General features: G+C 48.3%; 1 protein-coding gene across 2 annotated transcripts; it reads right to left on the bottom strand.

Annotated features, from left to right (window-relative positions):
- Window positions 1–18,286: 18,286 nt before the first annotated feature.
- LOC134958575 (cullin-associated NEDD8-dissociated protein 1-like) lies at window positions 18,287–41,553 on the bottom strand. Of its 2 annotated transcripts, none has more exons than XM_063941273.1 (14): window positions 41,333–41,553; window positions 31,671–31,814; window positions 29,979–30,133; window positions 29,679–29,802; window positions 29,321–29,580; window positions 28,028–28,270; window positions 27,089–27,381; window positions 25,966–26,107; window positions 24,061–25,554; window positions 22,450–22,545; window positions 20,349–20,518; window positions 19,977–20,141; window positions 19,720–19,827; window positions 18,287–18,797 (listed from the first exon to the last, which is right to left on the bottom strand). In XM_063941273.1, the coding sequence occupies exons 1-14, from the start codon at window positions 41,398–41,400 to the stop codon at window positions 18,570–18,572; spliced, it is 3,690 nt and encodes a 1,229-aa protein (XP_063797343.1). In that variant the 5' UTR covers window positions 41,401–41,553; the 3' UTR covers window positions 18,287–18,569. The 2 variants fall into 2 exon arrangements, with proteins under 2 accessions (XP_063797343.1, XP_063797344.1); XM_063941274.1 differs by having other exon boundaries at window positions 29,321–29,577; window positions 41,333–41,552.
- Window positions 41,554–60,948: the final 19,395 nt, after the last annotated feature.

Here is a 60,948-nt window from a genome sequence, read left to right as displayed (position 1 = left end):
GTTACAGCAACTCATTATCACCGCATATGGCGAAAATATGTTGCATGGTGTGAGGCCGAAAGGGCCCCAACAGAGGAATTTCAACTAGGTCGATTTCTGCATTTCCTGCAAGCAGGAGTGACTATGGGCCTTAAATTGGGTTCCATTAAGGTACAGATCTCGGCTCTGTCGATTTTCTTTCAAAAAGAACTAGCTTCAGTACCTGAAGTTCAGACATTTATAAAAGGAGTGCTGCAGAGTCAGCCCCCGTTTGTGCCTCCTGTGGCACCTTGGGATCTCAACGTGGTGTTGAGTTTCTTAAAATCACATTGGTTTGAACCACTAAAAACCGTGGATCTGAAATATCTCACGTGGAAGGTGGTTATGTTATTGGCCTTGGCTTCTGCCAGGCGAGTATCAAAGTTGGCGGCTTTGTCTTGTAAAAGCCCTTATTTGATTTTCCATATGGATAGGGCAGAATTGAGGACTCGTCCCCAGTTTCTCCCAAAGGTGGTGTCAGCGTTTCACCTGAACCAGCCTATTGTGGTGCCTAGGCTACTAGGGACTTGGAGGACTCCAAGTTGCTAGACGTTGTCAGGGCACTGAAAATATATGTTTCCAGAACGGCTAGAGTCAGAAAATCTGACTCGCTGTTTATCCTATATGCACCTAACAAGCTGGGTGCTCCTGCTTCTAAGCAGACTATTGCTCGTTGGATTTGTAGTACAATTCAGCTTGCACATACTGTGGCAGGCCTGCCACAGCCAAAATCTGTCAATGCCCATTCCACAAGGAAGGTGGGCTCATCTTGGGCGGCTACCCGAGGGGTCTCGGCTTTACAACTTTGCCGAGCAGCTACTTGGTCAGGGGCAAACACGTTTGCAAAATTCTACAAATTTGATACCCTGGCTGAGGAGGACCTGGAGTTCTCTCATTCAGTGCTGCAGAGTCATCCGCACTCTCCCGCCCGTTTGGGAGCTTTGGTATAATCCCCATGGTCCTTACGGAGTTCCCAGCATCCACTAGGACGTTAGAGAAAATAAGAATTTACTCACCGGTAATTCTATTTCTCGTAGTCCGTAGTGGATGCTGGGCGCCCATCCCAAGTGCGGTTTATCTGCAATACTTGTACATAGTTATTGTTAACTAAATCGGGTTATTGTTGAGCCATCTGTTGAGAGGCTCTATTGTTTCATACTGTTAACTGTGTTTCATATCACGAGTTGTACGGTGTGATTGGTGTGGCTGGTATGAGTCTTACCCGGGATTCAAAATCCTTCCTTATTGTGTACGCTCGTCCGGGCACAGTACCTAACTGAGGCTTGGAGGAGGGTCATAGTGGGAGGAGCCAGTGCACACCAGGTAGTCTAAGATCTTTCTAGAGTGCCCAGCCTCCTTCGGAGCCCGCTATTCCCCATGGTCCTTACGGAGTTCCCAGCATCCACTACGGACTACGAGAAATAGAATTACCGGTGAGTAAATTCTTATTTTTTTTCTAAATTTCTCTAAGAATTTTTTGGCCTATGGGGTGCTGTGAAAAAAATTCTGATATTCTAGGGCGCTGTGATTCAAAAAAGTTTGTAAACCACTGCACTACACTGATTCTCTCCCTCTGCCCACCACACAATATTGCTTGGGGGGCTCAGTATTGATGTAAAGGTGCCATTGGCCTGCTCCCACAGTCCCCTATATACAGCAACCTGCAATGGTAGAGGAGATTGCCTTCTTTCAAACCACCATGGCTCACCCAAGGAAGATCAAAATACTATCCCTCAAGGCCCATGGCCTTAATACACCGGAGAAGAGATCTAGCCTCCTCCGATTATCGTGGTCCGAAAAGGTAGATGTAGCTTTTGTGCAAGAGAGACACTTCCGTTGGCATACGTAACCCCCCACTTACTATAATGAGCCGTGGGGTAGCAACGGTTAGTAACACCCCTGACAGCAAGTCCAGAGGAGTAGCGATTATTTCTCTAACGTCCTAGTGGATGCTGGGGACTCCGAAAGGACCATGGGGAATAGCGGCTCCGCAGGAGACTGGGCACAAAGTAAAAGCTTTAGGACTAGCTGGTGTGCACTGGCTCCTCCCCCTATGACCCCCCTCCAAGCCTCAGTTAGATTTTGTGCCCGAACGAGAAGGGTGCAATCTAGGTGGCTCTCCTGAGCTGCTTAGAGTAAAAGTTTAAATAGGTTTTTTATTTTCAGTGAGACCTGCTTGCAACAGGCTCACTGCATCGAGGGACTTAGGGGAGAGAAACGAACTCACCTGCGTGCAGAGTGGATTGGGTTTCTTAGGCTACTGGACATTAGCTCCAGAGGGACGATCACAGGCCCAGCCATGGATGGGTCCCGGAGCCGCGCCGCCGGCCCCCTTACAGATGCTGAAGCAAGAAGAGGTCCATAAATCGGCGGCAGAAGACTTTCCTGTCTTCATAAGGTAGCGCACAGCACTGCAGCTGTGCGCCATTGCTCTCAGCACACTTCACACTCCGGTCACTGAGGGTGCAGGACGCTGGGGGGGGGCGTCCTGGGAAGCAATGAATTTACCTTAGTTGGCGAAAAATACATCACATATAGCTCCTGGGCTATATGGATGTATTTAACCCCTGCCAGTTTTCCAGTAAAAAGCGGGAGAAGAGCCTGCCGTGAAGGGGGCGGGGCCTATCTCCTCAGCACACAGCGCCATTTTTCCCACACAGCTCCGCTGGTAGGAAGGCTCCCAGAATCTCCCCTGCATCCTGCAACTACAGAAACAGGGTAAAAAAGAGAGGGGGGCACTTATTTGGCAAAATAACAGATATAAGCAGCTATAAGGGATAGACACTTATTGTAAGGTTGTCCCTATACATATATAGCGCTCTGGTGTGTGCTGGCAAACTCTCCCTCTGTCTCCCCAAAGGGCTAAGTGGGTCCTGTCCTCTATCAGAGCATTCCCTGTGTGTGTGCTGGGTGTCGGTACGTGTGTGTCGACATGTATGAGGAGGAAAATGATGTGGAGGCGGAGCAGAGTGTCTGTAACAGTGATGTCACCCCCTAGGGGGTCGACACCTGAGTGGATGTACTGTTGAAAATTACGTGACAGTGTCAGCTCTATATAAAAAAAACAGTGGTTGACATGAGACAGCCGGCTACTCAGCTTGGGCCTGTCCAGACGTCTCATAGGCCGTCAGGCAGATGGCAGATACAGACGCCGACACGGATACTGACTCCTGTGTCGACGGTGAAGAGACAACCGTGATTTCCAGTAGGGCCACACGTTACATGATTGAGACAATGGAAAATGTTTTATACATTTCTGATAATACGAGTACCACCAAAAAAGGGGTATTATGTTCGGTGAGGGAAAAACTACCTGTAGTTTTCCTGAATCTGAGAAATAAAATGTGTGATGATGCGTGGGTTTCCCCCCGATAACAATTAATAATTTCTTAAAAAGTATTGGCTGCATACCCTTTCCCGCCAGAGGTTAGGATGCATTGGGAAACACCCCCTAGGGGGGATAAGGCGCTCACACGCTTGTAAGAACAAGGGCTCTACCCTCTCATGAGATGGCCGCCCTTAAGGATCCTGCTGATAGAAAGCAGGAGGGTATCCAAAAAAAGGTATTTACACACATACTGGTGTTATACTGCGACCAGCTATCGCCTCAGCCTGGAGGTGCAGTGCTGGGTTGGCATGGTCGGATTCCCTGACTGGAAATATTGATATCCTAGATAAGGATAGTATATTATTGCCTATAGAGCATTAAAAGATGCATTTCTATATATGCATGATGCACAGCGGAATAATTGCCGACTGGCATCAAGTATAAGTGCGTTGTCCAATTCTACCAGTAAAATGGTCAGGTGATGCGGATTCCAAACGTCATTTGGAAGTATTGCCTTTGAAAGGGGACATTTGGGGTCGATCTTTTAGACCTGGTGGCCACGGCAACAGCTGGGAAATCCACGTTTGTACCCCAGGTCGCCTCTCAAAATAAGACGCCGTATTATCAGGCGCAGTCCTTTGTTGGCAAGCGGACAAAAGGTTCCTCTTTTCTGCTCGTGACAGAGGGATAGGAAAAAGGCTGCAGAGATCAGCCAGTTCCCAGGAACAGAAACCCTTTCCAGCCTCTGCCAAGCCCTCAGTATGACGCTAGGGCTTTACAAGCTCAGGCACGGTGGGGGCCCGTTCTCAATGAATTTCAGTGCGCAGTGGGCTCACTCGCAAGTAGACCCCTGGATCCTTCAGGTAATATCTCAGGGGTACATATTGGAATTCGAGACGTCTCCCCCTCGCCGTTTCCAAAAGTCGACTTTACCGACGTCTCCCTCGGACAGGGAGGCAGTTTTGGAAGCCATTCACAAGCTGTATTCCCAGCAGGTGATAATCAAGGTACCCCTCCTGCAACAGGGAACGGGGTATTATTCCACACTATTGTGGTACCGAAGCCAGACGGCTCGGTGAGACCGATTCTAAAATCTTTGAACACTTACATACAGAGGTTCAAATTCAAGATTGAGTCACTCAGAGCAGTGATTGCGAACCTGGAAGAAGGGGACTACATGATGTCTCGGGACATCAAGGATGCTTACCTTCATGTCAAAATTTACCCTTCTCACCAAGGGTACCTCAGGTTTATGGTACAGAACTGTCACTATCAGTTCAGACGCTGCCGTAGGGATGGTCCACGGCACCCCGGGTCTTTACCAAGGTAATGGCCGAAATGATGATGTTCCTTCGAAGGAAGGAAATTTTAGTTATCCCTTACTTGGACGATTCCCTGATAAGGGTAAGATCCAGGGAACAGTTGGAGGTCGGTGTAGCACTATCTCAGATAGTGTTGCGGCAGCACGATTGGATTCTCAATATTCCAAAATCGCAGCTGGTTCCGTCGACGTGTCTTCTGTTCCTAGGGATGATCCTGGACACAGTCCAGAAAAAGGTGTTTCTCCCGGAGGAGAAAGCCAGGGAGTTATCCGAGCTAGTCAGGAACCTCCTCAAACCGAGCCAAGTCTCAGTGCATCAATGCACAAGGGTTCTGGGTAAAATGGGGGCTTCCTACGAAGCAATCCCATTTGGCAGATTCCACGCAAGAACTTTCCAGTGGGACCTGCTGGACAAATGGTCCGGGTCGCATCTTCAGATGCATCAGCGGATAACCCTGTCACCAAGGACAAGGGTGTCCCTCCTGTGGTGGTTGCAGAGTGCTCATCTTCTAGAGGGCCGCAGATTCGGCATTCAGGACTGGGTCCTGGTAACCACGGATGCCAGCCTGCGAGGCTGGGGAGCAGTCACACAGGGAAGGAATATCCAGGACTTATGGTCAAGCCTGGAGACATCACTTCACATAAATATCCTGAAGCTAAGGGACATTTACAATGCTCTAAGCTTAGCGAGACCTTTGCTTCAAGGACAGCCGGTGTTGATCCAGTCGGACAACATCACGGCAGTCACCCACGTAAACAGACAGGGTGGCACAAGAAGCAGAAGGGCAATGACAGAAGCTGCAAGGATTCTTCGCTGGGCGGAAAATCATGGGATAGCACTGTCAGCAGTATTCATTCCGGGAGTGGACAACTGGGAAGCAGACTTCCTCAGCACGACCTCCACCCGGGGAGAGTGGGGACTTCACCCAGAAGTCTTCCACAGGATTATAAACCGTTGGGAAAAACTCGACAGGTATTGCGCCAGGTCCAGGGACCCTCAGGCAATAGCTGTAGACGCTCTGGTAACACCGTGGGTGTACCAGTCAGGGTATGTGTTTCCTCCTCTGCCTCTCATACCCAAGGTACTGAGATTGATAAGATGGTGAGGAGTAAGCACTATATTCGTGGCTCCGGATTGGCCAAGAAGGACTTGGTAACCGGAACTTCAAGAGATGCTCACGGAGGATCCGTGGCCTCTACCTCTAAGAAGGGACCTGCTCCAGCAAGGACCCTGTCTGTTCCAAGACTTACCGCGGCTGCGTTTGACGGCATGGCGGTTGAACGCCGGATCCTGAAGGAAAAAGGGCATTCCGGATGAAGTCATCCCTATCCTGATCAAAGCCAGGAAGGATGTAACCGCAAAAACATTATCACCGCAATTGGCGAAAATATGTTGCGTGGTGCGAGGCCAGTAAGGCCCGACGGTGGAAATTCGACTGGGTCGATTCCTACATTTCCTGCAAACAGGAGTGTCTATGGGCCTCAAATTGGGGTCCATTAAGGTTCAAATTTCGGCCCTGTCAATTTTCTTCCAAAAAGAACTAGCTTCAGTCCCTGAAGTTCAGACGTTTGTAAAAGGGGTACTGCATATACAGCCTCCTTTTGTGCCTCCAGTGGCACTTGGGATCTCAATGTAGTTTTTTTTTTGGATTCCAAAAGTCACATTGGTTTGAACCACTTAAATCTGTGGAGTTAAAATATCTCACATGGAAAGTGGTCATGCTGTTGGCCCTGGCCTGGGCCAGGCGCGTGTCAGAATTGGCGGCTTTATCCTGTAAAAGCCCTTATCTGATTTTCCATTCGGACAGGGCGGAATTGAGGACTCGTCCTCAATTTCTCCCTAAGGTGTTTTCAGCATTTCACTTAAACCAACCTATTGTGGTGCCTGCGGCTACTAGGGACTTGGAGGATTCCAAGTTGCTGGATGTAGTCAGGGCCCTGAAAATATATGTTTCCAGGACGGCTGGAGTCAGAAAATCTGACTCGCTGTTTATCCTGTATGCACCCAACAAGCTGGGTGCTCCTGCTTCTAAGCAGACGATTGCTCGTTGGATTTGCAGTACAATTCAGCTTGCACATTCTGTGGCAGGCCTGCCACAGCCAAAATCTGTAAAAGTCCATTCCACACGGAAAGTGGGCTCATCTTGGGCGGCTGCCCGAGGGGTCTCGGCTTTACAACTTTGCCGAGCAGCTACTTGGTCAGGGGCAAACACGTTTGCTAAATTCTACAAATTTGATACCCTGGCTGAGGAGGACCTGGAGTTCTCTCATTCGGTGCTGCAGAGTCATCCGCACTCTCCCGCCCGTTTGGGAGCTTTGGTATAATCCCCATGGTCCTTTCGGAGTCCCCAGCATCCACTAGGACGTTAGAGAAAATAAGAATTTACTTACCGATAATTCTATTTCTCATAGTCCGTAGTGGATGCTGGGCGCCCATCCCAAGTGCGGATTGTCTGCATTACTTGTACATAGTTATTGTTACAAAAATCGGGTTATTGTTGTTGTGAGCCATCTTTTCAGAGGCTCCTTCTGTTATCATGCTGTTAACTGGGTTCAGATCACAAGTTGTACGGTGTGATTGGTGTGGCTGGTAATGAGTCTTACCCGGGATTCAAAATCCTTCCTTATTGTGTACGCTCGTCCGGGCACAGTATCCTAACTGAGGCTTGGAGGGGGGTCATAGGGGGAGGAGCCAGTGCACACCAGCTAGTCCTAAAGCTTTTACTTTGTGCCCAGTCTCCTGCGGAGCCGCTATTCCCCATGGTCCTTTCGGAGTCCCCAGCATCCACTACGGACTATGAGAAATAGAATTATCGGTAAGTAAATTCTTATTTTTTTTCTAAAGAACTCCATATCTCTGAAGTATCTATCCATTGAATAGTTTTGGGAAGATTGCTCCTCTTGAATTGCTTGATTTTTCACCAAATGTTTGTTTGTAGTGATTTATGCACCTAATCAGACCCAACTTTCATTCTTCAATTCCTACCTAGACAAACTGGATTCCTTTTCCAAGAGTTACCGTTCTTGGTGGTGATTTTAATTGGACATTGGATCCCAGGATGGACACGTCGTCTCAGGCCCCTAGATTCCCTGCTGCGAAATACCGATGGGTTAAAATATACTCCACATGCAGCAACTAGCAGATTTTTGGAGGATTCTTAATCCTACGGGACGTGATTATTCTTTCTATTCGCACCCCTATCGGGTCTACTCGTGCATTGATTATCTGTTTATAAGCCATAGACACCTCCCATTCCTGGTAGATGCCAATATTGGCTCAATTACATGGTCAGACCACGCCCCAGTGTTGCTAGTCCTAGAAATTCCACTCAGTTCCCAAAAACAATGGACTTGGAGGCTCAATGAGACCTTGCTATATGATGCATATTGTAAAGATGCATTAGATAAGACTCTTACGGATTATATTTCCACGAATGTCACAGACGAAGTCTCCCACATAACTATATGGGAGGCTCATAACTGTGTCCTCCGTGGTAAACTCATACAACTTGGCTCCTATATGAAATGTCAAAAACGCGCTGATTACGAATTTGCTGCACAAGATTCAATCCCTTGAGACCTCAAGTCCTCACTTTCAGATGTGACGTTTGTGGAACTGACAGAAGCACGCTCCCAGCTTAAAAAACTTTTATCGAATAACACAATTTTCTCCATCCGTAAATGCAAACGTAGATATTACCAGTGTGGAAACCAACCTGGCCGGCTTTTGGCTCAAGCTCTTCGGACACAACACTCAGCCTCTTTTGTTAACTTCATGAAGGACGCTGACGGTGTTCTGCAATTTAAAACTTCTGAGATAGCATCTTGCTTCTCCCATTTTTTACACCATGCTGTTCAATTTGGATAGTAATCCCTCAACCACCGATCCTCCAACAGATCAAACGATATCTGACGTCTATATCCTATCCTACCCTCCCCCTTTCGGAGATTGTAGCGCTAGAATCCCCCTTCACCTCACAAGAGATTGACCAAGCCATTTCTTTCACCCCGTAAAAGTCCTGGGCCAGATGGATTTCTTCTGACACTTTTCGCGACACTCACTAGAAGCCCACATTTCATTGATACCGAAACAGGGCAAAGACCCATCAGTTTGCTCTAGTTACAGGCCCATCTCCCTTTTAAATGTTGATCTCAAACTATATGCGAAGCTATTGGCGAATAGACTGAATAAATTGGTCCCCCTCTTGGTCCACAGTGACCAGGTTGGTTTTGTTATGGGCCGTGAGGCCAAAGACCACACCACCAAAGTTCTTAACCTCATGCATTTAGCGTCCCACAGCCCCATCCTTACCATCTTACTCTCTACTGATGCCGAAAAGGTATTTGATAGGGTCAACTGGAACTTCATGAAATCAGTCTTGGAGCATATAGGCTTGGGTCCCTGCACCCTCAGCAGAATATTGGCCCACTATTGTTCCCCCACGGCCAGGGTCCGCGTTAATGGCTCTCTTATCAAACTCCTTTCCCATAAACAATGGAACTAAACAGGGATGCCCTTTCTCTCTGCTGATCTTCGTGCTATGTATTGAGGCACTGGCTAGGGCTATTAGAGCCAACAAGGATATTAAGGGCTTCACTGTAGGGGACAAGGAGTACAAATTAGCATTATTCGCAGATGACCTGTTAGCTATTGTCTGTCACCCAACGACATCGCTATCACACCTGATGAGTGAATTAGATTTATTTGGAAAACGATCGTACTTTAAAATCAACTTGTCCAAATCTAGTGCCCTGAGTATCTCTACCCCTGCAAACACTATTGCGAGCCTCAAACACTCCTTCCCGTTCTCTTGGCAACCTTCGTATATAACATACCTGGGTATTAAATTACCTACTGATATGTCCAAACTGACCCCATTGAACTTTTAGCCCCTACTGCGGACAATTCGGAATGACTATTCTAGATGGCATGGAGAAGCAACTTTCCTGGTTCGGTTGACTGAATATCGTAAAGATGAATACCCTCCCTTAACTGCTATACACACTACAGGACCTACCAGTCCATATCACGGAATCTTGGTTTCCCTCTATATTATCTCTGATCCTACAATTTATTTGGCAACGAAAAAGGCCCAGAATTAAGCGATCTTTTCTGACTGGATCGACTAAGGCTGGTGGTCTCCAGCTTCCTGATATTAAGGACTATTATTATGCCATTCTCTTAAGTACAGTTTTAGACTGGACAAGAAGTCGTGAGACCAAGCAATGGGTTTAATTGGCGGGCCTATACGTGCAGCAATTTACAGAGATATTTCCCTAGCTCCCCTCTTTACATAGATTATCTCCACCTCATCCTACAATAACCCCTACTCTCTCAGCTTGGAAGACATTTCGATGCCTTTCTCATATCTCGTCCAAATTTGGTCCTTTAACGTCCTTTTTGGCTAACTCGGATTTTCTACCAGGAGTAAATCTAACCGACTTCTCCCGGTGGGCAGTTGCGGGATTATTTCGAGTTGGCCAAATGGTAACCCCTTCTGCAGTTAAACAGTTTTTGGACATAAAAGCGTCATGGGACCCACAAAGTGATTTCTGGAAATATTTGCAAATTATACATTTCTTAGTTTCTGGCTCCAGATTCCAAGAGGCTTCTAGAGAATTGACCTTATTCGAGAAACTTTGTATTGCCACTCACAACCCAACACACACTATTTCCTCCTTGTATAGGATTAGCCACCATTCCACACCCACACATCCCCCTTCTTTTGCCGCGGCATCGGAGAGGGACTTGGGTGTCTCCTTATCAACTCGTGATTGGGAAAGAATATTATTTAAAACACATGGTTCTGTCTGTATTCAGATCAGAGAAACTCAATCCAAAATCATCACAAGGAGGTATCGGCACCCTTCTCTTCTCCATGCGCTGTACCCTGGTATCTCGGCTCAGTGCTGGCGCTGCTCCTCCTCCGTATGTACATTGTTCCACATTTGGTGGGATTGCCCCCCCAACTCTTTTGGCAAGACATAATTAGCATTTCGCAAGATATCTTGGGATCTGAGGTCCCGCTTAGCCCTACCCTTCTGGCTGATTAACCACTCCACCATAACGTTGAAGAAATCCCTGCTACGGCACCTGAGCAATGCAGCCCGAGCTGTTATTCCAGCTCTATGGAGATCCAAACGCCCCCCCGACGCGTTGTTCATGGTTTGCGAAAATCGATTTTCTCTGACGTCCTAGTGGATGCTGGGAACTCTGTAAGGACCATGGGGAATAGACGGGCTCCGCAGGAGACTGGGCACTCTAAAGAAAAGATTTAGTACTATCTGGTGTGCACTGGCTCATCCCTCTATGCCCCTCCTCCAGACCTCAGTTAGAATCTGTGCCCGGCCAGAGCTGGGTGCTCCTAGTGGGCTCTCCTGAGCTTACTAGTAAAGAAAGTATTTATTAGGTTTTTTATTTTCAGTGAGCTTCTGCTGGCAACAGACTCACTGCTACGTGGGACTAAGGGGAGAGAAGCAAACCTACCTGCTTGCAGCTAGCTTGTGCTTCTTAGGCTACTGGACACCATTAGCTCCAGAGGGTTCGAACACAGGCACCTGTCCTCGATCGTCCGTTCCCGGAGCCGCGCCGCCGTCCCCCTCGCAGAGCCAGAAGAACAGAAGCTGGAAGACGACGAAATCGGCGGCAGAAGACGCCTGTCTTCATTTAAGGTAGCGCACAGCACCGCAGCTGTGCGCCATTGCTCCCAGCACACTTACACACTCTGGTCACTGTAGGGTGCAGGGCGCTGGGGGGGGGGGGCCTGGGCTGCAATTGAAGTACCTTTTGGCAATAAAAATACATATATACAGTCTGGCACTGTATATATGTAAAAACCCCCGCCATTTTTTTACACAGAAAGCGGGACAGAAGCCCGCCACTGAGGGGGCGGGGCCTTCTTCCTCAGCACACCAGCGCCATTTTCTCTTCACAGCTCCGCTGGAAGCAGCTCCCCAGGCTCTCCCCTGCAGTATCCAGGTACAAGAAGGGTAAAAAAGAGAGGGGGGGGGGGCACATAAATTTAGGTGCAAATAAAACATATAAGGCAGCTATTGGGTAATCCCTTATTATAAGTGAAAATCCCTGTGTTATATAGCGCTGTGGTGTGTGCTGGCATACTCTCTCTCTGTCTCCCCAAAGGGGTCCTGTCCTCAGTCTGAGCATTCCCTGTGTGTGTGCGGTGTGTCGGTACGGCTGTGTCGACATGTTTGATGAGGAGGGTTACGTGGAGGCGGAGCAAGGGCAGATAAGTGTGGTGTCGCCCCCGTCGGGGCCGACACCTGATTGGATGGATATGTGGAAGGTCTTACATGACAATGTAAGCTCCTTACATAAAAGGTTTGATGACGCTGCAGCCTTGGGACAGCCGGGGTCTCAGCCCGCGCCTGCCCAGGCGACTCAGAAACCGTCAGGGGCTCATAAACGCCCTCTATCTCAGATGGTTGACACAGATGTCGACACGGGGTCCGACTCAAGTGTCGACGATGATGAGGCACATTTACAGAAATAGGGTGGTGATAATACATACAAGCGCCCCTGCAGGGACTGTGGTGTATTTTACAAAGTCCTTCCTCAAGCAGATTTCAATGTCATGTAACATGGAAAGAAAAGTGCATATAGTGATGTACAGTTTAAACACATTTAAAATTTAATGTACACACACATGACACTTAACATTAAAAAACATATACACAACAGTGTGTAATGAAAGGTAAGGAGTCCCAAGTGCGTAATTACCAGCGGTAGGAAAGAACTGTCTCGCGGCAGTTCTACAAGCATGTGTGTATAAACTCCACGGCAACCGCGGCTGTCATCCCCCCGTCTGGATAGATGGTCTCTCGCACTGGTTCCTCCTAATTTAGCACCCTGCCCCACCTACCCTCACTGATTTTAAATAGTCTAGCACTCTGGCCTGCATATGTGGAATGAGCACACTGAGGATTATATGACACCGCAGATGGATTGGTCTGCAGTGTCGCACCCACTATTGTGTACATGAAGAAATAGGAAGTGAGGTTTGACTGGTTGCAACTGCACAACACGGGACTCAGGAGAGAGAAACAGCACTTGATGAAGTGGCTCCAGCTACCCATCACACTCCACACTGCGATATCCGTGGACAGAGAGCGGGGGAACCAGTGCGAGAGACCATCTATCCAGACGGGGAGATGACAGCCGCGGTTGCCGTGGAGTTTATACACACATGCTTGTAGAACTGCCGCGAGACAGTTCTTTCCTACCGCTGGTAATTACGCACTTGGGACTCCTTACCTTTCATTACACACTGTTGTGTATATGTTTTTTAATGTTAAGTGTCATGTGTTTGTACATTAAATTTTAAATGTGTTTAAACTGTACATCACTATATGCACTTTTCTTTCCATGTTACATGACATTGAAATCTGCTTGAGGAAGGACTTTGTAAAATACACCACAGTCCCTGCAGGGGCGCTTGTATGTATTATCACCACCCTATTTCTGCAGTTTACCTGAGAGTTTCTCTTGGTGGGGGTACTGGAGGGTTACCCCAGTGTGACAAATACATTCTTTAGCCGCCTAGTTTTTGGGGGCGCATTGTACTTGCTGTCTATCCTTTGATTTGGTTTTCAACTGAGGCACATTTACAGTCTATAATGACCAAGGCCATCCGATACATGATTATTGCAATGAAAGATGTATTACACATTTCTGAGAGTAACCCGGTTAATACCAAGAGGGTTTATATGTTTGTGGAGAAAAAGCAGCCAGTGACTTTTCCCCCATCTGATGAATTAAATGAATTATGTGAAGAAGCGTGGAGTTCCCCTGATAAGAAACTGGTGATTTCTAAGAGGTTACTGATGGCGTACCCTTTCCCGCCAACGGACAGGTTACGTTGGGAAACATCCCCTAGGGTGGACAGGGCGCTGACACGCTTATCTAAAAAGGTGGCCCTGCCGTCTCAGGATACGGCCGCCCTAAAGGAGCCTGCGGATAGAAAGCAGGAGGCTATCCTGAAGTCTGTGTATACACACTCAGGTACTATACTGAGACCTGCTATTGCTTCAGCCTGGATGTGTAGTGCTGTAGCAGCATGGACAGATACTCTGTCAGACGACATAGATTCCCTCGACTGGGATACTATTTTGCTAACCCTGGGCCATATAAAAGACGTTGTCTTATATATGCGGGATGCTCAGAGGGACATTTGCCTGCTGGGCTCTAGAATTAATGCTATGTCCATTTCTGCCAGGAGGGTCTTATGGACTCGGCAATGGACAGGAGGTGCTAATTCTAAAAAACACATGGAGGTTTTGCCTTATAAGGGTGAGGAATTGTTTGGGGACGGTCTATCGGACCTCGTGTCCACAGCGACAGCTGGAAAGTCGACTTTCTTGCCTCAGGTTTCCTCACAGCCTAAGAAAGCACCGTATTATCAAATGCAGTCCTTTCGTTCTCAGAAAGGCAAGAGGGTCAGGGGCGCATCCTTTCTTGCCAGAGGCAGGGGTAGAGGTAAAAAGCTGCACCATGCAGCCAGTTCCCAGGAACAAAAGTCCTCCCCTGCTTCCACTAAGTCCACCGCATGACGTTGGGGCTCCACAGGCGGAGCCAGGTGCGGTGGGGGCGCGTCTCCGAAACTTCAGCAACCAGTGGGTTCGCTCACAGGTGGATCTCTGGGCTGTACAAATTGTATCTCAGGGATACAAGCTGGAATTCGAAGCGACTCCCCCCCGCCGTTACCTCAAATCAGCCTTGCCAGCTTCTCCCATGGAAAGGGAGGTAGTACTGGCGGCAATTCACAAGCTGTACCTCCAGCAAGTGATTATCAGGGTCCCCCTCCTTCAACAGGAAAGGGGTTACTATTCCATAATGTTTGTGGTACCGAAACCGGACGGTTCGGTGAGACCCATTCTGAATTAAAATCCTTGAACACTTATATAAAGAAATTCAAGTTCAAAATGGAATCGCTCAGAGCGGTTATTGCAAGCCTGGAAGAGGGGGATTTTATGGTGTCGCTGGACATCAAGGATGCTTACTTGCATGTCCCCATTTACCCACTTCTCCAGGAGTACCTCAGGTTTGTGGTACAGGACTGTCATTACCAGTTCCAGACGTTGCCGTTTGGCCTGTCCACGGCACAGAGGATATTTACCAAGGTAATGGCCGAAATGATGATACTCCTTCGGAAGAAGGGAGTTATAATTATCCCATACTTGGACGATCTCCTCATAAAGGCGAAGTCCAGAGAGCAGTTGTTGATCAGCGTAGCACTCTCTCAGGAAGTGTTGCAACAGCACGGCTGGATTCTGAATGTTCCAAAGTCGCAGCTGATTCCTACGACGCGTCTGCTTTTCCTGGGCATGATTCTGGACACAGAACAGAAGAAGGTGTTTCTCCCGGTGGAGAAGGCCCAGGAATTAGCATCTTTGGTCAGGGACCTCCTGAAACCAAAACAGGTATCGGTGCATCACTGCACGCGAGTCCTGGGAAAGATGGTGGTTTCATACGAAGCCATTCCCTTCGGCAGGTTCCATGCGAGGATTTTTCAGTGGGATCTGTTGGACAAGTGGTCCGGATCGCATCTTCAGATGCATCGGCTGATCACCCTGTCCCCGAGGGCCAGGGTGTCTCTTCTGTGGTGGCTGCAGAGTGCTCACCTTCTCGAGGGCCGCAGGTTCGGCATTCAGGACTGGGTCCTGGTGACCACGGATGCAAGCCTCCGAGGATGGGGGGCAGTCACTCAGGGAAGAAACTTCCAAGGGCTGTGGTCAAGTCTGGAGACTTCTCTACACATAAATATACAGGAATTAAGGGCCATTTACAACGCCCTGAGTCAAGCAGAGCCCCTGCTTCAAAACCGGCCAGTGCTGATTCAGTGAGACAACATCACGGCAGTCGCTCATGTAAACCGCCAGGGCGGCACAAGAAGCAGGATGGCAATGTCGGAAGCTACAAAGATTCTGCGATGGGCGGAGAATCACGTGCAAGCACTGTCAGCAGTCTTCATTCCGGGAGTGGACAACTGGGAAGCAGACTTCCTCAGCAGACACGACCTCCACCCGGGAGAATGGGGACTTCATAAAGAAGTCTTCCAACTGATTACAAACCGATGGGAACTGCCACAGGTGGACATGATGGCGTCCCGCCTCAACAAAAAGCTAAAAAGATATTGCGCCAGGTCAAGGGACCCTCAGTCGGTAGCTGTGGACGCCCTAGTGACACCGTGGGTGTACCAGTCGGTATATGTGTTTCCTCCTCTTCCTCTCATACCAAAAGTACTGAGAATAGTAAGAAAGAGAGGAATAAGAACAATACTCATTGTTCCGGACTGGCCAAGAAGGACTTGGTACCCGGAACTGCAAGAAATGCGCACAGAGGACCCATGGCCTCTGCCTCTCAGACAGGACCTGCTGCAACAAGGGCCCTGTCTGTTCCAAGACTTACCGCGGCTGCGTTTGACGGCATGGCGGTTGAACGCCGGATCCTAGCGGAAAAAGGCATTCCGGATGAAGTTATTCCTACGCTGATAAAGGCTAGGAAGGACATAACAGCAAAGCATTATCACCGTATATGGCGAAAATATGTTGCTTGGTGTGAGGCCAGGACGGCCCCTACAGAGGAATTCCAGCTGGGTCGATTCCTGCACTTCCTACAGTCAGGGGTGACTATGGGCCTAAAATTGGGGTCCATAAAGGTCCAGATTTCGGCCCTATCCATTTTCTTTCAAAAAGAACTGGCTTCACTGCCTGAGGTTCAGACGTTTGTTAAGGGAGTGCTGCATATTCGGCCCGCTTTTGTGCCACCAGTGGCACCCTGGGATTTTAACGTTGTGTTGGATTTCCTGAAATCCCACTGGTTTGAGCCACTTAAGACCGTGGAACTAAAGTATCTCACGTGGAAAGTGGTCATGCTGTTGGCCTTAGCATCGGCTAGGCCTGCGTCGGAATTGGCGGCTTTGTCATGTAAAAGCCCATATCTGATCTTCCATATGGACAGGGCAGAATTGAGGACTCGTCCACAATTTCTCCCAAAAGTGGTATCATTGTTTCATTTGAACCAACCTATTGTGGTGCCTGCGGCTACTCGGGACTTGGAGGACTCCAAGTTGCTGGACGTAGTCAGGGCTTTGAAAATATATGTTTCCAGAACGGCTGGAGTCAGGAAGACTGACTCGCTGTTTATCCTGCATGCACCCAACAAGCTGGGTGCTCCTGCTTCAAAGCAAACTATTGCTCGCTGGATCTGTAGCACCATTCAGCTGGCTCATTCTGGATTGCCGCATCCAAAATCAGTAAAAGCCCATTCCACAAGGAAGGTGGGCTCTTCTTGGGCGGCTGCCCGAGGGGTCTCGGCTTTACAGCTTTGCCGAGCGGCTACTTGGTCGGGCTCAAACACCTTTGCAAAGTTCTACAAGTTTGATACCCTGGCTGAGGAGGACCTTGTGTTTGCTCATTCGGTGCTGCAGAGTCATCCGCACTCTCCCGCCCGTTTGGGAGCTTTGGTATAATCCCCATGGTCCTTACGGAGTTCCCAGCATCCACTAGGACGTCAGAGAAAATAAGAATTTACTCACCGGTAATTCTATTTCTCGTAGTCCGTAGTGGATGCTGGGCGCCCGTCCCAAGTGCGGACTTTCTGCAATACGTGTATATAGTTATTGCTTATATAAGGGTTATTGTTATGAGCCATCCGTTGAGTGAGGCTCAGTTGTTGTTCATACTGTTAACTGGGTAAGGTTATCACGAGTTATACGGTGTGATTGGTGTGGCTGGTATGAGTCTTACCCTGGTTCCAAAAATGCTTTCCTTGCAATGTCAGCTCTTCCGGGCACAGTTTCCCTAACTGAGGTCTGGAGGAGGGGCATAGAGGGAGGAGCCAGTGCACACCAGATATAGTACCTAATCTTTTCTTTAGATTGCCCAGTCTCCTGCGGAGCCCGTCTATTCCCCATGGTCCTTACGGAGTTCCCAGCATCCACTACGGACTACGAGAAATAGAATTACCGGTGAGTAAATTCTTATTATTTTATGCGTATGGAGGATTTGTTGCTCTCGTCGATTGGCAGGTCACATGACTTTGTTTCCACCTGGTTTCCGTGGTTAGATTACAAGTCCTCCCCAGTTTACCATGCTGATCTCCATCCTTTTCACTACAGAATTTTCCTCCTTACTTCCTTCTCTCAGTGCTCTTTCCCTCCCCGAGGGACTCTCAACACAGAGTGGTTTAACCTTCTTCTCTTTTCCTCTCTCGCTCTTCTTCTTTGCTTTTCTTCCTACTCTTGCTCTGTTCTTCTTTGTTTTTTATTTCAAGCTGTTGTTTGTTTTCATTTGAATATATTGTTTTATTTTTATTTTTGGATAAAACTTAGAAGTTTTGATAATTTGATGTGACAACCTCTAAATTAACGGAGACGCTACCTTATCGATCATATTGATGGGTTCGATCTCTTTGTCTCCTCCTGTTCTATTGACTCTACATATACTATCCTGTATAAAATGTGTTACCCATTGTTTTTTGTCACCTGACGCTGTTTGCCTGCATATATTGGTACTTGTTGTACCCCTTTGTCGAAACTTCTTAAAATTCTTCAATAAAAAATGATTAAAAAAACCCTGCAATGGTAGAAACATACAGAGTCTTGTGGCACAAATGTCATTTATTCACAGCAATAGAGTGACTGTACCGCCCTGTAACTGCCCCTGCAGTGGCCTCTCGGTACATAGAGGTATCCGCAATGTGGGGAAACAGCAGTGCAACCTCTCCTTATAGGAACAGCTCAGTAAGCACGTGTGCTCTCTGGTCCCCCCTTAGTGGAGGGCAGAGTTGGTGTGCTGGTAGTTACAGATTATGCCTGGTATGTTGCACCAATGGCAGTGTCTTTGGCTATGTAGCAATAACTGATGGTGGTAATAACCGGGTTCTTAGCTGATGTCCATGGTGTCTGCACTGCACACAGACACCGAGTCTTTCTGGATGTTGTCAAACAGCGAGGAGAGTTCTGTGTTGGCTCTGATCTGCGACAGGAACTCCGCCATGTGGCAGCTCTTCTCCACCTCCGGGATAGTGAGCAGCGCGGCGATGGTTCTCATGGCCGATCGCTTCAGCTCGTCCTGCTTCTCAAACTCCTGCTTCACCGAGCCGGCTTTCACCTGCAAACACAGAGGTGGCCGTCAGGGGGTCTGTACTCCTGAAGAGGCTTCCTGCACCCTGGGTGTAAGCCTAATAATGTCCTATGGGGGTCATTCGAGTTGATCGCTAGCTGCATTCGGTCGCTGTGCAGCGATAAAGCAAAAAATCGGCACTTCTGGACATGCATATGCGGTGCAATGCGCACACGCGACGTACTATTACAACGAACGATGTAGTTTCACACAAGGTCTAGCGAAGCTTTTCGGTCGCACTGCTGGCTGCAGAGTGATTGACATGAAGAGGGCGTTTCTGGGTGTCAACTGACCGTTTTCAGGGAGTATTTGAAAAAACGCAGGCATGCCAGGAAAAACAGGCGTGGCTGGGCGAACGCAGGGCGTGTTTGTGACGTCAAAACAGGAACTGAACAGTCTGAAGTGATCGCAAGCGCTGAGTAGGTCTGGAGCTACTCTGAAACTGCACAAAATTATTTTGTAGCCGCTCTGCGATCCTTCCGTTCGCACTTCTGCTAAGCTAAAATACACTCCCAGTGGGAGGCGGCATAGCGTTTGCACGGCTGCTAAAAACTGCTAGCGAGCGATCAACTCTGAATGACCCCCTATGTGCGGGGAGCATTACCAAGCTGTAGCCAGATACCACAGTGTGTTCTGGGGTGACTAGACCGTGATCATCTCTGGGAGAAGTTTGCCTACAAAGAGAAAGTGGTTGGAGCACTTCCCAGACTGGCAAAGGTGGTCTATCATTGGTAGCCACAGGCACCAGTCACTGACTGCCTCAGAGCCAAATACTCTGCCCAAAGTATACCCCATCCCCTCTCAAACTGCTCCCGGACCACCTGTATCTGACAAAAGAGCATTAAAGCGATCATTTGGTGCCTGCAGGGTAATGATCTTCATACAGCACCTTGGTGAAATATATACGTACTTTGGCGGTGCAGGTGGCACGGAGGGGCTCAATCAGCTGGTCTAGGCGCTGGAGAACCGCACTGGGGCACAGGGTGGACAGGCGTGTGAGAATAATGAAGTTTAGCATCTGCAAGAGATAAGAGAACATTGGTAACGGCAGATCACCGACCGATGAGTGAAATAATACCGGGAATGTCTGACGCCTGCCTATAAACCTCTAGACAGCTTTACAATGTGACCAGCCTTACGCGTCACTGCGGGTGGCCCTGACCCTACCCTGATGTCATAGTGATCTCTCAGTCCGTCCTCCACGTGGCTCAGGTACTCGTATATATCCAGCTGGTCCAGGCAACTCTCCAGCAAGGTGTACATGCACTCGAACGCCGCTTTCCGAACGTCCAGGCCATCGTCCACTGTGTGCTTGAAGGGGCCCATCTCCACCTTACAGGAAAACACAAGGGGCTATCCATCACCGTACAAAGATTACAGACAATGCTTACACGCACAGCAGCCGATACAGAAATATATAAACGATTGATCACTCTCAGTAGTTTGCCTCATTAAAAGGCCCACCCTGCCTTCATTGGCCGCCATTACAGTGACCACACATGGCAGCACCTGTAGAGGTCCACCTTGTGGTCTCCTTACCTCTCGGATAAGCTCCCTCCGCACCGTCGTCTCGTTGTACATAGGAGGCAGGACCGTACCCAGCAAGTTCCTGACCAGAGATGGTTTGTTATGTGCCGCTGAATTAAACATGACCAGAGTCACACGGCGGACATTGGGGTCCGGGTCCTGGAGAGGTTTTAAGAAGTCTCCTGGGTACGGGGGCAGAGAAGAAAGTCACAGACGGTAACCCCACTATTCACCTGTGCCCATTGCTATCTGACTGAGCCGGTGTGTATATAATGCACCGGCTCCCACAGACAGGACATTGGGGTTCTATGTACTAAGCCGTGGCGAGAGATAAAGTACCAGCCAATCAGCTCCTAGCTGTCATATTACAGGCTGTGTTTGTAAAATGACAGGAGCTGATTGGTGGGTACTTTATCTCTCTCCACGTTCTTACTCTCCAAGGCTTAGTACATCTGCCACGTTATCCAGCACATACCACAAAGAAAATATATTATTTTAAATTCTACATTTGACCCTTGTAATTGGATTTACTAACAGGCCCTGCCTGCCTGCCATTGCCTTAAGGGTACATTAATATAAAACTTTTCTTTATGTGGCGCACACATTTTATGTAATAAATACACTATAGTCTACAATACAGACGTGTTTTGGTTACTGAGGTTATTATTATATGGTGATAACGGTCACAAGGGTACGGTGACACCGGATTTACGGTCTGTCCCAGAGTAAAGGAAAACTATTTAGATAAATGTTTTATTACAGAGTGAAATGACATAGAGTGGCGTTGTATCTAATGAAGGGAAAAAACATGGGTCTATGGCCCTCATTCCGAGTTGATCGCTCGCTAGCTACTTTTAGCAGCCGTGCAAACGCATAGTCGCCGCCCACGGCGGAATGTATTTTAGCATAGCAGGAGTGCGAACGCCTGTGCAGCCGCGCAGCTGCAAACACATTTTGTGCAGAACAAGACCAGCCCTGTAGTTACTTATCCTGTGCGATGATTGCTGCGACGAGTGACACGGTAATGATGTCAGATACCCGCCCGGCCACGCCTGCGTTTTCCCAAACACTCCCAGAAAACGGTCAGTTGCCAACCAGAAACTCCCACTTCCTGTCAATCTCCCTGCGTCCACCAGTGCGACTGAAAGCGTCGCTAGAACCTGTGCAAAACCACGATGATCATTGTACCCGTACACCGCGCCAGCGCATGCGGTGCATACGCATGCGCAGTTTTGCCAGTTTTTGAAATGATCGCTACGCAGCAAACAACGGCAGCTAGCGATCAACTCGGAATGAGGGCCAATGTACTAAGCTTTGGAGAGAGATAAAGTTCCGGGCAATCAGCTCCTAACTGCCATGTTACAGGCTGTGTTTAAAAAATGACAGTTAGGAGCTGATTGGTTGGTAGTAACAACAAAGTCAACTATACAAATATCCTATTGTGGCTTAAGGCAGTGGTTCCCAAACTGGGTGCCACAGGCCTCTTACAAGGGTGGCGCAGGTTAGGCAAAACCAGTGCTGGTGGCTGCCAGTCATAAAATGTGAGACAAACAGAAGCGCAGCCCTGTCGCCCACCTCATAACAGACCCCAAGGATGACAGATAGGCACAATTTATTTAATCCTTTCTGCAGAATTTCTCAATAGAAAACGTTGTGCCTAGGGGTGCCGTGAAAACAAGGCTGGCGCTATAGAGCGCCGTGATTCCGGAAAGTTTGGGAACCACTGGTGTAAGGTTTTATTTGGGAGAACCTGTCTATGGGGGTAATTCCAAGTTGATCGCAGCAGGATTTTTGATAGCAACTGGGCAAAACCATGTGCACTGCAGGTGAAGCAGATATAACATGTGCAGAGAGAGTTAGATTTGGGTGGGTTATTTTGTTTCTGTGCAGGGTAAATACTGGCTGCTTTATTTTTACACTGCAAATTAGATTGCAGATTGAACACACCCCACCCAAATCTAACTCTCTCTGCACATGTTATATCTGCCTCCCCTGCAGTGCACATGGTTTTGCCCAGTTGCTATCAAAAATCCTGCTGCGTTCAACTCAGAATTACCCTCTATATCTTCAGTTTCCACTAGGTGTCAGTCTCGTGCCTGCTTTCCTCACCTACCTATACAGTTCTTCAGTAGGGAATCGATGGGAGCCGGCTGGTCAGATATGGTAAACTTGATGGCAGTAACCAATGTGCTGCGGATATGAGGGGAACCTATAGAGGAGGAAGGAGCGTTAGAGCAGCACAGGTAGCAGAAAATAGTTATTTGTGTTTTATGTCACCTTTATACTCTATTTACTTATTACTGCGTCTTTCCCCTGGGAACGTCTCCTCTGTACTCCTGCTCACTCACCTGGTTTCCCTACACACGTCGGCCCCCTTCTCACGTCGGCACTAACTGGACGCAATGCCGATGTTTGCGCAGTTGAGCAATTATTTACCGCTGTACGCACGCAGAACTCCTGTGACGCTTTCATTACCCTAACTGTACGCACCAAGACTCTGGAGGTGCCGGCATCAGACACGGCGAGCCAAAGCAATGGCCGATATCTGGGAGGTTTCCTGGAGGGAGCGCAGAAAAAGTCTTGTGGGCAAGTATCGATGGTGGACTGTCTGGAACCGCTGTGTACAGGGGCGCAGAGTGTTGGCGTCTCAGGACTTGCACCGTCCGGTCACACAAGGGAAGGGCTGAAACTAGCATTAGCATATTATCGCACCCGAGACTATGGCAACGAGCGCTAGCGCAGACGCAGCAGCCCTGGCTCTTCTCTACCACAGTGTACAATCCCTGGTTCTCCAGCGTCCTCTTCCAGAATTCCCACCACACCTCCATATATATATATGACATCAGCTGGACTCAGTGCAGCCCCCAACACTTGGTACATTCAGCCCCTGCCCGGGGCATTTATTACAGCGCAGCGTCCTTTTATCTTCCCTGCATGTCCGTCAGAAAGTGATTATTGCGGCAGAGCCCTTTCCCTTCCCCAGTACAGGTTACTATCTATATTCCAGACCACACAGGTTATTTCTTCTTCAGAAGCCAAGTAACTTACCAGTATGTATTTGGAAGAGACTGGAGCACCCAGAGAAAACACACGCAACACAGTGAGACCATACAAACTTCACACACACGTGTCCTGGATAAAGTTAAACCTCACTGAGAAAACAATGAAAAAACCCACTGTGCCATGGTGCCACATAGCTTATTCATCCATTCCCTACATCGGGGCTGGGCAACTACATATCCCAGCATGCCCTGTCACAGTTTTAGCAAATCTGTGGAAGGGTATGCTGGGATATGTAGTACCACAGCAGCTGGAATGCCACTCTTTGCCTACCCCTGCCGTTCACCATTCCTGCCTTTATTTGTTCCCAGCTTCCAAAACACAAGAATTTGTATGTTCTCCCCGTACTTAGGTGGGTTTCCTCTGGGTGCTCTGTTTCCTCCCACAGACCAAATACATACCGCCAGGTTAATAGGTTGCTGACAGAATAATTGATTAATGTTTATTTAGATCTTCTTGACTAAATGTTCAACAACCACCTATTTTCAGGTTTCAGGGCTATTGATGACCTCACATTCTGTTGCTGTGGGACAGTGGGTCCTTCATTTCATAAGCAAAGATCAGAGACATTTTACTACCGTTGCCAAGTCACCTACCATAGGATGGGCCACATCTTCTTCCCCCGTGGGCCCCTCACACAATACATGTGGTGTCAGGAGATTACCTGAGCTCATCTGCTTGCACAGTCTGGGCAGGAGTTGAGTAGGGTTCACCAGGGTCAGCTTTCCCATACATTCAGCCACCACATTTCTGGTGCCTTCTTCTGCAGCCTCACAGTGCTCCAGAAGCAGCTTCCACACATCTTCCTGGTATGGCCTCAGCTCCTCGCTGGGCAGGGATGTGAGTGCTTCCTTCAATGAGTGTAGCAGGAGGTACTGTCTTCGAAGTTGGCCTCCGATCTCATGCAACAAGAAGGGCAGGAAATCCACCGGGCTTCCCACACATGCGTTCCCCAGAGCGTAAGAAGCCGCAGACTTCACCTCCTCACTGGGGGATGCAAAGGCCTCCAGGATCACGCTCTTCAACTCCTTCTGCTGGGTCCCAAGGCTCCTTTCTCGTCCAATCTCTGCCAGCGTCAAGAAGGCTAGAACCTTCACTGGGTCTCCGACGCGAGAGTTCTTGGCATCTTGTACAAACTGGGTGATGGAAGCAGTAGACTCCTTGGGGCAAACGCTTGCCAAAGTGGCTACACACTTGGACACAGAGTGGAAGGCCTGTTTATGAAGTGTAGGTCCACCCGAGTACACTGGGCCCGTGAGTTGCTTGAGGAGATCAGCATAGCCAAGGTGAGAAGTGTGGCTGGTAACTAGTGTTCGCAAGAAGGACAATATGGAGGCCAGAGCACCTCCTTGGAGTAGGGGAGAGTGGACTAGCTGGAAAAGCTGTGGGAGGATGCGGGTGCTAAGCTTCGGGAGAGATGCAGGATGTGCAGAGATCAGGGTGGTCAGAAAGTCTACAGTCACCTGCGCCACATGCATGTCCGATTCAGCTAGGAGGGGTGGAAGCTCCCCAAGTAGAGGATCCAACATGGGCGGCTTTAAACAATCACTGTAATTCCTCACTAGCACTCCCAGGGCAGAAACAGTCCCAAGCCTGAGGGCTCGCTGGTTTTTGCGCAGGAAGGAGGCCATAATGGGCAGCCCGTCCTTCAGCACTGGGCGCAAGTCAATCTTGAGAGGAGACCCTGCAATGAGAGTGAGGACCTTGACTGCAGTGAGCCGAGTGATCTCATTGCGAAGACGCTCCAGGATGAGCTGGAGAGTGGGGGCCAGGTCACTTCCCAGATGGTTCCCAAGGTGACTGATCAAGTGGCCCATGCAGGACAAAGCCCTCTCCTTCACCTCCTGGTCTATATCTGTTGCTTGGAGCCTCTTCAAAGTGGCTGTGAACAGCTCTCTCGTGTAGGAGACGGAGGAGGATCCCGGGGTCTGGTCCAGCAGGCAGATCACTTTGACCAGCTGCTGGGCCACCAGCAGAGCCTCCGAGGTAATCTTGTAGAAGGGGTCAGAAATGCAGGTAACCACAGGCAGTACCAGGGCCGGAAGGTGGGGCTGGAAGCATTCGGGAAGATGACTGCTGAGGATGACGTGGAGGAAGGTTAGCGTATCCAGGCGCATGTTGGAGCTGCTGGATCTATCAGTCAGGGAGAAAACAAGCCCTGTGGGTGGAAAAATACAACACAGTAAAATGCGTGGTTGCGGTTTTCTAGCAATAAGGCTCCTCCACACTTTGGGCCTGATTCAGAAATAGGTGCAAATACACATTGCAGCTTCATACTGGATTGCAGTCGCAGCCTCAAACATGCACCCAAGATGGTTGCAACATGACTGCATTTTCGGTTGCATCACTGCCCGTACTGACCCCAAACAGTCCCTGAGTGTCAATCACTTAAATAATTACTCTCTGCGACCACCATGGCAAGGCCACCCCAGAACACGCGCAGTGCGGCTTAGACGGCTTCGGACAACTCCGAATAATCGGATTTGCGTTGATCTCTGAATTAGGCCCTCTATTTTCACCTGTGATTCTGTGCAACTGCGTTTTATGTATTAGAAAGCAGAACTCATACCTGGGACCAGCGCCGGTATATGCTGGGCGAGGCAGCCAGGGAGTGCGCTGGTTAGCTCCGTGAGGACCGCAAAGCATCCCTGGCGAGACTTGGCGCTCTTATCCCTTAGGAGCTTGTGAAGGGACTTCATTACGGAAGGGACCTGTGGGAACAGAACTGCAGTACAGGAAAAGAGACTGCAACGAGCACAGGAAGCGGCGGGGTTTCGGTGAGGAGTAAACAGTTGGACTTATCGAAGCCGAAACAGTTTCAGAAAAAATGCGATTTCCTAACTCGGCCAAACTGTTAATGTTAACGCCACCATAACACATCCGTCTGTGGTGCTTCCGTCTTACGGCCTAAATGGCTTTGATTGTGTTTGAGCAAATACTCAATCCGGAACCATCCAGTTTGGCCTTTCTAAATCCCCGCATATTGCCGGTGATTGCGCTTCAGCTTCCAAACCATAAGTGACTACACAACTGAAGGAATGACTGCTTAATAAACTCATCCTCTAATTGTCTCTCTAAGGCAGGCATTCCCAACCGCGGTCCTCAAGGCACACCAACAGTGCAGGTTTTAGTGATATCCAGGCTTCAGCACAGATGGTTAAATCACAATAACTGAGCGACTAATTAAGTCACCTGTGTTTAAGCCTGGATATCACGAAAACCAGGACTGTTAGTGTGCCTTGAGGACCGAGGTTGGGAAACACTGCTCTAAGGGGTAAATTTACTAAAACTTCTAAAACAGAGAATTGGTGATGTAGCCCATAGCAACCAATCAGATGCTGTCTATCATTTCTCTATTGCCTTTTAGAAAATGATAGACATCTTCTGATTGGTTGCAATGAGCAACATCACCAATTCTCTGTTTTAGAAGCTTCAGTAAATTTACCCCTCAGAGTTCAGTCTACGCTGGTCACTATATATATATATATATATATATATATATAATATCTGTGTATATGGTGCAACATAACAGAAACAGTCACGTTTATAGTATCACACACAGACATTTTTACTTCTAGAATTTAGCGGTAAGGACATTTGCACACCAGGCATTTAGCTTGCCCCCAGAAAGGTGACCCCTGAGACAGCGGCCTTGGTTTACAAGACAAACTTCTGGGCGCATCTTGTCTCACCTGTTTCTGCAGAGCATTGAGCGGAGCCTCTCCTTTGCCTGTGGTGTCAGCGTTCTGCCTCCAGTTCTGAGAGCTCCGCGTCTGCCTCAGCAGGGCAATGTAAGCAGAGAAGATGTCCGCTTTGACATTCTCTTCCCGCTCTTTAAAGCGAGAAATAATGGCAGGAGCTGCCGTCCTGTAAAACTCTGGGAGGAGGTCAGGCCTGGCCGTGATTAGAGTCTCCAGGCACTTGGCTGCGGAGCGCCTGACTTTCCAGCTCATGTCATCATCATCACTGTACTCATCTTCACTCTCTGTGGAGACCAAACAATCAGTTAGAAGCCGCTCAGTTCACTATCAGTCATTTGCAAAGTAACTGAAAGAGCGGTGCCCTATACCAAGAGGTTTTAACCATTGTAACAAAACTATGCAAACAGCTCATAGAGGACCTCCACAAGTATGGGGTGTAGCTTACAGCCTTACACAACATCACTTGCCCCAGAGCAGGACCTCCTCGGACGGTCCGCTTGTGCAATTCACCTATCCAGCATTTGTCTTTGGAAAGTAGTGAGGTCTAACACATTGGTAGAAATAGCTGTAGACTAGCAGTAGAAATAGCTTTAGATTAGAGGTTCTCAAACTTGTTCCTCAGGATGCCAGACAGGTCATGTTTTCTAGGTCAACTGTGGATCTCTGATACACAGTGCACCTCCTAGGTAGTCTTGAAAACGTGAACGGTTGATGATCCTGAGGACCGGGACTGAGAACCACTGGTCTAGAGTATAACTGGTAGCCCACTCAATGTATTAAGATATTTGGAGGTCTGTGGCTAGATCCTGCAACTTTCGGACACTTCTCCTGTAAGAGGACATCTGTGTTATGAAGACTAGTGGAGGGGGGATCTTACCAGGACCCTTTAATAGAGATCATTCACTTTTGTAGACGGTGTATTGTACTAACCTTGCTCTTCTTCGCTTTCTGTCTCCATCATCTCATCTTCCTCCTCGCTGTCATAGTTGTAGTTAGGGTCGTACGCAATGTACTTAAGGCTCAGCCCCATGATGGTGGAGACGTGTGGTGAGATCTCCTTGGGACAACGTCTGATGAAGGAATCCAAAGCCTGGAAACACTGCTCCTGTAACTCATCATCTTCCACCTTGCAGAACCCCAGCACCAGTGGCAGGATGGTCTCCAGGTGAGGGCCTGGAGGGGGAGATGAAATGAAGATATGTAGGTGTTAGGACGAGAAGAGTGAGATAAGGACCCGATGAACACGGTCGTCTTTGTCTTAACAACAGCTCACTGCTGACATGACTGAATTACGTTTATCCCACCAGAGCCACTATCTCACAATCTTTCCATTCCATTGCCACAAGGCATACAACCTACAACCTTTGCCCAGGTCCCATCTTTATGAAACAAACAGTAATTAAAGGGACTAAACATTTTTTTTTAATAGTCTGCCCTCCTACTTCTAGCTTTGTCAGAAACCCAAGCAGGCCATTAGCGGTAAGACAGTAAATATTAGACTGGATAAGTATATTTGTAGAGCGAGGTACATGCAGCTACTCAATGCAGACTGATGCATCTTTCCTCCGCTGCTAAGACCGGTGCGTCACTGTTCAATTGCACTGCAAACACTGTGATACCGTACGTCATTGAGCTGTCGCAGAGATATGATCAGCAAACATACATGATATAGCAAATATCTAGGCTCTAGACTGAGACCTAGAAGCCCCGCGCAGATATCCCTCTGCTCAGTGGACCCAACAAAAACACATGAAGATAGTGGCCTGTTTCTGAGTCGCCCTATTCGGATGTGGTTGGAGGAGCTATCGCTTACATAGAAGCAGCAGCGATAGCACGAATATGGTAATATAGCAGGGGGCGTCACGTGTCCTGCTGCATTACTGATCCGAGCTGCGCACAAGGACACAGTATCGTGTCTTTGCTGTTTGCTACAAATTGAGAGATTCACCCACATTCGGAAATTTTGTGCAACTCAGAACCAGACCCAGTGTGAATGTGAAATAATGACGATGAGGGTGCTTGTGTGTTACCCATCTTCTGCCTGGGAAGAGGAGAATCGTTCTTCTCCTTTAAGCGACCAGGAGGCATATGTCTGGCCTGGTATGTTGGGCCTGCAGGCATGGTCTACAGAGTGTGGGCAGCTGCACAAGGTCTGGATAGAGGGTGTCACCTTTCCTATAGGTTAGCAGGATTTGCAGGTATAGGAGCAAAGGCTCCCCTTACCCAGTCTGTGCCCCGCTTGCCAACTGACAGCTGCCAGGCACTGGATATACGTCCGGGTGGTGGATGTGGAATCGTTCTTCCTCAGTTCCCCCACGAGATGCTCGACAAGCTCCGTGAAGAGGTTTCCATTGCACGTCTGTACCAGAAGCCCCAGGGCCAAGACCGCTCTCTTCCTCACGGCAAGGCGAGGACTGGTGAGCTGGGGCAGGAGACAGCTGAAGATGGAGGGATGGAAAGAGAATAGGGCCCCTCCTAACCTGCTAGCGAAACAGAGACGGGCATAAAACAGCTGCTACACTGAGGAACTTGGAGAATATAACGAACACTAATGTCAGCACCCTAGAGAGTATATACCCACCTTCCTAACATGTCGGACAATATATCCAGGGCCTCCAACTGTACAGCTGCATCGTCCTGCTTTCCTATGGCGCCAGTCAGCTGTCCTGTGATCTTCCTACACACATTCACAGCCAGCACAGAGCCTAGAGGAAAAACAATTATTTGTCCATCTAAATTCCACATGTAACGGTCATGTCATTGCCACAAAATTAGCTACACCAAATGGATTAGCATGGTAGATGTGTTTCATCAGTGCCCACCCTTATAGTCATGTCCATTTGAACCACACGTGACCCCGCTGGACTGTACAGATGTCTACCTGAGCTTGCCACAGGAAGTTCAGCTATAACAGTCTTCAGTCCCATGCTGCAGATATCTCTCAGCTGCTCCTTGTCTGATAACATGTTACTGCACAGAGTGTCCACTATAGTCTCCACCTGGTGCTCCTTCACCTTCCCTACCAGAGGGCCCAGGCTGGAACACGAGAGACAGAACCAGTGTCAGCAAAACAGGGTTATAAAACACAGCTCTAGCTCCTAACTGCCCCATCAGGAAGCCCACAAACTACAAGTATTTTATTTTATTTTTGTGGCCCTCAGCCTTCATTTGAATATCAGAAATGAGGATTTAATGGGGTAACTGTCAATATATAGGGTGGAGATGACAAGTTGTGATGGAACACAAAACTATGGCTGAGTTACTGGGAACTATGAATGGATGTACAACAGCTTTGAATGCGTTGTTGTGGTCTACTGGAAAAAGGAGGCTTGATGGGTTGGGCAGTGGTAAATGGTGGATGCAGTAGATGGAGCTGAGCTGTAAACTGACAGTATCCAACTATGAAAGGACAAAGGTCAGCAATGAATTGATGGTGGCAAATTGTGAATGGTTGGTGGTCAAATGTAAAAAGGTGGAGAATGATATAGCAAACTAGGTTAATGTGCTATGAATGTGTTGTTGACAGTTATGGATAGATGACTCTTCATCAACCTGTAAAGTGTTAGTGTATAGGTGGTGATCAGATGGATGGTGGTCAGCTGTGAGTAGGTGGTGGTCAGATGGATGGAAGTCAGCTGTATGTAGGTGGTGGTCAGTTGGATGGAGGTCACCTGTCAGTAGATGGTGGTCAACTGGAGTGAGGTCAGATGTGAGTAGGTGGTGGTCAGTTGTCTGGACATCAGCTATGAGTAGGTGGTGTTCAGTTGGATGGAGATCAGCTGTGAGAAGGTGGTGGTCAGTTGTATGGACATCAGCTGTGAGTAGGTGGTGTCAGTTGTATGGACATCAGCTGTGAGTATGTGGTGGTCAGTTGGATGAAGATCAGCTGTGAGTAGGTGGTGGTCAGTTGGATGGAGATCAGCTGTGAGAAGGTGGTGGTCAGTTGTATGGACATCAGCTGTGAGTAGGTGGTGGTCAGTTGGATGGAGATCAGCTGTGAGTAGGTGGTGGTCAGTTGTATGGACATCAGCTGTGTGTAGGTGTTGGTCAGTTGGATGAAGATCAGCTGTGAGTAGGTGGTGGTCAGTTGGATGGAGGTCAGCTGGATGGAGACCAGCTGTGAGTAGGTGGTGGTCAGATGGATGGAGATCTGCTGTGAGTAGGAGGTGGTCGGATGGATGGACCTCATCTTTGAACAGGTGGTGGTGAAAAGTAAATGCATGAAGGTGACCTATAAATGGGCAGTGGTGAACTGCCGATTGATGGGGATGAACTCTGATCAGGTGATGGGGAATGATGTATTGATGCATACAACCTGTGAATGGCCAATGTTGAACTGTGGATGGAGGCATGGTAACGGTGACCTTGTACTGATAGACTGGGGAGGAAGTTTAGGTAGTGTTAAAATGCAGATGGAAGAGCAGAGCTTTGACTTGTGGTTGGAAGGAAGTGTAAAGCTTTGGTGAATTGACAGTAGGTAGGAGAATAGAAGAAAACGGGACCAGTGAGAACTTATTACTTATGGATGGAACAAATGATCAGTGATGCATAGGGGTCCCCACACCTCTCTCACCACTTTACTGCCAAGTTCTGCACCTCTCCATTCCTGTCCTCCAGCAGCTTGAGAAGCATCTTCACCACTCTCCGCTCACTGTCCTCATCCAGCTTGATGGAGTCCTTCTGCAGCTCCATCATCAGATCATTTGTGGCCATGAACCTGTGACATGAGAAGGACGCATGGTAAAAGCAATCTGCACTGCACGGCAGTGTACCAAGAGGATTACTTGTTGCTCTACTACGCTGAACATTATACACAGGTATAATAATATTAATAGAAGAGTAAAATGTACTAGATCTGTATTTAACATTAGGCTGAAACGTACCAAGTATCAGAAGACTGAGGCTGTTACTGGGGTCTATCTAACATATAACGCATTACTACTACAGCCAGTAAATGTGACATGCTGGGGATAGTAGTGCGAGGTCTGTATTACTCACCCAAGAAGTTCAGCCAAAATACTGTTTCCGAGTCAGACACAAAGGGGGAAATTTACTAAGCTCCCGATTTTGACCGAGATGCCGTTTTTTCATCAAAGTGTCATCTCGGTAATTTACTAAGCAATAATCACGGCAGTGATGAGGGCATTCGTAATTTTTTGCAAGTCCAAGAAAAAAATTACGAATGAATACACCATCGGTCAAAACGCGGCTGTTTAAGTATGAATCTCGGTAATTTACTAAGAAGTGCAAAGCAAAAAAAAAAAAAAACACTGCCGTGAAAAATTACAACTCGTAAAAAAGTGCTAAAAAAAAACAGACCTTTTTTTTTTATTCGTGATTGGATAGGCATGCACGGATCCATGAGATCCGTGCATGTATATCAGTGGGAAGGGGTGGGAAAGTGCTTATTTTTTCAAAAAAAATTGCGTGGGGTCCCCCCTCCTAAGCATAACCAGCCTCGGGCTCTTTGAGCCGATCCTGGTTGCCGAAATATGGGGAAAAAAATGACAGGGGTTCCCCCATATTTAAGCAACCAGCATCGGGCTCTGCGCCTGGTCCTGGTCCCAAAAATACGGGGGACAAAAAGAGTAGGGGTCCCCCGTATTTTTAAAACCAGCACCGGGCTCCATTAGCTGGACAGATAATGCCACAGCCGGGGGTCACTTTTATATAGTGCCCTGCGGCCGTGGCATCAAAAATCCAACTAGTCACTCCTGGCCGGGGTACCCTGGGGGAGTGGGGACCCCTTCAATCAAGGGGTCCCCCCCCCCCCAGCCACCCAAGGGCCAGGGGTGAAGCCCGAGGCTGTCCCCCCCCATCCAATGGGCTGCGGATGGGGAGGCTGATAGCCTTTGTTGTAAAAGAAAAGATATTGTTTTTAGTAGCAGTACTACAAGGCCCAGCAAGCCTCCCCCGCATGCTGGTACTTGGAGAACCACAAGTACCAGCATGCGACGGAAAAACGGGCCCGCTGGTACCTGTAGTACTACTACTAAAAAAATACCCAAAAAAAGACAAGACACACACACCGTGAAAGTATAATTTTATTACATACATACACACATACATACATACTTACCTTAAGTTCCCACGCAGGTCGGTCCTCTTCTCCAGTAGAATCCAAGGGGTACCTGTTGAAGAAATTATACTCACGAGATCCAGGGGTCCAGGCTCCTCGGGAAATCCAGGGGTAATCCACGTACTTGAAAAAAATAACAAAACGGTGTCCCGACCACGAACTGAAAGGGGACCCATGTTTGCACATGGGTCACCTTTCCACGAATGCCAGAAACCCACTTTGACTTCTGTCTAAGTGGGTTTCTTCAGCCAATCAGGGAGCGCCACGTTGTAGCACTCTCCTGATCAGCTGTGTGCTCCTGTCCTCACTGACAGGCAGCACACGGCAGTGTTACAATGTAGCGCCTATGCGCTACATTGTAACCAATGCTGGGAACTTTCTGCTCAGCGGTGACGTCACTTTAGGTCAACCGCAGGGCAGAAAGTTCCCATCATTGGTTACAATGTAGTGCATAGGCGCTACATTGTAACACTGCCGTGTGCTGCCTGTCAGTGAGGACAGGAGCACACAGCTGATCAGGAGAGTGCTACAACGTGGCGCTCCCTGATTGGCTGAAGAAACCCACTTAGACAGAAGTCAAAGTGGGTTTCTGGCATTCGTGGAAAGGTGACCCATGTGCAAACATGGGTCCCCTTTCAGTTCGTGGTCGGGACACCGTTTTGTTATTTTTTTCAAGTACGTGGATTACCCCTGGATTTCCCGAGGAGCCTGGACCCCTGGATCTCGTGAGTATAATTTCTTCAACAGGTACCCCTTGGATTCTACTGGAGAAGAGGACCGACCTGCGTGGGAACTTAAGGTAAGTATGTATGTATGTGTGTATGTATGTAATAAAATTATACTTTCACGGTGTGTGTGTCTTGTCTTTTTTTGGGTATTTTTTTAGTAGTAGTACTACAGGTACCAGCGGGCCCGTTTTTCCGTCGCATGCTGGTACTTGTGGTTCTCCAAGTACCAGCATGCGGGGGAGGCTTGCTGGGCCTTGTAGTACTGCTACTAAAAACAATATCTTTTCTTTTACAACAAAGGCTATCAGCCTCCCCATCCGCAGCCCATTGGATGGGGGGGACAGCCTCGGGCTTCACCCCTGGCCCTTGGGTGGCTGGGGGGGGGGGGACCCCTTGATTGAAGGGGTCCCCACTCCCCCAGGGTACCCCGGCCAGGAGTGACTAGTTGGATTTTTGATGCCACGGCCGCAGGGCACTATATAAAAGTGACCCCCGGCTGTGGCATTATCTGTCCAGCTAGTGGAGCCCGGTGCTGGTTTTAAAAATACGGGGGACCCCTACTCTTTTTGTCCCCCGTATTTTTGGGACCAGGACCAGGCGCAGAGCCCGATGCTGGTTGCTTAAATATGGGGGAACCCCTGTCATTTTTTTTCCCATATTTCGGCAACCAGGATCGGCTCAAAGAGCCCGAGGCTGGTTATGCTTAGGAGGGGGGACCCCACGCAATTTTTTTTTTAAATTTTACAGTGTTTAATTAAAAAAAAAAAAAAATAGAACCCCAGCACGGATCACACAGATCCGGCCGAGATTAATTGTAAAAAAGTCGGCAGTGTTTTGCTAATCACTGCCGTAAAAAACACAAAAAAAACACGAATGACATCGACATCGGAAGAAAAGAAAAACCCGAATACGACAGCTTAGTAAATCCATCGTAACAAATTCAAAAAGTTGCAGTTTTACACTTTCGATGTCATTCGTGATTGAACTTTGACCTGAAACGGGAAAATACGAATCTTAGTAAATTTACCCCAAAGCGCCTGTAAGCGCGGAGGGCTTATTCAAAGGCAAGTATCCGCACGGCTCCACGTGTACGGTCAGACAGACCACTGTTTTTCTGTCCGCAGATGTCGTTAGTATTGGCACTGGTCAGTGCGCCAGTTTACTGCACACGTGCCGGTGCCTGTGCCACGTTCCCAGTGATTTCTGTGCGCATAGGCCGATGTAGGACCCCAGAGAGGTAAGTGTTCCAACACCCTGCACTCATTGTAGATACGCCGCTGTTGCTATGAGACCAGTCTGTGCAAGGTAGCCACCCAGAAACTGGGCAGGGAGATCCAGCAGCCTACATGGCACACCTGCCAGTCTCTAATCCTCTGTGCAGGTGCGTGGACATGGTACGGCTCAGGCTGCAATTGATTTTCATGGCGCATGTGCAATCTGCTGATATTTTTGCGGGACATGTCCGCATCCGAATCAGAACTCAGCCCAATATACCACATAACACTCACTGTATACTTTGTTATTACAAATCACGGCCATTGTGGGGGTCATTCAGACAGTGTTGGACTGGGGCATATAGGGCCCACCGGGGGCCTGTGTTAGGGGTGTGGCCAGTCTGCTGAGGGGGTGTGGCCTGCCACCTCACTGGTTTGGCTAACCATTAGAGAGTGCAATGTCTGGGCCCCTTCATAAATATATACAGTAAATTCAGCTGCTGCATGCATGGTAATGTACCAGAGTAATAACAGCAATGCACTGTAGAAAATACACCATAGTCCAGTATAAGGTAACATATGTATAAAGTATAAGTGCACAGTCTGGAACCTGATCCCTAGAGGAAGGAGTGGGCCCCCAGGCAGTAGGGCCCACCGGTGGTTTCCCTGTACCCCTGTGGGCCAGTCCAAGCCTGCATTCAGATCTGATCGCTGGGCTGATAATTTTGCTGCCCTGCGTTCAGATAGTCGCCGCCTCCAGGGGGAGTATATATTCGCCGTGCAAGTGTGCGATGCTATGTGTACGCCGATCTGCTAAAAATCACTGTGTGCAGTCCCTGCGCAGCCCCGGACTTACTCCTCCAGTGCAATCGCATCAGGCTGATCCGGGCTGGAGCTGACGTCACACACCCTCCCTGAAAACGCTTGGACACGCCTGTGTTTTCCGGACACTCCCTGTAGACGCTCAGTTGCCACCCACAAACGCCCTTTTCCTGTCAATCACCTTGCGAATGCCCGTGCGATCTGATTTTTCGCACCATCCCATTGCTGAACGGCGATGCCCGTGGTTGTTGTCCGTCGTGTGTGCGCATTGCGGTGCATACGCATGCGCAGTTAGGACCTGATCGCCCAGCTGTGCGAAAAAGCACAGCAGCGATCAAATCTGAATCACCTCCTGTGTCCTCTGACAACCATGACAGTCGCCTGGAAATTGGGGCTCTTCAAAAGTGTGGCGCGCAACTCCTTACAAGGAGACGGCAATTTGCAAAAATAGGCACATGGCACATGGGGGAACAATTTTTGAACTTCAGACATTACTGTGCACCTTGGAAAATGCACAACACAACATCTGCCAAGCGGATGGAACAGTTAATTGTACAAGATCATGACAACATACAACATCCACTTATACTACTGTATGTAGGAAACCAGAAAGAGAGCGTAAAGTGTCATGGGCATATTATGAGAAAGGAGACAGTAGTAATCCCTGTGACACAACGATCCAGCAGATCTAAGCCTGAGTAATGCAAATAACGCAGTTTATGTAACATAACACGGCTGGGTCCGGGCTGGGACAGCGTCCCAGTGACTCAGTCAGAATGGAACAGGTGCGGAGAGTTGCTGGTGACACAGATGACCTAGCTATGAGCGGTGCTGCAATTATATTCTAGAATAATGATCAGAATGTGAACCGGAGACGCTGATCTTTACATGGTCTGTATGGGAAACGTTGAAGTATATTTGTTGCAAAAACAACGACGATGGTTAATTTAGTAGGGTGTGGCCTGTTTTACAGGAGGACGTACAGCTTTCTCCTCCCTAATGCTGGCTACCTCTATTCAATACAGAGCCCAATTAAGGGTTTTTACCATTCTAGGTTAATATACCTGTAGTTCCCCATCCCTAAACAATGTTAACATTCGGATTAAGTAACCCTTGCTGTAATCTGCAGGAATCCATTCAGGTAATTACCACAAAGATGCGCTGGGAGGCTGGGATTACTGTATAATACATACATAGAGCGTCCTGCCATACAATTTAGAGAGCATTTTAGTGACTATGCAATACCAAAAGCATCCTAGTGACCGCCATACAATACAGAGTGCACTGTAGTGGTTGTTATACCCAAAAGAGAGCCTCCTAGTGACCGCCATACAATACACAGTGCACCATGGTGGTTGTTATACTATACGGAGAGCCTCCTAGTGACCACCATACAATACACAGTGCACCGTGGTGGTGGTGGTTATACTATACGGAGAGTCTCCTAGTGGCCGCCATACAATACACTGTGCACCATGGTGGTTGTTATACTATACGGAGAGCCTCCTAGTGACCACCATACAATACACAGTGCACCATGGTGGTTGTTATACTATACGGAGAGCCTCCTAGTGACCACCATACAATACACAGTGCACCGTGGTGGTTGTTATACTATACGGAGAGCCTCCTAGTGGCCGCCATACAATACACTGTGCACCATGGTGGTTGTTATACTACACAGAGCATCCTAGTAGCCGCCATACAATACACAGTGCACAGTGGTGTCTGTTATACCATAGAGAGATCCTCCTAGTGACCACCATACAATACACAATGCACTGTGGTGGTTCTTATACTATACAGAGAGCCTCCTAGTGACCGCCATACAGTACACAGTGCACCGTGGTGGTTGTTATTATACAGAGAGCCTCCTAGGGACCGCCATGCAATACACAGTGCACAGTGGTGGTCGTTTTACTATACAGAGAGCCTCCTAGGGACCACCATACAATACACAGTGCACTGTGGTGGTTGTTATACTGTACAGAGAGCCTCCTAGTGGCCGCCATACAATACACAGTGCACCATGGTGGTTGTTATACTATACAGAGAGCCTCCTAGTGACCGCCATACAATACACAGTGCACTGTGGTGGTTGTTATACTGTACAGAGAGCCTCCTAGTGACCGCCATACAATACACAGTGCACCGTGGTGATTGTATACTATACAGAGAGCCTCCTAGTGACCGCCATACAATACACAGTGCACTGTGGTGGCTGTTATACCACACAGAGAATCCAAGTGACATTAAACGATCCAGAGAGCATCCTATTAACAGTTATAAACAGCATCCTAGTGGAGCCCTTGGTGGTCCCCACCACCAAGTCCTAGTGCCCTAGACTGCAGCCTGATCAGACTTTGGCTGATTAGGTGTTGAATCAGCAGGACGCACTCTGTATATTCCAGGTGCACTTCATACAGCAAAGCACATTTATGGCAGTATTTTGACCCACGCAATGAAAGCCTTTACATGCATACATGCCGCATGTCACATGAGCAGTCCCAAAGTCACTCATATGATTCCTTTAAGACAAAAATGTCAAACATTTTAAATGAATGACGGGGGTGGAGATAAAGTGTTAGTAGGCAGGTCTCTGAAATTGGGTCCCTACCCTGCAAAGGCAGCACACCGACTGTTATGTGGGCAGTGACAAAAACCAAAAAGAAATGAATACGCCCATATAGGCGGGTCAAGTGCCAGGGCATGTTAATGGAAAGGAGGGAGGTGGCTGTATTGGTAGGTCAGCCATTACCTGTATTGTGTAAGAGACCCAGGTTGGAGCGCAAGTGCAGGCCACACTGAACGGTTTGGCCATGGGCTGATCAGTCAGGTCTGTATATACTGCACATAGAGCAATGCACCTGCTGTGCTCTGTGCAGTGATAGCTGTGTACTATGGGGGTCATTCCGAGTTGTTCGCTAGCTGATTTCGTTCACTGCGCAGCGATCAGGCAGAAAAACAGCACTTCTGCGCATGCGTATATGGCACAATGTGCACGTGCGTCGTACTAATACAACGAACGATGTCGTTTCACACAGGGTCTAGAGAAGCTTTTCAGTCGCACAGGCAGCTGCAGAGTGATTGACATGAAGTGGGCATTTCTGGGTGGCAACTGACCATTTTCAGGGAGTGTTCGTAAAAACGCAGGCGTGCCCGGAAAAACGCAGGCGTGGCTGGGCGAACGCAGGGCGTGTTCGTGACGTCAAATCAGGAACTGAATAATCTGAAGTGATCGCAAGCGCTGAGTAGGTTTTGAGCTACTCTGAAACTGCACAAAATTATTTTGTAGCTGCTCTGCGATCCTTTCGTTCGCACTTCCGCTAAGCTAAAATACACTCCCAGTGGGCGGCGGCATAGCGTTTGTACGGCTGCTAAAAACTGCTAGCGAGCGATCAACTCGGAATGACCACCCTATGTGTATTAATTAGTGAAACTTCCACTATGACTGAGACAGGTTTGATACCCACCCTATAGTGAGCATGCACCATACTGGACCACCCACTTCATTCCCGGAGCGAGCAGCATGGGGGACACTGGTCTAATTTCCCTGCAACCTAGGAGAGCCACCTAAAATTTGGGAGCCTCCCAAACATTCCGGGAACGTAGGTAAGTATGGCACATACAGGTCATGCATGTGAGTCACATTGCTGGGCCTATAATTTGCTGTGGGCCTGGTGATGCGCTGCTGTGTCTGTGTGTGTGTGTGTGTGTGTGTGTATATATATATATATATATATATGACAGAAAAGATTTAAGACCTTTCTCGCGCTAATGATATAGAAAGCTACGCCTTAGGGAAAATACCCCCTGTTTGTTAGACGGGGTACAATAAGTATGAACAGTAAAGAAAAGGGAGCTGGTGTAGTCCTTTGGTATGTAAAGGTTTTGGTTATACAATAAAACAATCGTAAAAAATGAGACTTTTTTTATTTTATAAAATACAGTAAATAAAACTGTTTCACAATTTGCCCAAGATAACAGTATGATGTTTTGTACAAACAATGGTTGTGTTGGTATTAATCCATTTTAGTCAAACAACAAGATGATGATTATTCTTCCTTGAAGAAATGCCAAAATCGCTGTCTTAAACCAACGCGTTTCGTCCTACAGACTTCATCAGGGGTTTATTATAATCAAGGAATCACAATATGGACATACATCTTAGCGTGTCTTCAAAGGCAAATAAAAACACTAAAAATGATATCGAACCAAATTTCACCACATGGGATATCAATTAAATGTTTGTTAGATGTGACCCATTGAATGATTTTCCACTGAGCCAAACCCGGTTCAAAATTACATAAGTGACTGTATTCAAACCAATTGAATTAAATCTAGCTCATAAAGCAGCTTTTCACTGAACAACGCCCAGGAATAGATTTGAAAAAGACGGATAACTGTAATAGTACCTCTCCACAGTTAGCAACACTACTAGCTGACATTCGTCTTGAGGAAGTCTCCGGTTGCTAGGAGACGAAACGCGTTGTCACCCACTCTCTTGCTTGGTTCTTCAGTAGGTGCAATACCCGCTAATCAAGTCCGCTCACGGCTCTCCACAGCCACGGCTCACTACCGCACGTCACCCGCCGGATATTCCAGCTGGTGCCTACCCACTGATCAAGTCCGCTTACGGCTCCCCGCAGACGCACTGCATTACCGCAGGACAATCTTTGACATCTACCGGGTGAATTCCACTGGCCTCCGCCGTGAGGTCTAACATCCGTTGTCCGGAGAAAGCGCTGTGGGCAGCCGTCAGAAGGCTATCTGATCAGCATCTATCATTATTTTTTTGGAGCGGTACAGTGCCTTCTAATGGAACGATAGCTAAACGTGTGTAACCACCCTTAATTTGTTGGCGTGTAGTGGGCGTGTATCTAAAGCTCCATGTGATTTTGCATCATGCATACAGGGAGGAGAAGCCTGCGAGGTCTGGTGTGCTTACCATGCGGCTGATGCTACTGCAGATACCATTGATGGTCGCGGCGTTCAGCATAAAATCAGCGCTGCGCAGGATTCCGCTTGCGGACACACGAATCATGGCATTGGCTCTACGGATTCTCGCATTAGCGTACGGTAGTGAATCAGGTTTCCGCAGCTGCCTGCAAATGCAGACCCACTATGTACATAGATGTATAGTCTTTCCAGAGTTTATACTAGCACTGAAGACCCATCAGTAAGTTAAAGCCACATTTAAAGGCTGCACCATGTCTCTAAATAGCAGATTCTAATTGCAGTCGTCAAGCCGATGGGAGATGAAGCTATTAACTGTTTAATTTCCAGATCGTTCAGCTATAATGGTGCAGTGATCCCATGCCATAACATTAACCCCCTCACACACAGAATGCATGCACACCTGTCCCTATAACTCCGCCTGCCCCCTCCTCACCTGAAGTCCTTGTCACTGGAAGTCATCTTCTCCAGCAGGCTGGAGATATGATAGGTGACATTGGTCATGGTGACAGCAGACCTGCAGATGCTCTACAAAGGGCCGTACGGTAGAGATCGCTGCTCCTCGTGACCCCCAGTCAGGGAGAGTATGGCGAAAGCAGTGACATGTGAGAGGGTGGAGGGGGCTCCTGTTTGCTGTCCCCTCTTTAGAAGTCGCTGGAAAACCTGACACTGCACTGGATATAAATAGACGGTGAGTGTCCCAGGAAAGACCTCTGCTGGTCACCAGCCTGTAATACAATGGCAGACTGCAGTGCAAATAATATATACTACGCAGGGAGCTGTACAAAGGTAATGACATAAGGAGAAAATGTAAACATGTAAAGACAACATTAAAGGCCAGTATTTATATTTTCAAAAGGGAGGATGGTCTGGCTCAGTGGTAGGCGACCTGAGGTTCTCTAGCCATTGTGGAACTACAAGTCTCAGAAGGCCCACTACCTAGAAGTCTAATATAGGAATGGACATTGCCCATCTGTGGTTTGCCACCGATGGTCGATGGTTGTGCCATCGATGGCAGATACCCGTTACTTCTCTTCGATTGATGGTAGACAGGGCGCCAATGGGTTTTTTTCTGCTCCTGAGCACAGGGGGTCCCAAAGCTTAGAGCCTAATTCAGAGTTGATCGCAGCAGCAAATTTGTTAGCAGTTGGGCAAAACCATGTGCACTGCAGGTGGGGCAGATGTAACATGTGCAGAGAGAGTTAGATTTGGGTGGGGTGTGTTCAAACTGAAATCTAAATTGCAGTGTAAAAATAAAGCAGCCAGTATTTGCCCTGCACAGAAACAATATAACCCACCCAAATCTAACTCTCTCTACACATGTTACATCTGCCCCACCTGCAGTGCACATGGTTTTGCCCAACTGCTAACAAATTTGCTGCTGCGATCAACTCTGAATTACCCCCTTAGGCCGGGTATACACTAGGCCGATATCCGCAAGATAAACCGTATCAGCACAACAAATCGTGTATATCGGCTAGTGTGTACCCACTATAGCGCGATCCCGCAGGTCGTATGTAACGTCTTCCGGTCAGCCGTGCTTCACGCCAACTGGAAGATATCGCACGCGACCCGATGCTTTGTAATAAAGGACAAAAAGTGATTGTTTCGTGGTGAAGGGAATTCGGTCTGACCCTCGACCTCATTGCCCGTTGTACAAGTGTGTACCAAGCCTTAGGCTGCCAAAGGGCAGCCTGCTAAGCCACACACCCTTCTCTGATTGGCCCACTGCCTGCCATTCCCCTGAGCAGGAAGTTCATTATTGTATGCAAACGATGGTCCCCCTTCAATGTTTTCATGCCATCGATGTTAACAGATGAACTTTTACTTATTATTGTCCTTCAGCTACATAGCAACCACATGTGCTGCAGCGCTATACGATCAGGGAGAATAATTAGCACTGATGCAGAGGTAAGTGGAGGCCACTTACCTCTGCATCAGTGCAAATTATTCTCCCTGATTCACTTAAGATAGGCCATGCAAACAAACGTCCACTTAGTGGATTCTTGTTTGCATGGCCTATCTTACGTGAATTCATTCTGTGCATGATCCCTAAGTGAGCCCATGCAAGTACCAGGTAGGGATGGCCATCAGTGGGGTGTCCATCGTTGGTTGCCATCGATGGTACTCAAACCATCTATGGTGATTCATTGATGGTTTGCACCACTCGATGGCCACCACTGAAAGGTGCTGGTTGGTCCGCGGACCAATAAAAAACCAGGGGTGGGGCTTAGTGGGTGTCGTGGGCGGAGCTATGCTCTGTGTCCCGGCACCACATTAAAAAAAAAAGTATTTGGTTAGACCTTTCCATCGATGGAGGGATGTCACAACTGAGGGCCTGAGCTGACGGGAGGCAGCCTCAGTTGTAGGGGCTGAGATGTAACGGAACCTGGGAGGTTGTATCAGACCCCTAGACATGTAAGTAACATGTAGAATAACTGCCCGAAGGCGTGACCACGACAACCAGGAAAAAAGTCAATGATGTTTATTATGACAAACTCCGTAACACAGCAGCAGTAAAGGAAACATAAAAGTCAACAGAGGATAAATACAATTCCTGGGTACTACAGGGTGGCAAGGGCCACAGGCACTGGTAGAGTGAGACAGTTCTTATAATCTTCTAGTTGGAAAGTTCTTACCAGACCTGACTGTAGCAATGGAGAGAACCCAGGATCGTACCAGCTGGTGTTCCAGGAAAGGCTGGGTTGCTGAAGATAAAACGGCTGCTGTGGATACTGGCTGGAACCAGACTGTTGTTGGTACGGAGTGGATACTGGCTGGAACCAGTTAAATAATAAACGAACTTGAGAGCGATGAAATAATAATGAAGTTTGGAGTTTAAGAGCGGTGAAATAATAATACCGGTGGAGAGTGGTAAACTGCAGAAAGGACACCGGCCCTTTAAGAGAAGCTGTACACTGCTGGAAGCTGGGCTGGAAGCAGGTGATTGATGAAGTTTGGAGTTTGAGAGCGGTGAAATAATAATACCGGTGGAGAGTGGTAAACTGCAGAAAGGACACCGGCCCTTTAAGAGAAGCTGTACACTGCTGGAAGCTGGGCTGGAAGCAGGTGATTGATGAACTGGAAACAGGTGAGTCCAGAATAGATCGGAGAGTCAGGCTACACCGCAGATGGAATGCTGGTGCGGGTCTCTATAGCAGAAGTCTGGAGACAGGAGCTGGAACCTGGAAGACAACCACAGGAGAGAGACAAACTGGAACTAGGTTAGACAACCAAAGCACTGACGCCTTCCTTGCTCAGGCACAGCTTACTTATACCTGCAGCAAGGAAGGGGTTGGCTAGGCAATTATGCAAATCAACAATACAGACAGCAGATTGGTGGAAATGCTCAGATGACAAAATCCAAGATGGCTGCGCCCATGCAGACACTTGGAGGGAAGTTTGGTTTGTAATCCATGTGAGAATTGAAACAGTAATGGCGACGCCGGCCACAGGAGACAGGAGACGCCAGACTGACAAGCGCACATTTAACCACGCGGGCACAGCGGAGGCCGCGGCTGATGAAATCACCACTCTGACATTCTGCATGTGGAAACTCAGGGACAGCGGGATCCGGTCCTGGAACGCTGAGCCAGCCTTAGGAGGCATCTGAAGGGTAAGTAATGGCGTCCAGATACCCGGATCGTGACAGCACCCCCCCCTTTAGGAGTGGCCCCAGGACACTTCTTAGGCTTTAAAGGAAACTTTGCGTGGAAATTTCGGACCAAGGCAGGAGCATGGACGTCTGAGGCATTGGTCCAAGAGCGTTCTTCAGGACCATAGCCCTTCCAGTCAATGAGGTATTGTAACTGACCGTAACGGAAACGTGAGTCCAAAATCTTGGCCACCTCGTACTCGACTCCCCGTTGAGTCTGAACTTTGGGAGCTGGAGGAAGTGCGGAATGAAACCGATTCAGGATCAGCGGTTTCAACAAAGAAACATGAAATGTCCTGGGTATTTTCAAGAAGGATGGTAACTGTAACCTGTAGGCAACAGGATTGATGACTTGTTCAATCTTGAAGGGTCCGATGTAGCGAGGTGCAAATTTCATGCTGGGAACTCTCAACCTCAAATTCTTCGTGGACAGCCACACACGATCACCCACCTTGAGAGCAGGAACCGCTCTACGCTTTCTATCGGCAAACTTCTTATACCTGAATGAGGCTTTAAGCAGGGCTGCGCGGACGTTCCTCCAGTTATTTGAAAACTGACGCAAGGTGACATCCACTGCTGGAACAGAAGTTGCGGGAAGCGGTTGGAATTCTGGGACTTTAGGGTGGAATCCATAATTAATGAAGAATGGTGTAGAAGAAGATGAGGAATGGTATTGATTGTTGTGGCTGAACTCGGCCCAAGGAAGGAGTTGAACCCAGTCATCTTGAGAGGAAGACACATATATACGGAGGAAGGCCTCCAAGTCCTGATTCACCCTCTCGGTTTGACCATTGGTCTGAGGATGGTAAGCCGTGGAAAACTTTAACTTGACTTGGAGGGCTTGACACAAACTTCGCCAAAATTTGGCTACAAATTGTACTCCACGATCCGAGATGATCTCTTCAGGAAGACCGTGAAGTCGGAAGATCTCTTGTATAAACACTTGAGCCAACTTGGAAGCTGACGGAAGACCGGTGAGAGGGATGAAATGTGCCATCTTGGTGAACCGGTCAACTACCACCCAGATGGTATTAAACTTGTTGCAGATAGGTAGATCGGAAACAAAGTGTTAGGGTCTCCTGCCCTGTGCTGCCACGTCGTCATGGCAACCGGGAGACAAGTGCTAGTGGAGTAACCTGAGCGCAGCTGATACTCCGGTTCGGGTCTTTTGCTGTGCAGTGGTTATAGGCTCTGTGCACGGCAGGGGATCCGGTGCTGGTTTTTGTGCTCACAGTCTGTGAGGTCTGAGTGGGGCGTGGACAGCACCTGCTTTATAAGGCCTCTTTTCAGGGTAAGCAGATGCTGCTGAATCTTTGTTGGTTAGTCAGTTCATGAAAGTTAGCCAGTACTGTGTAGCTTTGTATTTGTTTGTTGCTTACTGCAAATAGGCCTGGGGATTTGGTATTACACTCTGCCAATCCAGACCTAGCAGTAAGACTGGAGTCAGTCGTTTAGCTTGCTGGGGTTCTGTTACTACTCTGTGAACTTAGCAAGTTTGCGGCTGTATTCTAAGACTTGCCTGTCTAATCCTGTCTCACTGTGCTAGGTGTCAGGGGGTCAGTTTAGTGGCAGTAAGCTAAAACCTGTGCACTGCAAGTGAGAAATAGGATTGTGGAGACTCTCCTTGTGTCTATCATTCCATCTCTGACCAAGGAGTTTACTGCCACACCCGTTGGTAACCCTTTAGGGTTTTGCTGTTGCCCTTAGCAACAGCATTTCGGGTTCTCTACGTATTAAAACACAACATCTTGCTTTTTCCATCTGTGCAGTTCTAATACAAGGGAGATACCCAGTTCCTTAGCCTCTGGGCTTCTCTGTTCACTTTGTGTGTATTTTGTTACCCTATTACCTTCTGTGTACGTTATGTCATATTCCCCAGTTTGTCTGTGAGTCCATTTGTTTTGCATAACAGTTCAAACACCAGTACATTCCTGCAGACACTGGAGTGCATAACAGTTCTGACACCAGTACTTTCCCGCAGGCACTGGTGTGCATAACATATTCAGCAGCCTAATACTCCTGTTGAAATTTTTTGGGAATATGGAGCATACCCCTCAAAATACGTTGCAACAGGTGGTCGATCAGGTGCAGGTCCTGACTCGACAATTTAATGATTTGTCCATTAAAATGCACACCTCCCAGGCTGCTGGCGGAGCTCCCGCAGCAGCAGCACCTGCAGGGGTTAAGGAGCCGAAAGTAAATCTCCCGGATCGTTTTTCTGGAGATCGCTCGCAGTTCTTTTGTTTCAAGGAGAGCTGCAAGCTATACTTCCGGCTTAGGCCTCAGTCTTCTGGGTCGGAGATTCAGCGGGTGGGCATAGTGATTTCCTTGCTACAAGGAGACCCACAGGTCTGGGCATATGGGTTGCAGCCTGACTGTCCGTCGCTTAAAAGTGTTGATGCTTTTTTTACGGCACTGGGCATGTTGTATGATGACCCTGACAAGACGGCCTCAGCCGAGGCTCAGATTTCGATCCTTAAGCAAGGGCGAAGGCCAGTTGAGGTTTACTGTACGGAGTTTCGGAGGTTGGCCCATGATACCCAGTGGAATGACCCAGCCCTGAGACACCAGTACCGAAGAGGTCTTTCTAACCAGATAAAGGACCAACTGGTACAATATCCCTTGCCTGATAGCTTGGATCAGCTCATGCAGTTATCCATCCGGGTGGATAGACGGCTGAGAGAGCGTAGGCTTGAAAGGGAGACTGAGATTTCCTTCCTTCCCAAGGGAACCTCAGACTCTGAGGAATTTTCTGAGGAGCCTATGCAGATTGGGGCTACCCGCCTCTCCTCGCGTGAGAAGACGCGGAGGAGACAGCAGGGGTTGTGTTTGTACTGTGGGAATAAAGGTCATGTGGTAGTATCATGCCCAGAAAAGCCGGAAAACTTCAGGGCCTGAGGGTGATGGGAAATATCCTGTCAGGCCAGAAGTCAGAATTTCCCAAGAAGACTTTTATCATTCCGGTGACCTTGAAGATCCTCGGTCAAACTGTCAAGACTGAGGCCTTTGTGGACAGTGGGGCCGACGGGGTTTTTATGGACCGCCAATTCGCCCTGAAACACTCTGTTCCCTTAGTACCCTTGGCATCGGAAATTGAGATTTGTGGGTTAAACGGGGAACCATTATCCCAAGGTAAAATTACCTCTTGCACTAGCCAGATTTCTTTGTTTATTGGAGCCACACACTCTGAAAAATTGTTCTTTTATGTGACTGTCTGTACTTTTGCCCCATTGGTGTTGGGGTTACCCTGGTTAAGGGCCCACAATCCTCAATTTGACTGGGTCTCTGGGGAGATTCTTAGTTGGGGTACTGATTGTTTCAGGAGTTGCTTGAGCCTTCCAGTCAGGCTCTCGCAGCTAAGTTTGCCAGGATTGCCAGGGTGTTATGCAGATTTTGCGGACGTGTTCTCCAAAAAAGTTGCAGAGGTACTACCTCCCCATCGCCCCTATGACTGTGCCATTGATTTGTTGCCAAATGCTAAGCTTCCCAAGAGCAGGTTGTACTCCCTGTCACATCCTGAGACTCAGGCTATGGCAGAGTACATTCAGGAGTACTTGGCTAAGGGATTTATCAGACCTTCACAGTCTCCAGTTGGGTCGGGGTTCTTCTTCGTGGGTAAAAAGGACGGTTCGTTGCGACCCTGCATCGACTTCAGGGAATTGAACCGTATCACGATTAAAAACTCATACCCACTGCCTCTCATTTCGGTCTTGTTTGACCAGCTTCGTACTGCCACCATTTTTTCTAAGATTGACCTACGCGGTGCGTACAATCTAATCCGAATAAGAGAGGGGGATGAATGGAAGACTGCCTTTAATACCCACTCAGGGCATTATGAATATTTGGTGATGCCTTTTGGGCTCTGTAATGCCCCGGCAGTCTTCCAGGATTTCATGAATGATGTGCTCAGGGAATATTTGGATAGATTCTTAGTTGTATACTTAGATGACATCCTAATCTTCTCCCATTCCCTGGAGGAACATCGGAAGCATGTACGCTTAGTCCTCCAGAAACTCAGAGACCACCGGCTTGGGGCGAAGCTGGAGAAGTGCGAATTTGAAGTTCAGCAAATCGCATTTCTAGGATATATTATCTCCCCAGAAGGTTTCCAAATGGAGGGTTCCAAGGTACAGGCAGTCCTGGATTGGGTGCAGCCCACTAGTTTGAAGGCGCTTCAGCGTTTCCTGGGCTTTGCGAATTTTTATAGACGATTTATCGCTGGATTTTCATCTATAGTGGCGCCCTTGGTGGCACTCACTAAGAAAGGGGCGGATGTTGCTCACTGGTCTTGTGAGGCTAAAGCGGCTTTTGCCCGTCTCAAAAGGGCATTTGTTTCGGCCAAGGTGCTGCGACACCCAGATCCAGAGCGTCCTTTTGTGGTGGAGGTGGATGCCTCTGAGATGGGTATTGGGGCAGTGCTTTCTCAGATGGGAGTGTCTGATAATCGCCTTCATCCCTGTGCTTACTTTTCCCGTAAATTTTCGCCTGCCGAGATGAATTATGACGTGGGTAACCGGGAATTGTTGGCTATTAAGGATGCACTCGAGGAGTGGAGACACTGGCTTGAGGGGGCTAAGTTTGTGGTCTCAATTCTCACTGACCATAAGAATCTGGCATATTTAGAGTCAGCGAAGCGTCTCAATGCCAGGCAGGCACGATGGGCTTTGTTTTTTGCTCGCTTTAATTTTTTGATAACATATCGCCCTGGGTCAAAAAACATCAAGGCTGATGCGCTCTCGCGGAGTTTTGCTCCAATCCAGGAGACCACCGAGGAGCCGTTGCCCATTGTTTCCCCATCATGTATTAAAGTGGGCATTACCCAGGACCTCTTATCATTAGTCCTTAGAGCACAGGAGCAGGCTCCTCCAGACCTTCCGGTAGGTCTTTTGTTTGTGCCTCCCAGGTTAAGACAGCGAGTGTTCCTGGAATTCCATGCCAAGAAGTCGGCAGGTCACCCGGGTATTGCCAGAACTCGGGAGTTGCTATCTAGGGCGGTGTGGTGGCCCTCGGTGGCTAAGGATGTGGATCAGTGGGTTCGGGCATGTGACATCTGTGCCCGAAATAAGACTCCTAGAGGGGTTCCTGTTGGCCCATTACATCCACTCTCTATCCCATCTAAGCCATGGACCCACATTTCAATGGATTTTGTGGTGGACTTGCCCAAATCCTCGGGGATGACAGCCATCTGGGTTGTCGTTGACAGGTTTTCGAAGATGGCGCACTTCGTTCCACTGGTTGGGCTGCCATCAGCCAGACACCTGTCTGAATTATTTATGCTGCATGTTGTGCGTCTCCACGGGTTGCCACTTGATGTGGTCTCTGACCGCGGATCCCAGTTTGTGGCCAAATTCTGGAGGGCATTTTGTTCCGATCTCCAGATTTCTGTCAGCTTGTCGTCAGGCTACCATCCGCAGTCTAATGGGCAGACTGAAAGGGTGAACCAGTCCTTGGAGCAGTTCCTCAGGTGTTATGTCTCCAAGTGTCAGACTGACTGGGTTGCTCATCTGTCCATGGCGGAGTTTGCCTATAACAACGCGGCTCACTCTGCTACAGGGATCTCTCCCTTCCTTTGTGTGTATGGGCATCATCCTAAGGCCAATTCTTTTGACCCCCTGGACTCCACGCCTGGTGGTTCCTCTGTGGTTTCGGTCCTTAGAGGTATTTGGCGGAAAGTGAAGAAAGCCCTTGTGTCTGTGTCATTAGTGACCAAAAGGGTTTTTGATAAGCGGAAAAGACCCTGCAGCTTCAAATTAGGAGACTTCGTCTGGTTGTCTACCAAGAATTTGAAGTTGAGACAGCCATCTCATAAGTTAGGGCCCCGGTTCATCGGCCCTTATAAGATCACCAGGGTTATCAATCCGGTGGCATTTCAGTTAGATCTGCCCCGTTCTTTGGGTATCAATAAAACATTTCATTGTTCCCTTTTAAAACGGGCGATTAGTAATCCTTCTTCCAGTGGAAGACCTTCCCCTCTTCTGATACGTGGCCAGAGGGAGTTTGTTGTTGAAAGGATTCTTGACTCCAAGGTGGTTCGGGGTCGGCTGTCATTTTTGGTGCACTGGAAGGGGTATGGCCCGGAGGAGCGGTCGTGGGTGCGCAGTTGTGATCTTCATGCCCCCAGACTGATACGCTCTTTCTTCTCGCAGTTCCCCGATAAACCCGGTGGTAGGGGTTCTTTGACCCCTCGTCAGAGGGGGGGTACTGTTAGGGTCTCCTGCCCTGTGCTGCCACGTCGTCATGGCAACCGGGAGACAAGTGCTAGCGGAGTAACCTGAGCGCAGCTGATACTCCGGTTCGGGTCTTTTGCTGTGCAGTGGTTATAGGCTCTGTGCACGGCAGGGGATCCGGTGCTGGTTTTTGTGCTCACAGTCTGTGAGGTCTGAGTGGGGCGTGGACAGCACCTGCTTTATAAGGCCTCTTTTCAGGGTAAGCAGATGCTGCTGAATCTTTGTTGGTTAGTCAGTTCATGAAAGTTAGCCAGTACTGTGTAGCTTTGTATTTGTTTGTTGCTTACTGCAAATAGGCCTGGGGATTTGGTATTACACTCTGCCAATCCAGACCTAGCAGTAAGACTGGAGTCAGTCGTTTAGCTTGCTGGGGTTCTGTTACTACTCTGTGAACTTAGCAAGTTTGCGGCTGTATTCTAAGACTTGCCTGTCTAATCCTGTCTCACTGTGCTAGGTGTCAGGGGTCAGTTTAGTGGCAGTAAGCTAAAACCTGTGCACTGCAAGTGAGAAATAGGATTGTGGAGACTCTCCTTGTGTCTATCATTCCATCTCTGACCAAGGAGTTTACTGCCACACCCGTTGGTAACCCTTTAGGGTTTTGCTGTTGCCCTTAGCAACAGCATTTCGGGTTCTCTACGTATTAAAACACAACATCTTGCTTTTTCCATCTGTGCAGTTCTAATACAAGGGAGATACCCAGTTCCTTAGCCTCTGGGCTTCTCTGTTCACTTTGTGTGTATTTTGTTACCCTATTATCTTCTGTGTACGTTATGTCATATTCCCCAGTTTGTCTGTGAGTCCATTTGTTTTGCATAACAGTTCAAACACCAGTACATTCCTGCAGACACTGGAGTGCATAACAGTTCTGACACCAGTACTTTCCCGCAGGCACTGGTGTGCATAACACAAAGTCCATCGACAAATGGGTCCAAGGTCGACGGGGAACAGATAATGGAACCAGTTGCCCCGCAGGCGACTGGCGGGAGACTTTGTGTTGGGCACACTTTGGGCAGGAGGCAATAAATTCCATAACGTCCTTCTTCAGAGTTGGCCACCAGTAGGACCTAGAAATAAATTCAAGGGTTTTCTGAATGCCTGTATGTCCAGCAAAACGGGAAGCATGGGCCCAATGCATGAGCTTCTTCCTTAGAACTGGCTTAACAAAACTTTTCCCTGGTGGAGGCGTAGAGTCCATCCCTACCGTGGAGAATGCCAACGGATTAATAATAGGATGCTTGTCTGCAGACTCGGACTCATTTTCTTGCTTCCATGAGCGGGAAAGGGCATCGGCCTTACGATTCTGAGAACCCGGACAGAACTGGAGTTTAAAGTCAAACCAAGAGAAGAAAAGTGCCCATCTGGCCTGACGAGGATTCAGACATTGTGCGCCTTTGAGATATAAAAGATTTTTGTGATCGGTAAGTATGGAGATTGAATGAGAAGCTCCCTCCAACAGGTATCTCCACTCCTCCAGAGCGAGCTTGATGGCTAGCAACTCCTGATCGCCAATGGCATAGTTGCGCTCAGCTGGGGAGAACTTCCGGGAGAAGAAACTGCAAGGATGTAGATGTCCATCTTTGGCCCTCTGGGATAACACTGCTCCTACTCCAACGGAGGAGGCATCTACCTCTAAGATAAAAGGAGAGTCGGTGTCAGGCTGTTTCAGAACTGGACAGAAAAAAGGTTTTTAGGCGCTGAACAGGGTCGTGCAAATATAGCACTGGTAATGGCAGCCACTTGGTAAGGAGGTAGCCGGCCTCCTGAAAGTGAAACAACTAAAACAAAATCACCAAGTAGGCGCACGGTACCAGTGATGTTGATAAAAACACAATTTATTAACATAAAACCAATAACAAACTGATTAAAAGACACAACACTACACAGAGCATATAACTGAGGTATTATACCTTATAGTTCACACATAAAGTGTATAAATAAGTGAAAGGGACACTAATATGCAGGAGAACCCGTCTCTGTAAGATAGGGTTAATCTCTCACATTAATTCCATATCAGACAGTTTAAATGAAAAGGAAGTCCTGTAAACTGATGTAATTAGCGTTTGTGACCATAAAGGTGTCCAGATTTAAATAGTGTTTCCTTGGAGCAAAATAAACCAGCCGATTAATGTTACTCACTGAGACGTAATGATCTCTTGCTGTACGGGATAAATGGTTAAGAAACCGCTTGTTATCACCCTGTGCATGGGTGAGACATCCGTCAGCGGTATATTCAGATGAAAGCCACTTCTTTCTGTGCAGCACCAGTTGCCTGTATTAGATCACCATACAGATCCTCCAGCTTGCTGAGCGACGCCCGGCCGGAGAGTTAGAGTGGAGTGATTGAATCACAGGCTGGATCATTCACCGGTAACTTGTAACAAACGGCTGAAAGTGATGGATGTCGTGCTCCGTGGGACACTTAATGGTCAAGTGTGGCCCTTACTTCTGTACCCTCAACGCGTTTCTCCGCACCTCAGGCGGCTTCTTCAAGAGGCATATTAGTGTCCCTTTCACTTATTTATACACTTTATGTGTGAACTATAAGGTATAATACCTCAGTTATATGCTCTGTGTAGTGTTGTGTCTTTTAATCAGTTTGTTATTGGTTTTATGTTAATAAATTTTGTTTCAGAACTGGTGCAGAGATGAACCGTTGCTTCAGAAGGTGAAAGGCCTGTGTAGCTTCCTCGGACCACTTGGACGGATTAGCACCTTTCTTGGTTAATGCAGTGATAGGCGCCACAATGGTGGAAAAGTCTCGTATAAATTTTCTATAATAATTGGCGAACCCTAAGAACCTCTGGACCCCTTTGAGGCTTAAGGGTATAGGCCAATTCTGGATTGCTTGGAGTTTCTCAGGATCCATCTCTAGTCCGGAACCGGACACAATGTAACCTAGAAACGGAATGGTTTTAACTTCAAACACACACTTCTCCAATTTACAATAGAGGTGATTGACACGGAGACGGGAAAGAACCTCTTTTACCCAGAAACGATGATCTTCGAGATTATTAGCAAAGATGAGGATGTCGTCTAGATAAACCACGACATGGCGGTACAAGATGTCCCTGAAAATCTCATTCACGAAGTGCTGGAAGACTGCTGGAGCATTGCTCAATCCGAAGGGCATGACGAGGTACTCATAATGTCCGTCACGGGTGTTAAAGGCGGTCTTCCACTCGTCACCCTCACGGATTCGGATGAGATTGTAGGCACCCCTCAAGTCCAGCTTTGTGAAAATAGTTGCACCACTAACTCTATCAAAGAGCTCGGTAATCAGGGGTAAAGGGTATCGGTTCTTGACGGTAATGTCGTTCAGACCTCTGTAGTCGATGCACGGACGCAGACCACCGTCTTTCTTCTTAACGAAGAAGAAGCCTGCGCCGGCTGGAGAAGAAGATGGTCGGATGAAACCCTTCGCCAGGTTCTCTTTGATGTACTCTTCCATGGAGTGTGTCTCAGGCAGAGACAACGGATAAGTTCGGCCTCGCGGTGGAACCTTCCCTGGAATGAGGTCGATTGGGCAGTCCCATTCTCTATGAGGAGGAAGGATATCAGCAGAGGCTTTACTGAACACGTCCGTGAAGTCTTGATATGGAGGAGGCGGAACATCAGATGACCTGGGGAAGGAAGAACAAACAGGAAGAACTTTGGCTAAACAAGTCTCAGCACAGGAGGAACCCCATGCCAGTATTTGCGTAGTCGTCCAGTCAATTGATGGGTTGTGGAGACGGAGCCATGGAAGGCCTAAAACCACTGGATGTGTGGCTCTTGGAATCACTAAAAAAGAAATATACTCAGAATGAAGAACTCCCACTCTCAGACGAACTGGAAGAGTCCTTAAGGAAATGACTGCGTCAAAAATCTTGCTGCCATCCACGGCAGTCAAAGAGATGGACGAGGACAGTCTCTCGGTGGGTAGGGACCACCGTTTAACATAAGCTTCGGTTATGAAATTCCCAGCTGCTCCGGAATCAAGGAGGGCAATGACGTTCCTGTAACGTTGAGCAATTTGGAGCGACACTGGGAGGTTACAGTCATGAGGAGATGGAGAGGAGATCATTACTCCTAGCCGGCCCTCTCCTTGGCGAGCTAGGATCTGGAGTTTCCCGGACGTTTGGGACAGGCATTGATAGTGTGCGACGGAGCTGCACAGTAGAGACAGAGAGACTCAGAGAGACGTCTTCGGCGCTCAGCGGGAGATAGACGAGGACGACTAATTTGCATAGGCTCATCCTTGGATGGAGATGGTTGACGAGGAGGAGGAGCAGAAGATTTAGGAGTAGATGATCTTCCTCGCTCAGTTGCTCTCTCTCTGAAACGTAGATCAACCTTTGTGCAAAGAGAAATTAGCTCATCCAACTTAGAGGGCAAGTCTCTGGTAGCTAACTCATCCTTGATGCGTTCTGATAAGCCATGCCAGAATGCAGCATACAGGGCCTCGTCGTTCCATGCCAGTTCGGATGCCAGGATTTTAAACTGTATAAGATACTGTCCCACAGTACGTGTTCCCTGGCGTAAACGGAGAATCTCAGATGAAGCAGATGTTATCCGGCCTGGCTCGTCGAAGATGCGCCTGAATGTAGCTACAAAGTCAGTATAGGAGGATAGCAGGGGATCAGACTTCTCCCATAAAGGTGATGCCCAGTCAAGGGCTGAGCCACTGAGAAGGGAGATGATATAGGCAATTTTGGTACGGTCACTGAAGAAATTGCCAGGTAGAAGCTCAAAGTGGATTTCACATTGATTGAGAAATCCCCTGCAGAACCTTGGAGATCCATCAAATTTTGCTGGCGTTGGAAGATGAAGATGTGGACTGGAAATGGGTAAGGTGGGTGGGGTTACAGCTGGTGTCACTGTAGTGGACGCACCGGACGTGCCAGGTCCACGGAGGGTCGTTTGAATCCCATCCAGCCGTGTAGAGAGATCCTGGAGACAGCGGATGATGTGGCCCTGTGCAGCCTCCTGATGTTCAAGTCGGGCTGCCAGTTCTTGCATTGGCCTGGCCGCTTGATCCTGGTCTCCGGCTGGATTCATTAGGTCAGTGCTTACTGTCACAACTGAGGGCCTGAGCTGACGGGAGGCAGCCTCAGTTGTAGGGGCTGAGATGTAACGGAACCTGGGAGGTTGTATCAGACCCCTAGACATGTAAGTAACATGTAGAATAACTGCCCGAAGGCGTGACCACGACAACCAGGAAAAAAGTCAATGATGTTTATTATGACAAACTCCGTAACACAGCAGCAGTAAAGGAAACATAAAAGTCAACAGAGGATAAATACAATTCCTGGGTACTACAGGTTGGCAAGGGCCACAGGCACTGGTAGAGTGAGACAGTTCTTATAATCTTCTAGTTGGAAAGTTCTTACCAGACCTGACTGTAGCAATGGAGAGAACCCAGGATCGTACCAGCTGGTGTTCCAGGAAAGGCTGGGTTGCTGAAGATAAAACGGCTGCTGTGGATACTGGCTGGAACCAGACTGTTGTTGGTACGGAGTGGATACTGGCTGGAACCAGTTAAATAATAAACGAACTTGAGAGCGATGAAATAATAATGAAGTTTGGAGTTTAAGAGCGGTGAAATAATAATACCGGTGGAGAGTGGTAAACTGCAGAAAGGACACCGGCCCTTTAAGAGAAGCTGTACACTGCTGGAAGCTGGGCTGGAAGCAGGTGATTGATGAAGTTTGGAGTTTGAGAGCGGTGAAATAATAATACCGGTGGAGAGTGGTAAACTGCAGAAAGGACACCGGCCCTTTAAGAGAAGCTGTACACTGCTGGAAGCTGGGCTGGAAGCAGGTGATTGATGAACTGGAAACAGGTGAGTCCAGAATAGATCGGAGAGTCAGGCTACACCGCAGATGGAATGCTGGTGCGGGTCTCTATAGCAGAAGTCTGGAGACAGGAGCTGGAAGACAACCACAGGAGAGAGACAAACTGGAACTAGGTTAGACAACCAAAGCACTGACGCCTTCCTTGCTCAGGCACAGCTTACTTATACCTGCAGCAAGGAAGGGGTTGGCTAGGCAATTATGCAAATCAACAATACAGACAGCAGATTGGTGGAAATGCTCAGATGACAAAATCCAAGATGGCTGCGCCCATGCAGACACTTGGAGGGAAGTTTGGTTTGTAATCCATGTGAGAATTGAAACAGTAATGGCGACGCCAGCCACAGGAGACAGGAGACGCCAGACTGACAAGCGCACATTTAACCACGCGGGCACAGCGGAGGCCGCGGCTGATGAAATCACCACTCTGACATTCTGCATGTGGAAACTCAGGGACAGCGGGATCCGGTCCTGGAACGCTGAGCCAGCCTTAGGAGGCATCTGAAGGGTAAGTAATGGCGTCCAGATACCCGGATCGTGACAAGGGAAACCATCTGGTTCTCCCCCATCGATGGTAAAAGTATTCTACATTGGCCATGAACCATCAATGATTTTGAATCATCGATGGTTGATGGCTATCCCTAGTACCAGGATAAAGAGCCATATGCATTTTGATTGCATCTACATTTATGACCGGAGAGACGGAACGGGGGTGTGATGGGGCATTCTCAGTTGGGGAGCATTCACATAAACCTATATACAGTATGGCTATTAGGCATGTAGTATAGGGCAGGTGCAAATACTCACTGATGATTATTACTATCTTTTATTTGTTAGGGTCAAAGTGCATGTGGCATCATTCCAGGGCCGGCTCTGCACCATTCAAGAGGTAGACATAAACCCAAACACAGGAAATAGCATAAATATGATGCACAATATTAACCATCGCTGGAGTACAACGCACAAATACAAGCATTGCAATGAAACCACATACTGCACAATGGCTGACAAGAAAAAAAGGGAACTCGGAGTAGCTAGAGCCAACAGGCAGTGGGAAGTTCCTGGGAAAGGCTCTGTGACCCTGTACCCATCATATGGGGGAAGCAGACAGTGTCAGAGTCACTGAGCGGGAGAAGGAGACAAAAGACAAGGAACACAGGGGAGGGAATGAGAGGGAAGAGGACCCTGCCTGAGAACTTCCATTCTAAAGGGGAGGTAGGCTTCATTACAAAGTGTGAAGTAAGAGATTACAGAGTAGCGGAGGCCGATGTAATGGAGGCTGTGAAGTGATTTGGAAGAATTCAGACAAATCAATGAGTTGAGAGAAGGGCATGTTTGAAGGAGAAGAGGAAAGGGCTGGAAGTGAGAGACAGGGCTGGCAGAGAGCACAGGACCAGCAGAGAGGGAAAGGGCTGGCAGAGGGAACAGGGCCAGCAGGCAGGGGCAAGGCTGGCAGAGAGGACAGTGACAGGGTTGGCAGAGAAGGACAGGGCCAGCAGAGAGGGAAAGGGCTGGCAGAGAAGGACAGGGCCAGCAGAGAGGGAAAGGGCTGGCAGAGAAGGACAGGGCCAGCAGAGAGGGAAAGGGCTGGCAGAGAAGGACAGGGCCAGCAGAGAGGGAAAGGGCTGGCAGAGAAGGACAGGGCCAGCAGAGAGGGATAGGGTTGGCAGAGAAGGACAGGGCCAGCAGAGAGGAAAAGGGCTGGCAGAGTAGGACAGGGCCAGCAGAGAGGGAAAGGGCTGGCAGAGAAGGACAGGGCCAGCAGAGAGGGAAAGGGCTGGCAGAGAAGGACAGGGCCAGCAGAGAGGGAAAGGGCTGGCAGAGAAGGACAGGGCCGGCAGAGAAGGAAAGGGCTGGCAGAGAAGGACAGGACCAGCAGAGAAGGAAAGGGCTGGCAGAGAAGGACAGGGCCAGCAGAGAGGGAAAGGGCTGGCAGAGAAGGAAAGGGCTGGCAGAGAAGGACAGGACCAGCAGAGAGGGAAAGGGCTGGCAGAGAAGGACAGGGCCAGCAGAGAGGGAGGGAAAGGGCTGGCAGAGAAGGACAGGACCAGCAGAGAGGGAAAGGGCTGGCAGAGAAAGACAGGGCCGGCAGAGAAGGACAGCTTGAAGAGATGAGTAAGGTGGGAGCAAGCAGCAGGGGAGAGAACAGAGGAAATGTGGAATGATGATGACTTGTGGTAACAAAGACGCATATACCGCTGACGTAGGGTGGATGCATCTCATGATAAGCTTGGAATATGTGTGGAAATACATTACTTTTACATGCAGGTTTCTTCTGAGTAATGTCAGTAGTTTATGTCCCTGATTCAGCATGGGTTGTAGTTGCAGCTGCGTAGGTAGTCAGAGGGCTATGTTTTGGGTCACACTGGCTGCGTGTGACATCACGCAGCCACCATGATGCGCCACACAAACAGTCCGGACACGCCTGTGTTGTCTGGACTGCGCCCCCTCCAAACGGTGCATCACTGCCCACAAAACGGGGCGTTGACACCCGACCTACGACAGGACTTCACATGTAATCGCAGTTTAAGTCCTTGCGCATGTGCGCAGTGGTGTGTGTGCATGCACAGAAGTGCTAACATCGCTTAATAGTTTAATTTTAGCACATCAGTGAGTGATACTGAATTAGGCCCTATATTTGCAAGGCTGCATCATGAGTGACAACACAGTAACAAGAAATGGGACAAAAGGTGAGAGGGGGTGGGGGGGGTGTATATATATATATATATATATATATATATATATATATATATATACTTACATACACACAACTATATATATATATATATATCTATATATATCTATATATATATATATATATATATATATATAAGCTTCCACGAGCAGGGCCCTCTTCGCTCATGTGCTTTTCCATCTCTGACTTAACTTATCTTCTTTTCAATACTCCCTTCGACGGCACCAGATCCATCGGTTTGCTACCGCCCTGATACTTACGTCAGTGCCGTCTGCTGACGCAGCTATGTTTATATACCCTGTACTTGTCTTATATTGTCTTGAATTGTAAGTCAGTTTTTTTGTTTTGCTTATTTGTTTATGTACTGTGTAATTGGGCGCTGTGGATCCTATGTGGCGCCATATAAGTAAAGGAGGATGATAATAATAATAATAATAATAATAATACTACATACCTCCCAACATGACCCTCTCCAGGAGGGACACAATGCTCTGCTCCTGGACTTCCCTCTTAATTTCTGATTGCCAACACCTGTGTCGAACAGGTTAATGGATAAGAAAGGTGTTTCAGCACAGGTGATGGCAATCATACATTAAGAGGGAAGTCCAGGAGCAGAGCATTCTGTCCCTCCTGGAGAGGATCATGTTGGGACTCCGGCATAGTTGCCAATTCAGCTTATAACAAGCGGAATTGGGCTTCTTTTTTTTTCAAGTTGCTCTATTTTTTTGATGGTTGCTTGTTGCTTGTTTTTGGGCTTGTTATTTCTTTTGCTGCTTGTTTTTGGGCTTTTTTTTTTTTTATAGGTACAGAAAGCACCGATCAGAAGTAGTCATTCATCCATTCATTCAACACAGATCCTCACAAAGACATAGGTGAGAAGCTGTGGATGAATAGATGAATTTGGGGGGGGTCTTAAATTGTGTCAAATGGCTGCATTTTTCTAAAACAATGGAAAAATGATAGTAAGCAAGTTCTTTTCTGCAAACGAAGGAGATTATTCAGAGTTGGTCGCAGATTGTGCTATTTTAGCAGAATTTGCAACTATCAAAATCACACAGGGCAAGGCCATCCAGCATGTGTGGTGCCTCCCCGTGATGCGATCGCAATTCAAAAAGAGGTTGACCCCTGCCTATGCAGCATAACTGCATAAGCAGGGGCACCACCGCCATGCTTCCAATCGCATGAAACGCAGGCGACATCATTGGTCGGCCCCGAAACCGGCCATGACACGCCTGCATTTCCCGTGACACTCCCTGACAATGCCGTAACGCTGCCCCCGGACACCCATCGCCTGTCAATTATGATGCGATCGCATCATGATAGCATACGCAGATGGCTGAAAATCGGTTGTTTGCGATTATTTTTGCCCGTCTGTGTCAGGGTCTGAAAAAGGCCCATAATGTCTACCACAGACTGGAGGGGATGTAGTTAACCCGGCTGTCAGGATCCCGGTGTTCCCGGATCCTAAAGCTGAAATTCTGATAGACGGGAATGTCGACAGCACTCCCCATGCGTTTTCCCACTCGTGGGTGTCCACAAGACCCACAGAGTGGGAATAAAACCTGTGGTGAGCGCAGCAAGCCACCGAGCCCGCAAGCGGACTCTTTGCTCTCTCATCGCTGCCGGTATTCTGGCTGCCGGGAT

Source organism: Pseudophryne corroboree, chromosome 9 (genome assembly GCF_028390025.1).
Source record: "Pseudophryne corroboree isolate aPseCor3 chromosome 9, aPseCor3.hap2, whole genome shotgun sequence".
In the NCBI taxonomy this organism is placed as follows: domain Eukaryota; kingdom Metazoa; phylum Chordata; class Amphibia; order Anura; family Myobatrachidae; genus Pseudophryne; species Pseudophryne corroboree.
This window is presented reverse-complemented; position numbering and strand designations above follow the sequence as displayed.

Excerpts from the sequence above, each read along its gene's own strand:
- LOC134958575 (XM_063941273.1), bottom strand. The coding sequence starts at position 41,400 with ATGACCAATGTCACCTATCATATCTCCAGCCTGCTGGAGAAGATGACT. Across the intron at positions 31,815-41,332 it reads TCCAGTGACAAGGACTTCAG|GTTCATGGCCACAAATGATC; the intron begins GTGAGGAGGGGG and ends CTCATGTCACAG. Across the intron at positions 29,803-29,978 it reads ACTTCCTGTGGCAAGCTCAG|GCTCTGTGCTGGCTGTGAAT; the intron begins GTAGACATCTGT and ends TTTTTCCTCTAG.